This window comes from Panthera pardus, unplaced genomic scaffold (genome assembly GCF_024362965.1).
Source record: "Panthera pardus isolate Hobbes unplaced genomic scaffold, ASM2436296v1 HiC_scaffold_20, whole genome shotgun sequence".
In the NCBI taxonomy this organism is placed as follows: Eukaryota; Metazoa; Chordata; class Mammalia; order Carnivora; family Felidae; genus Panthera; species Panthera pardus.
The window spans coordinates 14,515,506-14,587,594 of record NW_026526766.1 but is presented as its reverse complement, the minus strand read 5'-3'; the positions used below and the strand labels follow the sequence as shown (position 1 = coordinate 14,587,594).

Below are 72,089 nucleotides of genomic sequence, written 5' to 3'. Positions count from 1 at the left end.
AAGTTCTGATACTGAAGTAGAAGATTCTGTTTAAAGCACATGTTTTTAAGAAAGGCTTCATGAATATTTTCACTAAGAATCTTCCTGCTTCTCTTAAATGTTTTCTTTTTGTGACTTAAGTAATTGTCAGCCAGTGAACTCTTAACAGTTATCTCATTTTCACCCTTGTTTTTCAGTTGTCACTCAGCCCAGTCCATCCGTTTCTCAGCCTAGTACTTCTCAAAGTGAAGAAAAAGCTCCTGAGTTGCCCAAACCAAAGAAGAACAGATGTTTTATGTGCAGAAAGAAAGTTGGCCTTACAGGTATTAGAGAACATAGAAGACAACGTATATTTTGTTGGTAGGCTTTAACAGGGAGCTCCCTTAAGGGACTGGTCGGTCCTAACACCTACAACAAAATGCCCGACTTTCAGGAACAGAAAGTTTCCAGAGTGGGAGAAGTTGGGTTTGATTTGCACTTGTGTCTCTAATCCTCTGGAACCTTTTATTACCTTCAGGCCTTGTGAGTTACTCTGCTTTACTGAACTGATAAAAATTCATCACTTTCGAGTCTTTTCTTTGTTCTCCTGAGGAGAAGGTAGTTGACCCAAACAGTGAACACCATCTTTGAGCCAGGCACAAAGTATTAGAATACTTCTTAACTGTTCCCTGTAAATTTCAGAACCCTCTGGTTCTCTTTTCCCTAGTTTTCACTTGAGAAAACGTTATCCTGTTTATATGGAGGAGGAGGAGGATTTGCATCCAGGTCAGTCTGGCTTTTAGAGCCTGTGTAATTTCTACCCTGTGCTATCTACAGGAGTTTATGGAGGGAGAGCTATTCGAATTTCTCACTATGTCAAAAGAGATTGAAAGCTGTTTCACAATTTAAAGTGGCAGACTCAATTTCATGTTACAGAGAACCATGAAAATCTGGTTCTTTTTCTCCACTGACAGAGGCTTTTTTTTCCCCCCTTTTAATTACTGCAAATTCCCAAGTGACTCTACTTCCTCTTATGTGTACAGGGTTTGACTGCCGATGTGGAAATTTGTTTTGTGGACTTCACCGTTACTCTGACAAGCACAACTGTCCATATGATTACAAAGCAGAAGCTGCAGCAAAAATCAGAAAAGAGAATCCAGTTGTTGTGGCTGAAAAAATCCAGAGAATATAAATTACTACTTGTGAAGAGACTGAAACTTTGTTTTTATTTTAATATATCGTAGGAAAACATTAAAGAGCAGATGCATGGCCATTTTCCTTTGATGTTCTCCAGAGTTTTACTTTACACTTGTCTGTCTTATAATTGAAATTTTAGGATGTTTGGGTGTTTGTTACAGGCAGAAATGGATAGATACAGCCCTACAAAATGTATATGCCCTCCCCTGAATAAAATTGGATGAAAATCTGCACAGCAAATTGAAATACACAGACGATAGGGACAAAATTTAGTTCCCACGTGCCAAACATAATCCGTGAAATCTCTGCATGTTTGCAGCATATCTGCCTTTTGGGAATGTAATCAAGGTATAATCTTTGGCTAGTGTTATGTGCCTGTATTTTTTAAAAAAATGGTACACCAGAAAAGGACTGGCAGTCTACTTCTTCCATAGTCCAACTTCACCCTGTTAATTTCCACAACATGTTCTTTGGAAGCAGGAGGAAAGCTATAAAGAGGATCAGACCTTTCCGTGAAACCAGTATTTGGTGCCATATGTAAGCCTGGCTCATTGGTCTCCTAAAAGCTGTCAAGTAAGACATTCTGTGAAAGGTAAACATCGCAACTGGTTATCATGAGTAAAGCCATCAAGCCAACAGGGGCTTGAGCTCTCTTTGAAGCTTACTGTGCTGGCCTGCACCGGAAGATGCCTGCATTACTCTCATTGCTCAAAATGTTGTGTAGCACAGAACTGCACTAGGATTAATTTGTCTACAAGAAGAAATTAAAACTACATTTGGTTTTTACATGCCGCAGCTCTATTGAATAACATGCATCTGAATTTTAAGTTGCAAAGGTATCTGAAAAGTTCATTTTTCGTGTGCATCTTTTGTTGAATGTTTTGGTTCAAGAAAGAATGTTTAAAGCTTTTTTAAAGACTTCAGTTCTTAATGTAACTGTACCTTCTGCATGGAAAATCATAACCAACATGGCTGCAGTAGACTTCTTAGTGGTATCCAGCACCACTCGCAGAGGGCTGCGTTATCCTATTAATTGTACTTGGGTGTAGGACTCTAGTGTTCTTGGGTGTATTGCATGGGCTGCATTATCTACAGCATTGTACAATAACAACTAGAAGAGGCAGTATACTTCACTGATGCTTGTCTGGTAATATCACTTCTGTGTCATAATGGAAGGTTTTTGTGATGTATGAAACTTGTGTTTTTTATATATAAACGAGCATAGTTAGATTAGTATTGTGGTAATGCCTGTTTTCATCTGTAAATAGTTAAGTATGTACACGAGGCACTACTTCTGATTTATTGCAGTGTTCAGTCCTAGTTTTTACTTTAATTAAAGCATTCGGTTTTGCTTTCGATTTTTATGTACCTTAGTTCGGAGTTAGATCTGCAGATGTGTACAGATAGTTCATATTTATGTATTGCACATAATCATGCTATTCAGCATCGATGCTATATTGTATTATGTAAATAATAAAAGCCATGTACAGAGGGAAACTTCCACTTGTTCATTGGGTCCTTAAGCCACAGGTAGAAACCATAAAGAGGAATAGTTAGAAAATGTTTCATATCCAACTTGGTAGTTGCATATGGAGACTTTGCATGGCTACCTTGTAATTTTTTTAATTGCCCCCCCCCCCCCCCCGAACATGGTATGTTTAAGTGAGAGCCTTGAGATGAACTTTGAGACGTCAAGTGTGGTACACAGTGGGCAGCTTATTTTTGAAGAAATTAATAGGCACCTTTTAGGATCATAACAATCTTAGGACTTGAGAAAGGAATGGACTTTTCACAACTGTGACCTATCTCCCTTGCCCGTTTTCTTGCTTTATATAAGGTGACACGACCATTTGTGTACAGAAACAGGCATGGTTTTGTTTCTGTTTCGGGTTCGGTTCTAATGCAGAGCTGGGCCCATGGGGTAGCTGAAGCTAAAAGCAGAACCATGACTTCTCAGTGATGGAGTCTGCAACGGAAATGTCCTCGTTCACTGGTCTGTCATGGTTCTTTGGGTGCTGCTGCCTGTGCTTCACGTGGCGGAAATCATGAGATCATCTCTCCTGAACTATGAAGATACTGAAGAATCACAATTGAGGTGAAAAGTACAGTACTGGGGCCAACAATTTTTATCGAAAGTTTAAGACTTCCCCTCTCAGTGCTGCCTTTGTCAATGTTTGCTTGATGAATTTTAAATCTTAAGGTTTTGAAATCAAAGTGGTATCTGGGGGATAAAGACTTAGATGACAAGGTGATGGGCCCTTTGTTGTTCTGTAACTTTGTGCAGCACAAGATGGTGGTAATGTTTCCACAATTTTTTGTGAGAAGTATTTAGGAAAGATTTGGATTGAGGATTTGTCAGGAGCATCAGTTGATTGAGAAGAAGAGTAAGTGTGAGACAACTAGAAGATTCAATTCTAGCTAGACTTGCATTTAAACCGGAATATTCTTCAGGCAAGACTTAAGTGGCTTTGACTTTGGAATGTACACTGACATCCTAAGCGTCTGAAGAACATACCATGTTTCTCTTTATATAGGCTCTGTACACCCCCACTCCAAAAATGTCTTGTGAGGACAGACCATGATAGTTAAATGTATGGCCGTGGGCTGGTCCTTTTATAAGATTTATTCGAAGGGCCTTATCTGTAAGACTAGAGCCTCAGGTTGGCTCTGAGGTGGACTTTTCACGGCGCGAATTTGCAAGCAGAGACCTTTTTTGAGTGGTATGGCGTGGTGGTGAAGGTAATGGACCCTAGAATCAGGCTTCGTCTGTAAGTAAACGAGGACGGTGATAGTGGCTGACGCATAGTATGCCCTGCTAAAAAATTTTAAAATTTCTCTTTCTAGAGCAGCTTTAGATTCACAGCAAAATTGAAAGTACAGAGATTTCCCATATACCTTCTCCCCAACCCCCAACATGTGCATAGCCGCCTCTAGTCACCTCTGCCCCCCGGACGGTATATTTGTTAAAACTGTCAAACCTATGTTGAGCCGCTATCACCTCCCAGTCCGCAGTTTACGGTTCACTCTTGGTGGTATACATTGTGTAGGTTTAGACAAGTGTGATGACGTGTATCCATCACTAGTATATGGACCATTTCGCTGCCCTAAAAATCGACCTATTCCTCACCCTCACTAACCCCTGGCAACTACTGTCTTTTTACTGTCCCTAATTTGCCTTTTCCAGAATGTCACGTAGTAGGAATTCTGCAGTATGTAACCTTTCAGATGGGCTTCTTTGACTTAGTGATACACCGCGAGTTCCCTCCACATCTTTCATGGCTTGATAGGTAGCTCATTTCTTTCTAGTGCTGAATAATATTCCATTGGCTGGAAGTGCCATGGTTTATCCATTCACCTACTGAAGGAAATCTTGGTTGCTTCCAAGTTTTGGCAATTCCAAATAAAGCCACTTTAAACCAGTGTGCGAATTTTGTGTGGACGTGAATTTTCAACTCTGGGTAAATACCAAGTGCGATTGCTGGATTGTATGGTAAGAATGTTTAGTTTTGTAAGAAACCACCAAAATTCCAAAGCGGCTGTACCATTTTGCATTCCTAGCAGCAACGCGTGAATGATTTTTGCCCCACATCTTCACCAACAATGGGTGTTGGTCAGTGTTCTGATTTTGGCCATTCTAACAGGTGTGCAGTAGTAACTCATATTAATTTGTGTTTCTCTGATGACATGACTGGAGCATCTTTCTGTGTGCTTATTTGCCATCTGTGTATCTTCTTTGCTAAGGTCTTTGGCCCATTTTTTAATCAGGTTTTCTTACTGTTTTATAAACATTTATATATCCGTATATATGTTATACATACGGATATACATGTGTTTGTGTGTATAGATATATATATTCTCAGGCAAGCTCCACGCTCGGCACAGAGCCCGACACAAAGCTCAATCCCATGATCCAGGGATCATGACCCAAGCTGAAATCAAGAGTCAAGACACTCAACCAACTAAGCCACCCACGTGCCCCTCTTAACTGTTGAGTTTTAAGAGTTCTTTCTATATTTTGGACAACAGTCCTTTTTCAGATGTGTCATTTGCATATACCTTCAGTCTGTAAGTTGTCTTATTTTCTTGAGCTATTATTAATTTTAATGTCTTAGAGTAATGATTTCCAGAACTTGGAAAGACTGTTGAATTGAAATTCTTAGCAAGTCTCTACAAATGGGTAAATGTCTACTAAGTAGTGTAATGGCAACATGTTAAGTATTGTAAAAATACAATGTTATAATTGTATTTTTTGCAGTCAATAATACATTCACAGAATTCAAAAACGAATTGATCAATATAGCAAGGCCTTAAACATTCTGTCCCATACCCTCCATTCTGAAGACACATGTACATTTTAGGTAACTGTCAAAACTTGGAAAGGCTATTTTATCTCTTCCATAAACATTGTGTACAGAGACTTAATTTGACTCTTGTTTGCTTAATTGTTTGAGTGCGAAGTTCTTACAGTGATTTCTGTCCAGTAATCTTCGCTTATAATTTTGGAGAGAATGGTGGGTGTGGTTGCTGGTTGATTAGCCATAAGATTGTGTAGCCTTAAACTGCAGAAAAGGGTTTCTGTCGGTGAGGCAGCAGGTATGGAAAGTAACTTGAAATTTGACAAAGCAGTTTCTTGTGTTTGTAGAATCTTTAAAGCAAACTACATGAACAACAGGACACAAAAATGCTATTTGATACTGTTTCCATACACAAAAGCTGTTTAATTCATATAAAACCAAAGAGGGCTGTTTGTGTGTTTCCCTCCAGAGTGCATTTGTGTGCTTGTCCTAGAAGTAAAAGTTCTACCATTTTGTGACATAAATGTAAGACTCCATTTTGTCTGCAACAAAGTACTACTTTCTTTATTAGCATAGGTACTGATGTTACAAAGTCCTACTTCATGTTATACCTCAATTAACGGCAAGATGACAGAAGTTATAGGTTATTTTCTAGTTGGTTAATAGGTCTTGGATCTGTTTTTTCCTGATGGTTTTGATTGAAACGATCACCACAGAACTCAGATCGTATATATCTGAAATGATTGGTAATGTAACCATGGCTGTTCAGAAATTGGGGTCATTGATGAGTTGACTCAGTAGTTAGCAGGACTTTTTTTGTTTTGTTTTTTGTTTTTTGTTTTTGAGAGAGAAAGAGAGCACACAAGATGGGGAGGGGCAGAGAGAGAGGGACGGAGAGAATCTTAAGCAGCCCAACCCAGGACTCGGTCTCACCACAAGATCGTGATGTGACCTGAGCCAAAATCAAGAGTCGGTCGCTTAACCAGTTGAGCCACCCAGGCACCCCAACAGGCAACCTTTCTAACACATTCTTAAATTTTGGTTATTCACTTGGATTTACTTAGGTACTTTAGAGCTTAAGAATCAACTAAAAACAAAAACAAAACAATAACAAAAATATATATAACCTAGATGAGCTCAACTTAAGCACCAGTGTTGGGGTAAATTTCTCAGATCCTGTGTGTATAATTCACAGCAAATTAAAAACTGGTAATTGAGGGGCACCTGGGTGCTCAGTCAAGGTTAAGCATCTGACTCTCGGTTTGGGCTCAGGTTGTGATCTCACCGTTCATGGGTTCCAGCCCTACATCGGGCTCTGCGCCACAGTGTGGAGGCTGCTTGGGATTCGCTCTCCTCTCTCTGCCTCTCTGTGCAACACCCCCCCCGCCCCCTCAAATAAATAAACTTTAAGAATATACATATTTATAAAAAATACAATAAAAAATGGTAGTTGATCCTTGCTTACATAATATGTGCCTGCTCTCTCCCCTCCCTGTCACTAAAAATGTGTTCAAACATGCAAATTAGAATACCGTGCAAATAACCATGATTTAGATTTTCTATTGTGTGGCACTACATATGCTTTTTTATAGAACCACTAGGAGTGATAGCACTTAAAAAAAAAAAAAAAAAAAGGCATTTCTTTAAAGAAAACTAACCCTGGTATTCTGGTTCCACATCCACTCTTAGGAGAAAAGTACTTCCTTTCTAGGGTGACATTTCTAAAGGTACCCTTCCCCTAGACATACCCCATGTGCTTAAAAATATCACCCGTGTACTAAAAATAATCTGGCCTCTAATGTTGTCTTTCACTAATGATCGCCATTGTAAAAACAATTCTACTGTAAAAATTATAATACTTAAATACAGATAGTTAATCTGCCATTCCGCCCATTAGCCTTTACCATCTGTGTTATATTTAAAGCTCTGCTAAAATTACATATGCGTAAACAACTTTCATCTTTAGCTGTTCTGCGGCTTATTTATTTGGTTGGCATGAAAATTAGACTGGTTTGAATATCTGGAGTGGCGTACCAGCTTTTGTCAGAGGCTGGATTATATCGGATGACAAAAATAATGTGAGACTTCAGAGATTTGATAAATAATAATACCTCTTAGAAAAAGTGCAAATGGTAGGCATCAAAATAGGCATTTATATTCAGGCACGGCCCTTTAGTATTCAAGTGATGGGCATGTTTATTTGGGTCTGATTAAAAGAAAGAGATTTTTAAAATAGATTAAATAAAAAATAGTTAAATAAAAAATAGTTTTTACTTGGTTAATTGTGACCAAGAATTTTCTAAACTAGAAGGGCCGTAGTCAGCTGTCCCAGCTAACCATTGATCAAATCTTCCCAAGGATGTACAGCCCTCACACAGAAAGCCAAATTGAATTGAACACAGTACTGAACGGCATTTCAAACTTTATAGTAAATTTACTTGGTCAGCGGTATGCATTTGTGGAGCTAAGGACTAAGGGCTGATTTTTAAAATGAGCTGGCTGTATAGTGTGCAGTAGAAACCAATTTAAACAGGCCTATTAAAGTTGATACAAGACGGTTTTGATGGTTTGCGTCTATGAAGTTCCCCAGCTGCCCCTGTGGCCTGGGCGTGCTGTGTGTGGGCCCCAAAGTGAGGCAGATGCGGTTCTGGTTTTCAAGGAGATCATGAACTAGTACAATGATCTGAATTGCTTAAGTGGCCACATGGATTTTAAAACTGAGAAAGTAAATTTCTTTTGCTCTTTGGAAGGATGGGTGGTCAGGATTAGTGTTGGACATGGCCATGCATAGATCATTACTGGAAGTCTCTTCTCTCCAGAACAATACACCTTACAAAATTTGTCACCGTTGCAGGGGAAGAGCGCGTTTTTCATTTCAGGGTGGCACGGCAATGCAGTAGATCTTAGATGCTAGCTTTGAAGTCGGTTTGAGTTTATGACTCAAATACTGTGTGACTTTGAAAAGGTTACTTAATCTAGGGTACCCGAGTGCCTTTACCTGCACAAACTTTTAAGGATTAAAATGATGTGACATGTAACACCCCCAATGTCAAGCACATTGTGAGTACTTAATATAGGCTAGGCGTTTTAACATTCCTAACAGCAAATAACCTCTGCCAAAGACTATGTTCACGCATGTTTAAAAGGCCAGATTCTGGTCTGTACAGTGTAACGGCCATTTTGCAATCAACGAAAATTAATTTGGTGGAGCGGAACCAAAATTGTCAGGGTGGAGAGAAAGAAAACCATCTCTACGCTGTTATTTCCAAGGCTAAAATAGTAGAGAAGTTGCCACTTTTCCTCTGAGTCAAATCAGTGCAACAGCACTTTATTACTGGTGCACACTTTCTCTCTGAACCTGTATCTCAGTCTGCTGTTGCTGGGGGATGTCTTGGAATCCATCTTTGAATCTCTCCCAGCGCTTACATTATGGTCCTTACCAGTCCGTTGATCCAGATACTGAAAATGGATAATGTTTGCTTAATTCATGCCTTAGAGTGACAAGCAGAATCATTCCCAAAACTGTGGATCACCAAAATCAACTGGAGAGTTAAACACACACACACACACACACACACACACACGTCTTATTTCATTTCCCCTAAATCAGAATGTCTGGGAGAATGTGTATTTTTGACAGCTCTCCCACAGGTGGTTTTATTAACCAGGTTTGGAAAACACTGTTTAGAGTATACATGTCCCCTCCCACAAATTAGGCCCATACAGTATACAGGTGAGCTTGGACAGTCCATTGCCTCACTTGAATTATGGTGAATGTAACTTTCTGTGTCTATGTATTATTCCTATTGCAAAGTGCTGGGATGCATTGCCTCTTTTAGAACTCTTGCATTTATTGTTTTCTATCCATGGTTTCTAATACCATGTCAGAGAATTTGCAGAATGCTAACACAAGAGCAAACCCATTTTGGGCATCTGGGTGGCTCAGTCGGTTAAGCATCCAACTTTGGCTCAGGTCGCGATCCCGCTGGTCCTGAGTTCAAGCCCCACATTGGGCTCGCTGCTGTCAGAGCAGGACCCACTTCAGATCCTGTGTCCTTCTCTCTCTGCCCCTCCCCTACTTGTGCTCTCTCAAAAAAATAAAAAGATAAATAAATAAACAAATAAATAAATAAAGTAAATAAATATATAAATAAATAAACAATATATTTTGGTTGTACTCTAATGGTTTCCCAATATACAGCTCAGACATTTCACCTGGAAGATCCTTCCCAAAAGTAACCACTTACATTGTTCTTTTACTCAGTAAAACTCCACCAAAAAACCCAAAACAATAAAGACTCTTCCCTCAAGCTTTAGACCCTATTATGGATCTCATTTTCAAATTCATTCATGGCACTTGCTCGCTTTTCTGCAACGTCTCTGACTGGGTGCTCTACCCATTTTTCTTCCTTGTGCATTGATACCCTTTTCTTTACCAGCCTTGAAGAAAAGCTAGTTAAAGCTGCAGCCACACTTCCTCAGTTCTGGAGAAGGCGTAAGGAAAGGCAATGGGAAGAAAGGATCTTTTGTTCCTCTTCAGTGTGTGAGTCATCTAGAAAAGGTGAGCAAGAATCCAGGACCAGGAATCAGACAGCTCCTAGCATACCCTTTCCGGCACAACTTCAGAATCTTGTTCAAAAGCATTTTCAGGGGCGCCTGGGTGGCCCAGTTGGTTAAGCGTTTGACTCTTGGTTTTAGCTCAGGTCATGATCTCGTGGTAGGTGGGATCGAGCCCCGAACTGGGCTCTGTGAGCTGACAGCCTGCTTGCGCTTCTCTCTCTCTCCCTCTCTCTCTGCCCCTCCCCCACTCATGCTGGCTCACTTGCTCTCTCTCTCTTTCTCTCTCTCTCTCAAAATAAACTTTAAAAAAAAGCATTTTTCAAAACAATAGTCACCCATTTATTTAAAAGTAAGCATAGGGGCGCCTGGGTGGCTCAGTTGGTTGAGTGTCTGACTTCGGCTCAGGTCATGATCTCACAATTTGTGAGTTTGAGCCCCGCGTCAGGCTCTGTGATGACAGCTCAGAGCCTGGAGCCTGCTTCAGATTCTGTGTCTCCCTCTCTCTCTGCTCCTCCCCTGCTCACACGCTGTCTCTCTCTCTCAAAAATAAATAAAGATTTAAAAAAAAATTTTTTTTAAAGTAAAAGTAAGCACATAATCAAAGATATGACTAGGTAGTTACCCTCGAGTCTTGGTTTCATCTCTGCAAATGCAACCCGGGGTCACGTGAATGTATGCTGCAGAATGCAGACTTGTTGGAATGGCTTTTTGTTCCCAAACAGATTGGGCAGAGTCATTCAGAGAAGTGTGCCCCGTGGTATTTCCAGGAACAGAGGAAAGGCACCAGGGCCCAAGTGAGACAGGTGACCTTTGCTGAAAAGTTTGGGTATCCTTAAGTAACTGTGTCTCAAAGAGAATGTAGCCGAAAAAATGGAGGATGTTGAAATCGGGTGGACCTGGTCTCAAGTCTTTGCTTCAGTTCTTACTAACAATGTGGTTTGAGGCAAGTTAGCCCCTCTGTTTCCTTAAGTGGGCCTAACAAGACAACTTTACAGGATTCTTGTCCCAATTAAATGAAACCTCCAAAGAGTTGAGCACAGCATTTAACACCGTGTTGGTACTGATGTTTAAAAATATTTGCACACTCTCTTCATCATCTCACCTCGCTCCTCCACCCCACTACCCGCCCCCCCCCCCCCCAACACACACACACTGCTACACACATACTGGCCAAGTTAAGGAAGATCTGAGCTGGAAAGAAGTGGAGGAGACATCGATGCTGAGCTGTCACTAATCATTGCATAAACAGGATGGATGTTCATCCCCCTCCCGTGGAAGGGAAAGGGCTATAACCATTAGATGAACTCTAGTAGTGAAGACCCTCAGATTAATATTTATCTGAGCCAGATTTCCTAGGTTGCAAGAACAGGTCATCAGCTATAGCCCCCGAAGGGTGGAATAAGGGGTCTAGGGGAGATGCTGATCTCCGGTAGGTGTTTAGAAGGATCCACGAGGTCCCTGCTGTGGAGAGCAACAGACCTCAGGAAGTGATTCGCATAGTGGCAAGTGCAGGGTTAGGCTGAATGACCACACACAAAGCAGTCAAGTTCTAAAGATGAGAAATGTAATGATTTGGGGGACCTTCTGAGGGAGGCAGGGAGGAGCTAACATGGCCGCCTTCAGATAGTAGCCTATTAGCCACAATTTTCTCTTCTTGGTGACTTTTGACCCAAGTATTTGCTATGTGCTGGGCCATCCTGTAATTTGGCCACAGCACCTTCATCGTGACCTACACTTGAACTTCAGTGTAACTTATTGTAAATTATCTGTGGGCGACTCCCCACACTCCCGGGAATGCAATTGAACTGGATCTGACTTTATGTGCCAAACCAGGGCCAACTTGTGAAAAAATTCCTCTTCTTTTCCTCTCTCAGGGAAATGCATCACACTACATAAATATTTGAACACGATAAATTTAATGTGGCATTTTCCACCGGTACTACAAAACTCGAGTGAATGAGATTCACTGGGTTCATCCATTATGAGACTCCTATGATTTGAAATCAACAGTTAGTCATCTACTTAACAAAGCTGAATCAATAATGAAACCTTAAAATGCCATGAGTTACACAGTCATGGAGTCAGGGCCCCATTATCATATCAGCGTGGTTCTTCTATAATGACCTGACAGTGATCTGGTCTCCCATTTAGCAGATGTAACCAAAAGGACAATTCCAAAAACAGACAATTATCAGTATTATGTATCTGACGGTATTTTCCAGCATATACACAGGTCTTTGCTGACACTCGCTATTCCTCAGGAAATGGTTTCTAGTTAGTGGCATTTCAAGTTGGACATCCCAGCTCCAACACAAAATAACCCTTTTATTTCACATCAAAACCCAACTACCATCATGCAGAGCTGGGTTGGATCTGCCCTTGTTTTCTGATATGAAATGATTTCCAAGAATTATGGGGTCTTGTACACTTTTTAGCCTGTAGCAATGTTCTAAAACACAGTTGTCTTATCAAATAGTAAAACATCAGTGATCTTTTCCTTAAGACGTTGGGAAAGACAAATGGGATGTTTCCTGTGCCGTAACGTTATGTAACATCGGTAATATCTTAATGTCTTGAAACATCACTGTTCAGCCCAAGTATTGGTTGAAATGAACTGGATATTCTGATTATTGAAGGAAGAAAAAGAAGTGATAACACAAAACATAATTTTTGACATTATGTTTGTTCTCTTTTGGAGGTGGGGAGTCAAAGCGGACAAGAATGCCCCCCATTCAAATTCAAATCTATCAATTTACATGTCTTTCACTTCTAATAGTTTGCAAGCATTTTGTGCCCATCTTTGCATCATTCATGTCTAGCTGTGCCTTGCACACAGTAGGAGCCTAAAGACGGTATCTGTCTCTTAAAGTCTAGATTCTTTGTAAGTCAAAGGTCCAAGTTTCCTAGGACTACTGTAACGGATTACCACAAATTCGGTGCCTTAAAACAATAGAAATTTATTCTCCCATAGTTCTTGAGCGATCTGAAATCAAGGTGTCAGCAGAATTGATTCCTTCTGGAGGCTCTGAAGGGGAATCCACTCCATGCCTCTCTTCTCTAGCTTCTGGTAGTTGCCAAAAATCCTTGACATTCCTTGGCTTGTAGCTGCATCGCTCCAGACTCTGCCTCAGACTTCATGTGACTTTTTTCCCTCTATGTGTACATGTGGCTCTATATCCAAATTTCCCTCTCCTTTCCCTTCTAAAGATGACAGTCATTGGATTTAGAGCCCATCCTAATCCAGTATGACCTCATTTTATTCTTTTATCTTTTTTTTAAAGTTTATTTATTTATTTTAAGAGAGAGAGAGAGAGAAAGGTGCAGAGAGAGAGAGAGAGAGAGAGAGAATCCCAAGTAGGCTGCATGCCATCAGCACCAAGCCCGACTTGGGGTTCGATTCCATGAACTGTGAGATCATGACCTGAGCCAAAATTCAGAGTAAGGCACTTAGCAGACTGAGCCACCCAGGCACCTCCAAAATGACCTCATTTTAATTGATTACATCTGCAAAGACTATTTCTAAATAAGATCACATTCACAGGCACGAGGGATTAGGACTTGAATGCATCTTTTTGGAAGATATAATTCAACTCACTACATAAAGGATATAATAAAGACTAGAATATGTGTCCAAGGAGTCTTGCTTTAACTATTATAATTTGAAGTAGAAAAAAAAAACAATTATGTTGATTATGATGCAGATATGTTTTTACATGAATAGTTACCAAGATTTTATTAACAGCCTTTCCACAGATAAAAATTAGGTCAGTGTGTGCTGTTTCCTCGATATAATGGATTCAGTAAAGAAACAAATAGGTCTCTCTGAGAAGTATACCTCAGTGATTCTAAAAACATGTACTTTCTTATGATTGCGAGAAATGTTGACATTTATGTTCAACGTTGTTATGTGTTTTGAAAAATTCAGAGGAAAATGAGCTTCGGTCGTGTGGCAGAAACAATGCTGAGTACTCATGCGTCACCCCACCACCACCCCACCCAGATCCCCCTGCCCGGCACATGGGAAGACAACTATTCCCAAGTTTCCTTGCAGTGAGCCACCTGCCAGAGTCTGACCAATGAACCATGGGTGGAGCCGATGTAAACCACGTCTAAGTTTGGCCCGTGGAAACACTCTGCTCGAGTCTCCTTCCGCCGCTGTTCCCGCTAGGGTGACTTGGGGACCACATTTTCCGGTGGCACAACGACCAGATGGGGAAGGGTACCTGGCCATACTGCAGTGTGCCATGGGTGAAGGATGCAGTTGAGCTGCGTACTGCCTCACGGCCCAGCCCCCTGATGCAGGCTCTGCATCATGCAAGTCCATAGCATCATCCAACTACGAGTAAGCAGCGTTGTGTGCGTTGAAAGCCCCTGGAATACAAACACTGACTGTCAAGTATTGCTCTTTGTATCTGCACCGTGTTTCCCAGCGCCTGATTCATTGTGATGGTTTTCTTTATTTTTTTAAAAAATTTATTTATTTATTTTGAAAGAGAGAGAGCACATGCGTGCGTTCAGGAGGAGCAGAGAGAGAGAGAGAGAATCTCAAGCAGGCTCCGAGCTGTCAGCTTGGAGCCCAACACAGGGCCTGAACTCACCAACCAGGAGATCATGACATAAACCGAAACCAAGAGTCGGATGTTTAACCGACTAAGCCACCCGGGCTCCCCATGATGGTTTTTTTCCATCAAGAACTGATCTCCTTCAAAAAGCAGTATCCGTATTTTTTTTTCAGCCTTCATACTACTCGTGATGAAAACTCATGATTTCACATCTTAGTTTTTTTAACTAAATAAAAGAAAGAGGAAAATAAGCAACAACAAAACGAATACAGTGGGTACCTGCCATGCATCACTCTGTCTATAAACAGGAAGAACAGGTAGAATGCAACGACTTTAGAGGAGAAGGTAATGACTGTATAGTCCCGATTTGGGCAAAGAGCAAATAAAGTCAGCAAGCCACAAATCAGCTATTACTTTTTTTTATTCACGAAAAGTTCATCAATATACCGAAAAAAATAATCTACGGGCACCTGGGTGTCTCAGTGGGTTAAGCATCTGACTTTGGCTCAGATCATGACCTCATAGTTCATAAGTTCGAGGCCTGAATCAAGTGAGCCCTGCTTCTCTCTTCTCTCTCTCTCTCTCTGCCCCTCCCTCACTTGCACCCTCTCTTCTTCTCTCTCAAAAAAACCCATCTACTAGAAACCTCATCAATTCAAAAACTATTCTTTAAGGAAGGGAAAGGCTTTCATTTGCGCCCCTCTGACCTGACAGCAGCAGCTGTTGTCTGAGCAGCCAGACCGAGAATGAAGCAGACGGGTTTACAAGTTACCATCTTCAAAAACACCAAATCCAGTGGTGATGGTTGGAGCAGCTGGGGGAGGAGGTTAGGCGGGCTGTGCAGACGGGGTTTTTAACCAACATGACTAGAGAAGTAAAAAGAACAATCATAACTGACAGATCCGAACAGCCTGCTCAGATAAGCTCAAAATGAGTCAGACCTTCAGCCTGATGACAACTTTGACAAGAATTTTGGAAGTGACAACGAACGGAAAGCTTTAAGCCTCTAGATGAACACAACTGTTGATGGGGGCCCCTGAGGGGCTGATGCATTTAGCAAATGATTGTTTTATGCACATTTTAACTTTCAAATGCTTCAGTAAATTGACGATAAAAATAAAACTTGGGGGGCTCAGCTGGTTGGGCCTCTGACTCTTGGTTTCCGCTCAGGTCACGATCTCATGGTTCGTGGGTTTGAGCCCTACATTGGTCTCCACACTGAGTGTGGAGCCTGCTTGGGATTTTCTCTCTCCCTCTCTCTCTCCCTGCCCCTCCCCAGCTCACGTGTGCACTCCTTCCCTCTCTCTCTCTCTCTCTAAGTAAATAAACAAACATTAAAAACACATAAATAACACTTCATGTTCAAATTCATGAAGGGGGGATGCTTCTTTAGAGTTTGGTAAATCCCTCCAAGTGATAAGTCCTGAGTTGGTGCAGGTGAGCACGGTTTCTTTGCTTAGCACAACAATAGTGTGGCAAAGGTTTTAAACACTGCTGCAAACAAATTTTGCAAATTCCTTTGGAAAGATACAAAGGGATTCCAATGCTGATTAAGACTCATTCTTACCCAGCCCCCCTCACAACATCTTATTCTTTTCAAGCTAGTAAACTCATGTGTTGCTATTAAGTCCACTTCTTTCAAAATATTCTGTAATTTAGACTGGCCTTTTTTTCTGTTTAAACAAGTCGATGAGGTTTTAATAATTTCAGCGTTAATAATATTTCACTAAATGTGTAAACTGAAAAACAACTAAAGTACCTGTCCCTAGCGTTCAAAAACACTATTACCAGAATTGGGAAATTTCAGAGGGTAACTGGGGGTAGAGATGAGAATAATGTGGATCACTAGAGTGGGGGTGGCATCTAAAGGTTTATGTACCATGTTGGTCTACCTTCTAGAAATAAGAGAGGAGGATTTCCTTAAAAGGAAGGAAAGCTTTCAGTCAGTAATCAAGATATATTTTAGTTAGAAATCTAAAATTTGGGGCATGTGGTTGGCTCAGTCGGTTGAGTGACGGACTCTTGATTTCGGCTCAGGTCATGATCCCAGGTTCATGGGATCGAGCCCTACATCAGGGCTGGAGATTCTCTCTCTCTCTCCCTCTCTCTCTCTCTCCCTCTGCCCCTCTCCTTCTCTCATGTGCGTGCTCTCTCTCTAAAATGAGAAAGAATCTAAAATCGTACTTCATTTTTAGTTAAGAATTTCAACCCTCTTTCTCCACCACTTGTAATCGTATGAACGAAGGATGGAGAATTCTTACTTTCCCCTCTTCATGATGATTAGAAAATAAATGCCCCCCGCCCCAGACCAGTGTTAAAGAAAGTATTCACAACACTTGTTAAAGAATAGAGAGGCAGACTTTATTCAGAGCCATCCTAAGTGTAAGGACCACTGTAATGGGCTCAACCCACAATGCAAGGAAAAGAGGGAATTTATAGCCAAGAAACAGGGCAGGGGTCAGCGGGTGGACGATTACTCAGAGGAAAGGTCACTAAGAGTGGTCAGGGAGGATTCTGGCTAAACCGACCTGACAAGAGTCTTGAGGAAGGCAGGTCTGGGTGACCAAACAACACCTGCGGGGGAAGTGACCAGGTATCAAGGGGGATCAGACGTTGAGAGTGGGGGATTCTGTCTAGACCACCTTGGCAGGATTTCCCGCTAAAATTGGAGATGGAGAGACAAACACTTTTGGAAGCCCAAAAGTCAAGGCCTATTTGAGAAGAGAGGTGGGAGGAGCCTGAGTAAGGTTTGGTCGAGGAGAGAATCTTCATCACCAGACGGAAGTGAACTGGGCATCTGTCGTGAAGTTGTTCTGTGAGTGCAGACAGGTCGCGGTACGTCTGGCATCTTCCGTTTTCCTCACTTGTAAAAGGAAGGGCCTGCTTGAGACGGCATTCAGGTCCTTTCCAGCCTTCACATTTTGGGATTCCAGAAGGGGAGGAGGACTCTTATTCAGAGCCTCATTGCATCTTAGATAGGAGGACAGAGTCAGAATTCGAAGCCAGAGGCTCAGCCACCACATCTCTTCAGTGAAGTCTCCTCATTTCATCTGAATATTTGCTGGTCTCCCAAAGTGTCACCACGAGGGGACTTCTATAGCCTCTCCACCGAGAGTCTTTCATTTTCCTTCAAGCCTAACCATGGGCCAGTTCAGATTCAAGTATGTAATCTGACGACGTCTCTACTTTTGTTTCTGGAACCAATCAGTAGACTGTGAGGGAGGAGGGGGAGGAGGTGAGGGAGTGATAAATCCGTGTGAATGGAATTAACAGTTTCATCGGCCTCGTGAGCCGTCTATGAGCTGAAAAGCCAAAAATCCCTACAATCTTCATTTCTCAATTGCAATTCTGTGGAGGAGACCCTGGATTCACGGAGGCTAGAGCAATATGCCCATGAAACAGATTTCCGGTAAGTGATGATGCCGGGAACCACGTTTTGAATACTGTCTCTTCTCGAAGGCCGTGACTCCCTCATATGGTTTGTTTCACGGACGCATGTCCTCTCTCCTCACACAGAGCTGACCCCTCAAATGTGAGAGGCCTCCTGCGATTGGCTTTCTCAAGCACACCACTTGGCTAGTCCCCATTCCTCTGAAGAGGGCCGCGTGCACACGTCTGCATGGACGCGGGATGCGGCCTCCACAGAAGACGGAATCCATCCCTCTCCTTCCCGGGCAGCAGCTTCTCGGGCCTTTAGCCTCAACGGTCTCTGAGGGCTTGGAGTTCCCTCTTCATGTGCACATCGATCCCCCTGGCTGAGCACACTCCCTTTCCAAATGGCTCCAACCCTTGATCACTAATCTTCCTATCAGTGATCAGCGAGCGTCTATTCGATGTTTCGATCTTGAAATTCTTCTGATGAAGACAAATGAGAAAGAAGCTTGTCGTGCAATGGCTCCTGGTGCATTTAAGTCTCTTGATTTCTTTTGCTTCCACTCTGCACTGAGGTCTGGATATAGAGTGGAGACTGGGTTTCAGTGACAGATGGCAGGGGGATAATCTTTCATTTTGTCATAAAGTTAACCCTCAGAGGGACTGGAAAAAGACCTTTCGCTTGGAAAATCGATGGTTTCATATTTCCTTGCTTTTAACCAGGAAAAAGCAGCTCCTTTCTGATGCTTGAGACAGAGAAAGAGAGAACGTGTCTTTCCTTTTCAACTAACCCACCTTGCAAAATGCTAAGATCCTCTCTCCATTTTGCTTTATTTATGCTTTTGTGAGTGCCTTGCCTGCTTTGAGCAATGCTGATTTGACTGTGCTTGAGCCCTAGTGATAAATAAGAAAACAGGGCTGTTAAAGATATTCCAATAAACAAACTCAAGAGGAGCTGTCTTCCAGTGTTATTTGTTGATATTTTCACAGAGGACAGAAGACTAAAAGAAATACATTACCGAGATTAATTTTTGTTAAGTTGATAAACAGGGACTATACATGTGACTAAAAACATGTCTTTTAAATCTTACGCCGGCTAGGGAAGCACAGGTTTATATCCAGATGCATTCGTTTTATCCTGTGAACAATTCAGCCAGAGGGAGGTTTTGATTTAATGAGTGAAGAGTGTTTGTACTGTTGGAGCAAAGCAAAGACAGTATCAATTGAGACCGATAGCTTCTAACCCTAATCAATAAATGATAAGAGAGGCAAAAGACAAGTTATCAATAAGGCCTGGGAGTTTTATGATCATTTAAGAACGTGAGAGTTAAGAGGCACCTGGGTGGCTCAGTTGGTTAAGTGTCCAAATCTTGATTTCTGCTCAGGTCATGATCTCCCAGTTCATGAGATCGAGCCCCGATCCCTGCACTGTCAGCTCAGAGCCTGCCTGGGATTCTCACTCTCTCTTTCTGCCTCTCCCTTGCTCTCTCTAGCGCATGTGCCCAAGCTCTCTCTCTTTCTCTCTCAAAATAACTAAACATTAAAAAAAAAAGAAAATGAGAGTTAAGAGGGTTTCAAGTATGACAGGAGGCAGATGTATAGCTCAGAGCGAAGGGAATGTTGAAGGAAGAAAAACCTTTACCTGGGCTGGTGTCTGGACTAAACCACAACACTCTCAGGTATAAGTGCTCACGCTTGGGTTTGGGGGAAAGTCCTAAAAGGGCACAAGACCACATAAAGGAGAATGATCCTTAATGTGGCTTTGAGTAATAGTGATGCCCATCACTCCGTCATGTGGCTTTGAGTCACGGTAATGCCGGAGAACGTATATATACATAGCAGTATCAGAGAACCTGGATTTGCTAGAATCCTGAAAAAGGGCAGGCCTTGGCTGCATATGTTAACCATCTCTCGCGCGAATTGCTCTCCTACGTTGAATGTGTGACCCTAGAGACCTTGAGGAACAACAATAAACCTTTTGCAAGGAATGGCATGTGGAGAAGCTGGAAGGAGAGGAGACCCATGTTGAAACCTCAGCCATCACTTATCTGACGAAGGACTTGCTTCTTCTGCTCCAAAGGCAGAGGCTCTTTTCCAGGCCTGGGGGATATTGCAATCATTGTGGGTTTTCGTTTGTTTGGATTTGGGGTTTTGGCTTTTTATTTGAGAGAGAAAGAGAGAGAGAGAGCACGCACTCACGAGCCGGGGAGAGGGGCTGAGGGAAAGAAAGAAGGTTAAGCATGCTTCACACTCAGCATAGAGCCCCCCTCGGGGCTTGATCTCCCCACCAGGAGATCATGACCTGAGCTAAAATCACGAGTTGGCCACTCAACTGACTGAGCCACCCAGGTGCCCCTGCAATCGTTGCGAAAGAGGACGGGCAAATTGAGGCAGCCAAGAATAACAAAAAAGGACTTGTGGGGGAAATGGAGGAGCCCTAAAACTATAGCATGAGATTTTCTTCACCAGACTGAGCATCACATCCCTAAAGGTTTTCTTGAATGCTTTCTTTTTCCGGGTCATGACCCTAGATTGGGGACACCCGACCAACCTCCCACCTAAGTTTTCATTACATGGCTTCCCGTTAAGAAAGGAGCTTATCCTTGAAACTCAAGAAGATTGTTTCTACGTCTAGGCAGAAATGCAATAAGGGACAACATGACAAATGAATTCTCTATACTCATCCACAAATCTTTCAAATTTTTGTAAATGAATTTTCACAGAGAAACTTAAGATAGTGCTTGGGATTTATAATATCATGGATATATGGGGCGCCTGAGTGGCTCAGTCGGTTAAAGCATCCAACTTCGGCTCAGGTCATAATCTCACCATTCATGGGTTCAAGCCCCGCATCGGGCTCTGTGCTGACAGCTCGGAGCCTGGAGCCTGCTTCAGATTCTGTGTCTCCCTCTCTTTCTGCTCCTCCCCTACTCATGTTCTGACTCTTTTTCTTTCTCTCAAAAATAAATAAAACATTAAAAATATATATAATATCACGGACCTATTTTGTTATGGGTGAAATTATCTTTTGAGTGCTATCACAGGGACCTGGCTACCATGTCCCGCAATTTCTGCACCCAAAGTAAACACACAAACAAACAAAAACCCTCCAAATAACTAATTCACAGATGTTGGAACCCACCAAAGTGGGAACTATCTGTTCTCAGATTTAACAACCTCTAGGTCCTGGTGACAAAAGTGACACAAACAGCAATGCAGACTAACTCAGGAGTGGCACGTGACACGTTCTCGTTTCCCCAAAGCTACATTAACTAAATCAATGACCTTGAAGACACCACAGTCAGTAGGGTAGGTGAGGTTGGAATCAGGTTCCAGTGGGCTAAGAATGAAGAAGGCGCGAAGGGAAATTTCGCAGGAAGGGGAAAGCGACAAGGCAGATGGAGGTAACGTTCTTTAGGACGGGGCAGAATTCAGCAGACTAAGGAAACACTGTTACTGTGGTATTGAACGTTGGTCGGAAGGACTAAGGCATGCAGTCCTACCATTATCTCAAGAATGCGTACGCTTGGACTTGTGAGCAATAAAAATCTAACCTCTGAATTTATAGTTCTGCAATGAATCCATAGGGCCAGCCTAGCAGTTAATGAACTCACCCTGGGTCTCACTCCATCAACAAATCATACCAACTATAAAGAGGGTATGATACTATATTCCATAACAATTACCACAAGAAATACACATGTGTAGGGATTCGTACATACACGATCTACATCAAGGAGACAGAAAATGCTTTGAAAGTAAGTGATATGAAGACAGTGGTCAGGAAATGCTGAGTGTTATTGGCAAAATGAGTATTACATCTACTCCTGTGTGTCACTTTCTACCGATGACATTTTCCATTCTGGTCCTCATATTGCAAATGTTGGAGCTATGGGACCCAGTTAATGCAGGCATAGGGAAAAACAGTATTCTTGCCAGAATGTCATGTTTGAAGCAAAGGAATGATTTCAGGAATGAAGAGGTCACAGGAGAAGCAGCAGAATAATGGCTCAATAATCAGTGAAATTATCTTGAGATAATAAATGCTTCTAGGAGGCAGCAGGCATGGGGGAGGGGGGAGGAGAGGAATTAAGTGATGAAAATGGCCCCAATTAGGTTTTCCTGTAATGGAGTTATGAAATAATCTGAATTGGCCAGGTTAGAATACTGGGTAAAGATCCCAATTCTTGTTGTGTGAAATCTCTCTTCTCTGAAAACATCTTTTATTTTGTCATTACTTTTTAAAGGAGAGTTTGCGTGAGCTTTGGGAATTCTTATTTTTATTCTTTCCAACTTATTTTTGGCCTTCAGATAGCTACTCAGAAGTTAATGAAGTGGCAAAGTTATACCTAGCAACAAAGAAATTGTTAAGAGAAGGAGGCGGGGGAAGGAAAAGCAGTGTGTAGAGACAGGCTTCCGTTCTTTAAGCCTTGGCTATAAACAATTTAACAACTAGACTTTGATCATACTGCATATGTGCCTGCATTTGACACAAATATCACCTATGAAGTAGGTATGATTATCATCCCCAGTCCACAGATGGAAAAACTAACATTCAAGGAAGTTAACTTGCCCAGGACACACAGCTAGTATGCTGCAAAACCAGTATATTCAAACCTAGACCCAAGTGTATTCACGCTCCTGAATACTATGCTGTCTGGCTTCCCTGTGAGCCCTAACTGTGGGTTGCTTTGTACAAACAGCGTCCTGTCCACAGAGCCTTTTCCTATGGGAAGGTCCCAATGACAGCTGGACACTTTGTTCTTCATGACTCACCCCTCAACAGGCTGTGTTTCCATTGCTGACATCTTCCCACTGCTGCCTGGAGTTGTGTTTCTTCTTATTTATTTTCCTTAATGGAAACTAGAAGCTAAGATTGTTACTTGTAGTCACATTAGGGCTGCTCAGGGAAACGGACTTTATTTAATGCAGGCAAAAAGGAAAGAAAAGAAAGAACGGGCTGCTGGAATAGTACAAATCCAATTCAAGGAATTTCAACGCCCAGAGATGAAAGTCATTGCCCAACATTTCCCCCATCTTTTTTAGGGTATGTGAAATGCCAGATGAATAACTAAGAAGACCCGAACAGATAACATAGTGATCAAAAGGAGGAGACTCCTTTTGATCAAAAGGAGGATCAAAAGAAGTCAGACCACTTGGACTCAATTCTGGTTCCATCACCTACTAACCGAGTGGATCTTTGTGCAGGTTACTCAGAATATCCGTTTCCTCATTTGTACAAGGGATAAGAATAGTTCCAAATTCTTTGGATAGTTGTGAAAATTTAATATAATACTCCATGTGAAACTGCACAAAATAAGTGCTAAATAAACATCAGCTGTTACTCTATCAATATTTAACTTGCAGGGAGGGTTTATTAGCTTTGACATAGCAATTAGCACAAACCAAGCTTTCCAGAACAATAGAAAGGTATTTTCTCACAGTTCTGGAGTCAGAGACCCAAAATCAAGGTGTTGGCAGGGCGGCATTTCCTCAGGGGGCTCCAACGCAGATGCTTTCCTTGCCTCTTCCAGCTTCTGGTGGCTCTGGACAGTCTTCATGTCTGTGTCACTCCAGTCTCTGTGTCACCTTCAATGGCCCGCTCCTCTACATGCCTTCTTCTCTGTCTCTTATAAAGATGTTTGTCATTGGATTTAAGGCCCACTTGGGTAACCCAGGATCATCTCATCTCAAGATCTTTAACTTAATTACAGCTTCAAAGACCCTTTTTCCAAGTAAGTTCCCATTCACAGGGTCAGGGTATTAGAAGGTGGGCGTATCTTTTAAGGGCCACGAATCAATCCACTACAGGTGTTCGGCATGTCCTATCACTTCTCTTTCAGCTCTCTTCTTATCCCAATATTATACGGTTTCCTAAATGCTGATGGTCCTGCCTTGACCCAAAAAACACTAGCAGTCGCTAACTCCGTGTTAGGCTCAGTGCCATGGAGGATATAAAAATAAAACAGCTTGGGCCACAAAATAATGCAAATCAGAAATGATCGAGGCTATTAGAGAGATACAGATGGAGACACTGGAGGATGACAGGCCATTTTGGAAGGGGGACAGTAATCGAACCAGGTGGTAAGCACAAGATGCAAATAAAGGGGTGGGAAAATAACACTCCATGTAGAAGAAATAGCAGAAGCAAATGCAGAGAACTGAACTAGCCTGGGGTGTGCACTGAAAATAGCATTTTTAAAAAAATGTTTATTTATTTTTGAGAGAGAGAGTACAAACGGGGGAGGGGCGAAGAGAGAGGGAGACAGAGGATCCTAAGAGGACTCCACGCTAACAGCAGAGAGCCCGATATGGGGCTCGAACTCACAAATCATAAGATTATGACCTGAGATCATGACCTGAGCGGAAGTCGGACACTTAACCGACTGAGCCACCTGGGCGCCCCCTAAAAGCAAATGGTCATTGCTTAAGAACAAGGGTCTACAAACTATCCCACTCTCTGTTTTTGCCTGGCTCCCAAACTAACAAAGGTTTTCATATGTCTTAATGGTTGGAAAAAACCCAGAGGAGGATGAAAGATTGGAACATGTAAAAATTATATAAAATTCAAGCTTCAGGGTCCAGAACCAAAGGTTTATTGCAATACGGCCACCTTCACTCATTTACATACTGTCTTCGGCGGCTTTTGTACTACAGTGACAGAACCGAGTGATTGCTAAAGAACCTAAAATATAAACTATGTGACTCCTCACAGAATAAGTTTGCTGACTCCTACTTTAGAGAAAGCATAAGGGGCAGAAAGGCAAATAGTGGGAGAAGATGACGAACTCGTTTGTTCTACCCACTCAGCCTCTTGTAATAGCCCCTCTTCTTGAGTTCGCCTAATCTTTTTCGGCTCGTCTAAATATACTATTCTAAATCTCACTCTCTCAAGGCTTTATTTGGTTATTTGCTCAATTGCTTCATAGCTGATTTTGCAATCCTCCTTAAGCTGTGGTTGAATCATAGCAGCTTAATGTATTACTTATTACACCTTCTGGTTAACGTATTTGGAATTTAGGAAACTCCAAACCACAAAATTGCCCCCTCCCCCCACCCCCCAGCAGATTGGTGGGACAGAGGTATTTGCAGAGACAAGCCTTTCTTCAACCTTCATGACGCATCATATAGGCAGCCAATGCTTCTACCAACGAAAAACAAATTTAGTTGACCGTTAGTTTTGTTATTTTCTTTTTCAACTGGTGAAGTTAATAGTGAGCCATTTGCTGCTAAGCTGCCCCTTGGGGGAAGGAAAAATGGCAGGAACTACCTTGCGATAATTGCCAACCATTGAGAGTTGAGTCTCTGTGCCCCCTTTAGTTAATAAGCCAGCCCTGGTAGCGATCATTAAGATGGTGATTTTTCCATGGAAGAGAAAACAGCTCTCTGATGAGCTGGGGCTGAGATTAGAAATATTAGGAACAGTGTTCTCAAACCTTGGCATGGGGAAGAATTGCCAGGGGAGCCTGTTACAAATGCTGTTTCTCTGCTCTCTCCCCCAGGGAATCTGGGTCTGCAGAGGAGCTCAGGACCCTGCAGGCAAGAGTTAGAAGGGGGACATGAAAGGTCCAAACTGCGTCCCACAAACGAATCCTTATCTTTTGCTCTTTAGCTGCTCCAAGAATCCCTCAGCTCTTATGGTTACATATATATTCTTACAACAAGAATGAAGTAGGCAGGGACATCATTTTGAAAAATTGTCCTTCTCCCATTCTATTTAACTAACTTTATCCCCAGGGAGTAGATATGAATTGGTCCCTAATCTGAGTAAGAAATAACTTGATTTGGGAGAAGGGCTGGGTCTTTGAAGGCAGTTATACATACATTGAAGTATTATACAGCCTTAAAAAAAGAGGGAGATTCTGCCCTCTGTGACAGCAGGGACAAACCTTAAAAACATGACGCTAAGTGGCAGATTCTCCATGATTCCACTTCTGTGACATCTAAAGTCATCAGACCCAGAGAAATCCAAAAGTAGAATGGTTGTTACAGGAGGCTAGAGGGAGAGACGGGGAATTGTTGTTCAATGTGTAAAGTTTCAGTCATGGAAGATGAAAAAGCTCTAGAGATGTGCTGTAGAGACGTGCTTATAGTTAACCGTAATGCACTGTTCACTTAAACGTTTGTTAAAAGGGTAAATCGTGTGTGTGTGTATGTGTGTGTGTCTGTGTGCATGTTTACAACAATTTGAAAACAAAAATGAAGGCAGTATAAGTGGACGTTCAAAAGGGAACTCTGGACAGAGGTTGCTTGACTGAAATCTCACCTCTGTCAGCAACACTGTAAACTCGGATGAGATTCTAAATCTCTCTGTAGCCTAGTTTCCTCATCTGTAAAATGGGAATATTCAAATTCCTATGCCTTGCAGTAGCTTTGAGTGTTAAATAAACTATTGCAGGTAAAAAGCACAGAATAGAGACTGGCCCGTACCACATTTCAGTAAATGTAAGCACTTGGAGAAATTCTGTGTGCCCTCACGTACCTTGTAAAAATGGTCATCAGGCGGCATCAGGAAATATCATATTTAAATGAGTTATAATTATACTAACCGACTCCAAATTAGCCAGGGACTTGTTCCTTACATACCACTCTCATTTTCTTTGTATGATCATGAAAATGATCCTCATGTTTATAAATATCGAATCGAAACTTACTTTTTTAAAAAACATTTTTAAGTAGTATTTCATGCCCAGTGTGGAGGCCAATGTGAAGTTTGAACTCCCAACCCTGAGATCAAGACCTGAACTGAGATCAAGAGTTGGAGACTTAACTGACTGAGCCACCCAGAAGACCCTTTACTTTTGTTTTTAATAACTAATGTGTATTGAGCACCGTATGCCCAAAACTTTGACAATGGCTTTCTGTGTTTCAGTTCATATATTATTAATCCCATGGGATAAATACTACCACCAGCCCCATTTACCGATGAGGGAACGATGCCACACAGCTGGTAGGCAGGGAAGATCTGGGACTCAAATCTAGGTCAGCTGACCCTATTCTTCTAGATAAGGAGCTCTCAACCTGGGGTGATTTTGCTCCTGTGGCAGGCCGACCCCCAAATATGTCTAGGTCCTAAGACCCAGAACTTAGGAACATTACCTTACATGGCAAGAGACTTTGCAGATGAGATTGAGTTAAGGATCTTGAGATGGAGAGATTAATTTGTGTAGTCCAGATCACCCAATGGAGCCTTATAAGATCTTTACAAGAAGGAGGCAGGAGAGTGAGAGTGGGGGAGAAGGTCACGTGAAGCCAAAAGCCAAGATTGGAGTGGTGTGCTTGGAAGTTGGAGGAAGGGGCCACTACACAGGGTGTACAGGTGGCCACCAAGAGCCAAAAAAGGCAAGGAAACAGATTCTTCCCTCAGAGTCCCCGGAAGGAACCAGCCCTGCCAACAACTCGATTGTAGATCCATAGGACTTATTTTGTACTTCTAACTTCCAGAATTGTAAGAGAAGACGTTTGGATCGTTTTAAGGCACTAATTTTCTTGTAATTCGTCACAGCGGCAAGAGGGAACTCATACAGTCCTCCAGGGGACGTGTGGCAACGTCTGGACACGTGACTTTTGTATCTGTCGTAACTCAGCTGCGTGGTAGCTAGTGAGGAGAGGCCAAAGATGCTGCTGAGTGTCCTACAATGCACCAGGCAGTCCCAACAAAGAACTATCCAGCCCAAATGTCACTAGTGCTGAGGTGGAGAATTTCTGCTCTATAGCACTGAACTGGCAGACCTGAAGGAGTGCCAAACGCTCCAGATCTTCGGTGTTCCTTCCATCTAGCATAACCCAGGATGGTGGTTGGCACTTTGTGGATGCGGAAACTGCGCTTGCCGGGTTGGTTGTTAACCCACACGAATCAGTCGTGGTATCATAGGATATTTGTTACCTGTAAGGTGTAATTCAGGCTCCTCCCTCTGGTTGTGAAGGCTCACCACAGCTGACCCCCACCTCCTTTTTCAATATTACTTCTTATCAGTCTCCTTCACCAACCAAACAACCTTGAAAAGGGGGCAACTCCACGTAGCTCAGCGGCAGGAACAAACGAACTATCTCCTTGGTGAAGCAGCTCCAGGCTCTTCCCGCCATGGCATTCCATTTCAGATTCAAATTCCACAGGAACAGTCTGCTTGTTCTAATGTGGCCAGGTGCTCTCCCCCAGGGTAATCACCCATGGCCAGGAGTCTTCTTTTCTCACTTGATTTGGAGAGAACTACCGGTGACTTTGAAGAATTCTCTACAGCACTCGCTCTAGTGACTTACACACAGCACATATGCAAATATTGGTTAAATGAATGACCGGATGAAACACCAAGTCAATGGGATTTATTCTGTCCTTTATCTCTGGCCCTTATTTTGTAACTATAGCATCTGATTGTGTCACCTCTGTGTCAGATTTAACCCAAGCATTATGTAGCAAAACGTTTTTAAAAAACTAAAGTTCAGGTTCAGAAACATGTTATTACTAAACTAACTTTTGAAGCCTCCTTCTTTATCATAAGAAATGAACAAAATGTGTTGAGGGAAAAAAACAGAAATACATAAGTTACACTCAATACTACGTAATTTATTTAATAAATCAAGAAGGAAATTTATACAATTCACAGTTGATCATTCTGGGCCCACTACATACTTTTGTTCAACCTAGTAAATATTTTCCATTTCCTTGAGTAATGGCCACTGCTTGTTTGGTAAATAAAGTTTTATTGGAACACAACAGTGATTTTTTTTTTTTTTTATGTTTTTCTGTGGCTGGTTTGGTGCCACATGACAGAATTGAATACTCAGCAATAATCCTGTGGCCTGCAATGCTAAAATATTTCCTATCTAGTTTTTTACTGAAGTGTTTTATGACTCCTGAGTTAAACTCTATAAACCTCTTACTGGTGATGTATTCTAATCCTAAAAAAAAAAAAAAAAAAGCTCAGGATTCCACCCTTACCCTCTTTTCCCACTCCAAGAGATTTCTGATCTGGATCAAGGACAGACAAAGGGCACAAAGAAGTCACAGTGACATTTTGTGGGGAGGGGGAAGGGGCCAAACCCTCTTCCTGTTGATGATTTATTCTCCCCCTTCTCGTGCTGTCTTTGGAGATAGATTACAGAGGCAAAGTGGAACCACAGTGGGTACTAGGAAAGAGTCATGTCTTTGTTTAGAGCAGATTCGGGTTTAGGTTCCCAAAGAGAAAAGTCAGGAAAGAGTCTATGCAGTTTGCATTCGGCTCAGCCCAGCTGATCAAGACAGGCACTGGGGCAGGGCTGGGAAGAAACAGGGAGCCTATAACCAGCATAACCATGGTGTTCATTCTTTAGCTCTATTCCATTATGGAAAATGTTAAGATATTACAAAGCTTCCTTCTCAGAGTGAACAGAAATTCTCTTCATGGGTATTGATTCATTCCTCTAGAGCTTTCTTTTCATGTGGTATGGGCTTAATTACGTCCCCCTGCCAAATTCATATGTTGATGTCCTAATATCCTGTACCTCAGAATGCAGTATCTTTCTTGAAGGTAGCGCCTTTAGAGAGGTAATTAAGTTAAAATGAAGTCATTAGGATGGGCCCTAATCCAAGCCATCTGATGTCCTTAGAAGAAGAGGAAATTAGGACACAGACATGCCCAGAAGAAAATGCCGTATGAAGAAGACACAGGAAGAACAGCATCTACAAGTCAAGGAGAGAGCCCTCAGGAAGAACCAGCCCTCTAGACACCTTGATCTTGGACATCTGGCCCCTGGAATTACGAGAAAAGAAATTTCTGTTGTTTCAGCTACCTAATCTGTGGTACTTTGCCAGGGCAGCCCCGGGGAACTAGTATCCAATGTATCAGCCTCCACACAGGAGGAGAAAACTACCATGTCGTCTGCTCACCGGGTTATACATCCATTTCCTCCTCCTACGTTTCATTTTAGCTTACTGACTGAGTACTACTTCCGTTATTTTTTTTTTTTAATTTTTTTTTTTTAACGTTTATTTATTTTTGAGACAGAGAGAGACAGAGCATGAACGGGGGAGGGTCAGAGAGAGGGAGACACAGAATCTGAAACAGGCTCCAGGCTCTGAGCTGTCAGCACAGAGCCCGACGCGGGGCTCGAACTCACGGACCGCGAGATCATAACCTGAGCCGAAGTCGGCCGCTTAACCGACTGAGCCACCCAGGCGCCCCCCGTTATTTTTTAATACATGTGTTTTCCAAATGTTTCTACCCATTGATTCAGCGATTCTACCTCCAGGAATTTTCCACACTAAGGAAATCATCCCACAGAAGCACAAAGCTCTATCCACAAATATTTATATCCCAGCGAGGCATAGCATTTCCTCCAACTTAAAAAAAAAAAAAAAAAGGTATGTTATAGATACTTTATTTCACACACAAAAAATTAACCCCACATACATTTGGGGTGATATTTTCAAATAATACGAAGATTTATAAGTAAACAGTGAAAATGTCCCCTTACAGTTACCCACAAAGTCACTCCTCGGAGATAACTATGGGACTGTATCATCTGCACATATGCTGATGAATAGACACTCGTGTGTATTTTTAAACAGAAATGGGAAGATTATTATACATAGTATTAGAATGTTTTTCCACTTCTGATATCACGGATATCTTCCTACGTTAATTCAATTTCTCATCCTTTGCTCTCTTCACAATTCGTGCTCAGTTTGGAAGATTCAGGCTGTCATCCTCTTGTCTCTGCCTAACGCTCTGCTGGGTGTCCTTTCTCTGGGCTCTTACAGCACACTGGGCATGCCTTGCCCAGCACGTATGACCGTAGTTAAGAATAACGGCTCTAGAGTCAAGCTGCCTGGGTTTGAATCCTAGTGTATTGGTTTCCTATGGCTGCTTTAACAAATTATCACAGACTTGGTGGCTTAAAACAACATAAACTTATTATCATACAGTTGCGGAAGATACAAGTCCTAAAATCAAGGTGATGGTATGGCTGTGTTCCTTCTGGAAGTTCCAGAGGGAGAATCTGTCTCATTGTCTTTTCCAGCTTCTGAAGGCCTCCTACCTTCCTTGGATCATGGCCCCTTCCCCCATCTTCGGGGTCCACTCTGTAGCATCTTCTAGTCTCTCTCTCTCTCTCTTTCTCTCTCTCTCTCTCTCTCTCTCCCATACATACAGACTCTCACACCTGTGGTTTCATTGTCACATCTCCTCTGACTCTGATACTGCTGTCTCCCTCTTATAAATCTCCCTGTGATGAGATCAGGCCTACCCAGAAAATCCAGGGCAATCTTCCCCTCTCAAAACCCTTAACTTAATCACACCTACAAAGTTCCTTTTCCAAGTAAGGTAATGTTACGTTTTACTATTTTACCTTACAGGTAATTTCTATGTAGAGTAATATTCACAAATTCTGGGGATAAGGTGGTGGACATCTTCAAGCACCTTCTACCTACCGTATCTGGAAACACTATCTTGCTATCAAGATATGCCTCAGTCTCGACACCTATCAAAAGAGCAGAGTGGCACCCGTGGGGCTCAGTTGGTTGAGGGTCAGACTCTTGATTTCGGCTCAGGTCATGATCTCATGGTTCATGAGATCGAGCCCCAAGTAGGGCTCTGAGCTGACAGTGTGGAGCCTGTTTGGGATTCTCTTTCTCCCCCTCTCTCTACCCCTCCCCTGCTCTCTTGCTCTCTCTCTCAAAATAAATAAATAAACATTAAAAAATAAATAAAACCTCACTCTGTGCCTATGAGGTAGGTACTATTAAACCTCACAAAAAAGGGAAAAAAGAAGAGCAGAGATCATCGCAGCTCATAAGGTTTCTGTGAGAATTCAGTGAGTTCATGTGAATGGTGTCTCAAACATGGTATATGTTCAGTAGTGTTCGCTATTATTACAACTATATAGTTATCTATGTGCCTTATTTGGCCGACATTAGACTAGTTCCTTGAAGAAAAAAAAAAACAAACCAGTATTCCTAGGGCCTAGCATAGGGTCTAGGACACATTACATCCTCAATAACGGTTTGTTAAAGTGAATAGCTCCACCTAGGAGACTATTATTAAGCCAGTAAAAATGAGAGAGAATTTGCAGTGTTATTAAAAACATCAACATGTTGTCACATTAAGTGACAAAAGCAAAATAAAATATGCATAGATAATCAGAGCTGTTTTCTTAAATGTGCACAGCTAGAAATTATGCGTAAAAATAGACTGAAAAGAAATATGGCCAAATGCGAACAGTTGATAGTCTTGGAACGGTAGAATGATGGGCGATTTTTTTTTCTTCCTATTTTTACCTTCAGACTTTATTTATGTCTAAGATGTAAAAATAACACACATCTGATTTACACACACACACACACACACACACACACACACACACCTTGCTCAAATATGACAGGCGACACTATGCATTGAGTAAGAGCTCAGGCTCTGAGTTACCATCTGGGCTATGGTCTGGCCCGCCACTTACGAGCACTGGGCAAGCGGTGGTTGCTGATGTTTTGGTTATAGCTGTTGTGTTTCTGTTTCACTGTTTTCGGCTGAACTGAGGACAGAGACCGCCTGCTCAAAGGGCTGCCGAGGGACCAGTAAACGCCCAGCACATCGCCTGTCACACAATAGAAAAACGTTAGCTGTCCCTCTCACAGCCATTACTGGGAGGACGACGCTGATTTGAACACACATGGAAAGAGTTATAAGGAGGCATCGGTTCGGAGAAGGGAAGCAGAGAACATCGAGGATAAAACCAGCTTGCTGGATCTCGAGATCTAGAAGACCTATTTCATTTCAGCCCGTCTTGGGTATGGATGTGCCAAATCTGATATTTCAGGAGTGTATTACAAACATTCTATTTTTAACAACAGAACTCCCTCCCCCCAAACCTCTTTCAGATCCCCCAGATATAAAGCGGATCAAAACAGCTGCTCCAGTAAAATGGGGGTCAGGCCATGCCTTCTGAGCTCTCCATCGCTCTTACTGACCTGAGGCTTCTGGGCAAATACCTTGGAGAGCACTCTTGTGACACAAACCTAACGGGTTCACAAAGTGTAATTTTGCCCACTTCTGGGAAAGGGGGCACCGTGTCACTGGCGCCCTACTGTAGTTTTAGGGGGCAGCAGGGGCAAAGGGTGTATTAGGAACAGCTGTCCCCAGGCTTCCGGGCACAGCATTTATGCATGTCTCAGGCCTGTTCCTTAGGAGCTGTGCCCTTATTTGAGCCAGAACTACACAAGGGCATTGTCCTCAAACACTGGTCCTCCTCTTTCTTGACTGGCCCTTTGTTTACTCATTCATCAGCAGGTGGCGGCTGACACGTCCCTCTTTGATTTTGTGGTTCGGGAGCAGCAGGCTGAGACCTGAGCCGAATAAACATCGTATCATTTGGCAATGGCAGGATTCCTGGTAGCCTGGGTCAGGCGAGGTTTAAGGAGGATTAGGTTTAGATTAAAAAAGGGGTTGAGTGATTTTTTTACCCCTGTGGTCTCTTTTAAGTGCCTTAGGGTTTTGCAAGAGGAAAGTGGGCTGACAGCCTGGGCTCAGTTGCTCCAGAAATAAAAGTTGGTGAGCTTGGTGTTCTTTTCTGGAAGATCAGAACATATGCTCCTCCTGACTGTGGTTTCTCCCGTGAGGGTTGCGGGCTCTTAGGAATTTGCTGAAAGCTCTAAACCTTTTTCCTAGAAAATTCTGTGCATGTGTGCGCACACACACACACAATTGTACTTATTTCCAGGTGTTCCAGGCTGGAGGGATTTTAAGAGCTTACACAATTCACTACTGGGAGGCGGCACTCTTCCCCTGCTGAGCCTCACATGGCTGTCCTTCCCAAAGCCGCTCCTCAGTGACCACTGGTCGTGCTGAATGGACCTTGTTGTCACAACGCCAGGTTTCCTTGGCAGTCTGGCCCCGGAGAGGCTGGCTGGGGGCTCTGGCAGTCGCTCTTGTTTGTTACACAAAGTCTTGCCCCACTCCCTGGCGACAGCTTGCAAACCAAAACTGTTTCATTTCCCAGAGACAAACAGGTTTGAGGGGAGAAGGCGGGGGGGGGGGGGGGGGGGGCGGGGAGCGGCGGGAACCAAGCCACCGCTCACCCCTTTTGAAAGCATAACCTCTCTTTGGATTCCCTAGAAGATTGTCTTTGCACCCCAGTGTCCAATTTGGCTTCTTGGGCAATTGTGGTTGGTTCTGTCCTCCAACAAAAGAATCGGCTGGCTGAATTTTTCCTCCTTATTCCTCCCTTCCTCTGCGGGTTTATTTCCTCCCCACCACCGTTTCTAAAAAGGGTGAGACTAACAGGGTTTTTCTCAAATAAATGGATGTTCCCATTTATGGTTAGACGCTGAAGTGCCCCATCTCTTGTTTACTCCCTGGATGACAGTGAGAAAGTTATTAACCTCTCTGAGCTTCAATCTTCTCCGGAGATTAAAGCAGTGCCTGCTGCATAGGGTGGTGGTGAGAAATGAATCAGGGGCAACTTGTTAGCAACTCTCTCACTCCAAGTGAACATTTGGGAATGGTTTATCATACATATTATAAGCAGATTCTTATCTGCCAGTGGCACATGATTTCCCCGCTAGGACTCCTTCCAACACCTTAAATACAAACATAAGCTCTCTCTAATTTTGTACAAGGAAATTCTACATGCCATGTCTAGGGTGAGTAACTACTTAGGTGGCATCATTTTGGGGCCCGATTGGAGGTTCTACACAGATAATTCTCTTAGCATGAAGGTAAGGGAACCCGGTGCGTCCAGCGTAGTCTACTGTGTGATAAATACATTTTAAAACGTTCAGATGCTGCTCTTCCTTTAATACCACTGTCATATAAGGGGAGTAGACCATATAGGTTTCCATAAAAGTTATCTACCACGTACTGGTAGATATCCTACAAACAATTTACCTAGTTTAATCCTTCCAATAACCCCCCAAACAGGTTCCATTATTAACATAGCCATTTTGTAAATGAAAACAGAGGCTCAGAGAGGTTAGGCAAATGGCCCGGGGTCACAGAGCTTGTAAATATCAGAGTGGGTGTTAAATCTAGAGGCTCCTGTATTGTGCTGCTTTGATCACTCCAAATTTTTATGAGACTGTGTTGCCTCTCTTTACACTCCTGAAAACAATAATTTTCAGTTGAGAAGCTCATCCTTGCTGCCTTTGATGGGCCTGACAGCCTCTCCCTAGCAGAAATCTCAGATGGCTTAACACTGTCCAGAGCAAACTCAGCTTCAGATTTATTTAAAGCAGCCTTCGTGTTGTTTATAATGCTGCTAGACAATTTACTTTTTAACCTCCGTGCAGAAGAAAATTATGTAAGTGTACACATCGTTCATTGCTCATCGGTAAGGGGGCTGGGGTGGGAGTAATAGTTCCATCATCTACATCATCCAAGTGTTTGTTACTAAACATAAGGAATAGTTCTTAAAACTGTGCACAGACTCCCACGGTGATGCTTGTAAGAACTCACGCCATGGACTCCAGCCTATTTTCTCATTTCTATGGGCCCTGAGCGTGTTTCATCTGAACTAAACTTCTTTATGGGATGTTTTCTTCTGATTATAAAAGTGATATATGTCCATCGTAGGAAATTCAGAAAATATAGTAGAGTATAAAGAAGCCAATAAAATAGGGCCAAATTTCTTATTGTTTGATCTGGGCCCAGGTTCAAAGCTCTTTTGGGTTTGAATAATAACCTGTGCAGTTATTTTTGTGAAAAGCTACAAAGAAAACCCCTTTGATTCTAGGGCAATTTCAAGGTATTTTACCTTAAGTCATTTTCAAGCAGTCAAATGAGAATAAAGAAAAATTTTCCTACTTCTAGTTGTTACAGATGAATCTCTAGAGAATTGTTGAATGGGGAACAGTAAGCTTCTGATATTCCCAAATGCTCCGTATTGTATGGCAAACTGGATTCTTGTCTTAATATTTAAAACTCCCAAAATGATCTGGAATACTGAGTTTCCAAAGCTTTGGTTTGAAAAGACTTAGTAACTAGAAATGTGATTTGCCACTCCCCATTTTTCCCCATTTTTCTTCCTATTCATGAAAGATTAAAATATTACACCTAAAAAAAGAAAATACAAAAATTGAGTTTTCAATAATTACATGTGGGCATTTAAAATATTTACATCTCATCTGAATGTGATTCAAAGACTGAGTTACTCCCACATATATTTCTTTCTGACTGTTCTGGCCATCAGATATTTTAAATCTATTTAAAAGCTTTTTGCACGCACTAACTGTATATGACCACAAAAAAGAAAAAGATCATACACATTTCCTTGCCCGTATCCTTAAGTCAACTATCTTCAACTAATACATAATGTCTCCAGCAGTATGAAAAAATCAAATAGATTAGAACCTCATTTTCTTCTTTCTGTTTCACTTGATCTGAAAGTCAAATCAGAGAGGGGTTGATTTCACTCTAAACAGCAACCCTTCCCATGTTGTGTGCAGGGCTCAGTCCTATAAGGCAATTAGTGTTTTCAAATTTACAATCCACAATTTGAGAGGCATTAATTGCTTGTATAATTACTTATTTATGTAATATTTATTTACTTCTTTTCACTTCACCTCGTCTGAGAACCTCAATGTGATTCGTAAGTATTAACACATTGTAATTATGTTTCATCGCAAGAAAAACATGATGTATGGTCATTAGTAGTTTTAAACCATCGTTAGCTTTGCAATTGACCAAGAAAGCTGACAGTGAGATTTGTGGTTGTGGCTTATCTCTGATTTAGAGTAAAATCATTCTTCTCTTCATGTCAAGGATATGCTCTTACATATTGAAAAAAGTCTGGATGATATTTTAGCATTGCTGAGTGATACCAGAAGAATGTGATGTAAGTTTACCCTTCTTACTCTAAGATTTTCAGCATTTTGCCTCCAAGATATTAGGGATGTCTTTAATTAAGCACATGAGATTTTATTCTTAGGGTCCTCTAAGTGACTCTGCACTTCTAGAGTAACTTCCAAGAACCAACAAAAAGTCTAATAACTAGAGATTTGGCATTTTCCAGAATGAAAAACAATGGGCAAGCCAACATGTTCTGATACCTAGTTAGTCTGTCTAATCCTGTGACCTGTGCCCTTTGCCCTTTCCTCTGGACCCTTGGAACATTTCTGGTCTTTTCCTTCTAAACTTCAGATTGCTGACCTGCGTTATTTGCGGTCACTGTCTTAGCTGTTGTTGTTACTTTTTAGTCCATTCTCTTAGGATGGTGGTGCTCCGGGTTGTGAATTATGATTTATAATCTCTTGTCTTCTATTTATGACCTTCTGCTTCTTTCCAACATGATTTATTGCTGACCTTGTTTTTGACATTTGGGCATGATGCTTTTGTATTTCAAAGCTGACCTCTGATCTTCGTGTGTTATATTCTGTTAATCTTGAGCAATGGATCTGGGGAATCACAGCTGAGGGGAGCTGAAAAAGGTCCCAGGAATGTAGGGGTAGCTGCTATGATTCACCAGCAGGGCCATGAGAGCTGATGTATAGCGCTGCTCAAATCCGGAACTTGTTTGGACCATAAATCTGAGTCACTCTCTGACCTAGTAATGCTCCAGCAGGGCCTCTGAGTCAAGGAAAAGGATCACCGTTGACTTTGTAGTGAAAAACAATGTCTATTTTTCTGAAAGAATGAACAAACTTGTAAGGCCCTCTTATTTCCTTTTAATCATACATTTTTCCTAGCAATATGCTAACTTCACAAACAAGTATCTGTGTATATCTCAGTGTCTCAGTAATGTTATTCATGTTCACGTTAGTGTGTTTAAATGTTGATAACTGTGTCGTTCTAGCCGTTTGGGTCTGCAAACAGATGTGTCCCCATGAGGACATACTCAGATGGTCTTCTCAAAGTTTTCAATTGGACTACATTTAAATTAATACTAAAGGAAGTAATTACATTATAAAATTATAGTTGCCCCACAGGCTTTTGAGTCAAATCCCTGTTGTCCTTGAATCTGGCCATCGTTGATCTTAGGTACACCTTAGACATGATAATTTTCATTAAGGTTAATTCTATTAATTGCTGGGTGGCCCATTCCTACATCTAATAACCCATTTTCTGAGATACCTTCTTTAAAAGTAACAGAACTTTCTACCAAAGCAATGTAAGACCAGTATTTTAAAAATTATTATTATTTTTGAGCAGTCCTTAGTAGAAGCAGAAAAAGGGACCATTTGTCTTCCTTCCTCCCTCCCTTTCATCCTTCTCTTCTTACTTCCTCATTTGCACTCTTTTTTAGAAAAATATTTATTTATTTTTGAGAGAGAAAGAGAATGAGCAGGGGAGGGGCAGAGAGAGGGGGACATAGAATTTGAAGCAGGCTCCAGGCTCCAAGCCGTCAGCCCAGAGCCTGACGTGGGGCTCAAACCCACAAACTGTGAGATCACGACCTGAGCCAAAGTCAGACATTTAACCGACTGAGCCACCCAGCCGCCCCCTGATTTTACACTCTTATAAAAAGGAAATATATCCCAGACATAAGCCATGTGGCTAGCAAGTCAGTATTCTATTACCAAAGCTTATCTCTTATATTTACCCGGTTGTAGACCCACCAAACTCTACAAGACAAGGACCACTGAAGAATAGTTTTTGGAAGAAGTATTAGCTTTGTATTTTGATACGTCTGCATCCAAATAGATCTTTTCCAACTAATCTGCTGTGTGACTTTGTATGAGCTAACCTCAGTCTCAACATTTGTAAAGGTGAGAAAACAACAGCGAACCTGTAGAAAGGTGACAAGGATCAAATTGGATCAGAAATGTAAGAACCTAAAAACAATGCCTTCTAAATAGCAGGTACTCCAGGTGTGGATCTAAGCTAATCTCTCAAATATTCTAACAACTCTGACTCCCCTCTCTCATCACTCTCTCCAGTCGTTTCTGAAAAACAGTAAGCTTTTCCTTATGTGGGAGTAATCCCACCTTTCAAAAAGAAAACTCCACTTTCTCTGTACCATCAGCCATCATTTCTTACTCATCTCACTTATGTAACCGAAGAAGTTTACAGTAATTGAAATTTACTAAAAGAAATCAAGAAACTCTGTCCTTCCCCCCGTTGGCTGCAGTTGATAATGAGATTTCAAAGAGGGATAATATTGTAAGCAAAGGGAATTAGAAGATGGAACTGCGAAAGATCCAGAAAGACAGGAAGAAGCTATATATAGATGCAGAAACAGAAAAAAGCAAGATGAAACTCAGGCAAGGTGTCCTGATGTATTGGCCAGATGGAAGGGGCTGCTGAATCAAATCCTGGTAGTCACTTAACCTTAGAAGTAATCATGAACAAAAAGATCCCTTCAGGAGGGTGCCTATGAAGATAAGTTCAAAAGAGGCACTGAAAATTTAAAAAAAAAAAAAAAAAGTGATTAATGCCATTAAAGGAAATAGGAGTGGGGGTCAAAATAATAACGAGACTTCCCCGTTTTCCAAACGTTGCTTGTGTATCATCTATTTCTCAGAGCAGCCCGGAAGGAGGGGAATCTCGCTTATCATCATTCTTTTATAGATGGAGAACTGAAGCTCAGGCACGGTTAAGTGACCTGCCCACAGTCACACAGCTAGTAAAGGACGGGGGCAGAACTCGAACACAGATCTCCAATCCTAGGCTCATTATAACCCTTCTCGAAAGGAACAGCAAATGTGGTGGTTTCCCTGAAGACTAATGACTCTGATTGGCTTTATTTATGATAGAAGACAAGTTATCTTTCTGAATATGTCTACCTGAATCGTCTGGGGAAAGGTTTAGAAGCCTTATCATAGTCATCGCCTTTCAGGTTATCCTCAGTCTCTAAATGTCTCTTATGTTGACATACGATCTGAGGGATATATTACGTCCTAGAAGAGACTTCAGTCAAATACACCCATATTAATACCAATTAGGACTTGACCCCCCAATTCATATTGGGTTTCCTACCGTCAGGGCCTCAGCCAGGCTACGTCTTCGCCTCTGAGTAAATACCACTTAGTAGAAAGGCAAATTGAAGATCACAGGGTTGACTATCACACTAAGGAACACACAGACGTGTATTGGTCATCTTGCAGGATATTAAAAAGATAAAAATTAACTGAAGCGTAATAACACTTACACCAAAATACACACACCTAACGTGTACAGCTTGATGAATTTTTGCATATGTGTACAACCATATAACCACTGCCATCGAGATACGGAACATTCTTGGCCCCTGCAGACCACTTCAGAGTATCTACAAAAATGAACTTCCCCACTCTAAACTGTCGATGGTAGGAAGTTGGCCTTTGTCTACAGACTTAATTGGGCAGGCACATTTAGGCAATTGTGGGTTGTTCTTTTTTAATGTTTATTTGTTTATTTTGAGAGAGAGAGAGAGAGAGAGGGAGGGAGAGAGGATGAGTGGGGGAGGGGCAGAGAGCGAGAGGGAGACAGAGCATTCCAAGCAGGCTCCGCGCTGGCGCCGTCAGGGCTCCATCTCCTCAACCGTGAGATCAGGACCAGAGTCAAAATCGAGAGTCGGATGCTTAACCAACTGAGCCACACTGGCCTTCCTCAAGCAATCCTTTTAAGACTTTAGGGAGTCTCGGCCACCTGGGTGGCTCAGTAAATTAAGTGTTGGATTCCTGATTTCGGCTCAGGTCATGATCTCACCGTTAGGGAGATTGAGCCCCACACAAGACTCTGCGCTGACATCACGGAGCCTGCTTGGAATCCTCTGTCTCCCTCTCTCTCTTTGCCCCTCCCCTGCTCACTTTCTGTCTCTCCTCAAAATAAAACAACAACAACAAAGACTTCAGGCGGTCCTTAAATACTCAGAGGGAGGTCCTAACGTTAAGTATGAGGCTGGGTTAAGCCTGTTCCAGATACTGCTGGTTTGGGCTACTGCTCTGTGACCCCTCACCCCTGTTCAGCATTCCTAACTAGTCTCCCTCTGAGGAGCCGCTCACGCCTTCCCCCTCCCCCCACCCCTCGGTTTGAGTCAGACTAATCCCGCCCCCAGCAGCTCCAGGGTTGGATGATGGGAATTAGGCCTAAGCCAATGAGCACGCTGCATTCCTTTGCCCACAACGATAGGCTGAGGGACAGGCATGTGACTCACTGGCAGCCAATGCAGTGCAGTCTGACTGCGGAGCCTGGGAGAGGCCGGCCCCCTCTTGCAGCTGGTGTGAAGCCCTGGAAGAGGTGTGAAGGATCGTGTTAGGACACTGAGCAAAAGGCATCTGAGAGGGAGCCAGTAGCAGAGAGCCAACAGACTGAGAAGGAAAGCTGATCTGCTGACACAGCAGAGTCCCTTAGCCACCCATGCCTGAGATAAAGACCTAGCCCTCGATTTTTAAGTTACAAGACCCATAGAAGCTCTTGCATAAACCAGTCTGAGTTAGGTTTTCTTTTGCATGCAGTTAAGATGACTTGACTCATAAGCATCTGAAAGGGCTAAAGTATTTTCTTAAAGAGAAGGAGGGGAATTTTTTCTTCTCTTAAAAAACAAAAGTGGGCACCTAAGGGAGGAAGGAAGAAAGAGGGAGAGGCCATCAGATTGTTGCAGATAAGGAAGAAAGACTCGTTTTTTTGAGGACAAAGATGATAAATGTTGTAATCATGCTTTTTGCATTCTGTGTTACATAACTTTCACCTTCCCAAAACTCTAGAAAATTTGGCTACCTGTAAGAATGCCTTGTGGGGGACTAGTTAAGTGTCTGACTTCGGCTCAGGTCACGATCTCATGGTTTGTGAGTTTGAGCCCCACCTCGGGCTCTGTGTGGACAGCTGGGAGCCCGGAGCCTGCTTCAAATTCTGTGTCTCCCTCTCTCTCTGCCCCTCCCCAAGTCTCTCTCTCTCTCTCTCTCTCAAAAATAAACATTAAAAAAAAGAATGCCTTGTGTGAATGGTGTGTGTGTGTCCATGTGTCTGTGTACCAAGAGAGAGGGAGGGTGGGTGAAAGACTGGGTTCTACATTGTATTCACATGGTACAGAATAAAGAAAGCAATAGTTTATGAAAAGACCATACCTAAACTCAACAACTTTAGCAGAATAGGAACTTGAGATCAAAGCTGACCAGGAGAATGTAAGCCCTCCAGAAATTCATAGAATCATTGAGGAATGCCTTAGACTTTCCACAAATCAGGGGCAAGAGGATTGAGGCTATCTCCTGTAGGTCTTAAGGGGGTACAGTGACCTCAGCTATGACTCACATTATTTTTTTAATTTTTTTAAATCTTGATTTATTTTTGAGAGAGAGAGACAGAGTGCGAGCAGGGGAGGAAAAGAGAGAGAGGGAGACACAGAATCCGAAGCAGCTGAGAGCCTGACGCAAGACTCAAACTCCCAAACTACAGGTTCATGACCTGAGCTAAATTTGGACACTCAACCGACTGAGCCACCCAGGCACCCCTCACATTATTTCTATTTGTTTAGGGGCGCATAGGTGACTCAGTCGGTTGAACATCTGACTCCTGATTTCAGCTCAGGTCATGATCAGGTGCATGAGATAGAGCCCAGTGCCCCTCCCCCATCCCCATCTCTCAAAATAAGTAAATAAATAAACCAAAATAATAATAATAATATAAGTGTACTTGTTTGACATTACTTGCTAGTGAGTTTTCTCAACCAATTCAAAATTCGGATGTGTTAAAGAAACAAAAAGGTCAACAAATAAAAATCCACAAGCAGAATTAAAAAAAAAAAAAAAACTAGTAATGGCAAGACATTTTCCAAAAATGTCTTCAAATAAGGAAGTTGACAATTAACCAACTATTTCACTTGACTGCTTTGCAAAAAGTCAGTTTCCCCATCCTCAAATATATCCAGAGGAAAACAAAATGCATACACTTTCCACTGTTCAACGTAGCTGCCTGTGCATAATGGTAGCCCAAGTGAACTTAACTCACTTGCTGTCTTCTGAAGTTACTAATTAGCCCCAGATAAAATATTTAGCATTTGTGAGTAATAATACGCACCACCCAGCCCCGCTGTGCAGCTTCTTCTGTTCAGTATTTATTATATCCTAACTGTACTAGATGTTCTGTGGGTACAGACTAGAAAGCAGGCACAGTCTATACTATCAGAAATTTCATGTGGAAACAGAATGTATATTCACTATATTCTCCAAAGGCTAGTTCCATTTGCAAGAACGCAATAGTATTTATTCTGAAAGTTTACTTATTTTGAGAGAGAGACAGCGCAAGCAGAGGAGGGGCAGAGAGAGAGGGAGAGAGGATCCCAAGCAGGCTCCACACTCACAGCGCAGAGCCTGACAGGGGGCTCAAACCCACAAAGTGCAAGACCATGACCTGAGCTGAAACCAAGAGTCAGACATTTAACAGGCTGAACCACCCGGGTGCCCCAGAACACAATAGTATTTAAAAGAGAAGAAAAAGGGGAAGCCAGAGATTGTACATTTGGGTTCTCTGGGAAACTGACCCTGAGATGGAACTTGGCATGCAAATAGTTTATAGGGAGTGCCCTTGGGATCAAAACCTATGATGGGAAGGGAAGGAGAGCAAGAAAGCAGGATGGGGAGAGGGGAGAAGAAGGGGTGTAAACCAAGGCCTGAGGTGACCCCACAAGGAGCGCTAAAGCTGGGGTGGCCCTTCTGCATTGCTCTCAGTTGTGAAAGGGAAGCCTGGACCAATAATTGGAAGCTGGCTGCTCCAGGAAGTGCTGTGACATTGAGTAGAATAGCTCTGTGGACTGTCAGCTGAAGTCCTTCCAAGAAACAGCTGGACGAATAGATCTCTGGTCCCGAAAGAGGGACCTGCGCAGAATGGCAAACAGCAGCCACACCCCCGGAAATTATTTAAGGTTTTGGAATTTAATCTAGTGATGCTGTAGACATATTAAACCTCCCCATCCCCGGTCTTTGGGGAGTTCGGAATGACTTTTCTGGACAGATTCTCCTTAAGCAGGGAACTTCGTTACACTTAGCCACCTTATGAGCCCATCTGACAAGACAGTTTTCCCGGACTGGGAAACGTGTTAGTCAGAAGATAACTACCATCACTTTACTTGGGATAGTCATGAAATTATTGATATTGGAACGAAGTGGTTCCAAATTGGTTCTGGAGTCAGACAGAATGCTAGTTCTTTCACTGGAGTGGTCTAGGTGCTTTGTAAACAGATTCACTTAGACCTTCATGTGTATGGGGAGCACAGATGGTTGACAGTGTCTGTCACGGGAAGGCAGCTGAGATGCTGTTCAATTCCTACTATTTGTAACTTAAACCTCTGCCATCAATAAAGAGAGCAAGTAGCCATGCTGGCGGAGATGCCTTGAGTTCAGAGCTATTAGCTACCCACTGCGACTTCACATTATTGTTAAGCACTTTACTAGGGCTCGGGGAGGGACACAGGACAATCAAATGAGGTCCTTCTTTGCTCTCAACAAAAAAGAAATAATAAAATTATCTTCCAAGAAATTGAGGATCCTGTCCTACCAAGAATGTTCCAAGAGAATCCCAAAGGTAAATTTCTTCTGTACTAAGCACTGTCCTACAATATGGAAGGAAAAGAAATCCAAAATCTTTCTTTCATTTTCCTGATAGGACTATGTGCACACACTCAAGCGACATGGGAATAACACTGCATCTACTTATCTCACAGATGTGGCTGGAACTTGCCCCACTTCAGGGTAACGGGAATGAGTTCAATGCATTATTGTTCGATTAATTAATTAACATAATGGTCCCGACCAGATTGTAAAGCCCAGCACCTTGCAGATGATTGGCTTTGTGTAGCAGAAGCAGGTGAAAATAAGACTAGAGACAGTCTGGCCAGGCCCTGTGCTAATTTGATTCATAATCTCCTAAAAAGTAAGACGCATAAGATGCTCTTAATTGGAAATTTTCTCTTCATTAGAGAAGTATGTCTTGACATGTTTTCATCTGAGAACCACTATGGAGTTTGTACAGAGTTTGGGGATGGCTCCGTGCGAAGTTAATCATAGCCTGCTCAGTTGATTATAGGATGCTTTCTGTTGGCTTGTCACGTGAGTAGAGGGAGTGTTAACTGCGTGACATAAAAGGACTGGACGTGCCAGAGAATTATGTATTGTGTTATTGGTTTAACTTTAGAAATGAGCCCAGCGCTTAAGGCTGGAGACCGCTAATCAGCACTGGATTGTTCAGACTCAACAGTCCTGTTTACAACAATGGCAGATAGTAGGCTGGAGGTATCTTTCATTTGCAAGTAAAATGGGAACGTTGTCATTGAAAGCCCGTTAAAATTGCTACAGATAGAAGTTAGAAATTAATAACTTGATGAGGTTATTGAAAAAAATGGAAAAATATTTGTTAGAATTATCCAGCTGTTAGAAAGTTCCCTGTCCCCAAGGAAACACTGGGATACTGATGCAAAGTGACTCGCCCTAATTTATTATATTCTTCAAAGTAAGTGCTACGTAGCACCTGAGAAAAGAAGGTATTATAGCTGCCACACGCCTAACTGTAATAAGCCAAGGTAGAGTGAGAAAACACTCGCTTTTTCCCTACAGTGCTTCATCCAAATGTGGACAGAGTGCTCAGGAATTTTTGCGTTTTGTTATGGTAACAGGTACTAGAGTTAAGTGCCGGTTTGAGAATAGTGCTTGAAAACTTTAAGGGCATCTCGCTTTGTTTTGTCTTGTTCATAACTGGGGTAGCCACTATTCTTAATGGGGAGGGAGGTCTTATTATTTACTTTTTCAGTAGATAATTTTTTTGTAGGCTTCATTTCTTAAAGCATTTTTAGGTTCACAGCAACATTGAGCAGAAAGTACAGATTTCCCATATAGCCTCAACCCCCACACATACATAGCCTCCCCCATTACCACCATCTCCCACCAGACTAGTACGTTTGTAAGTTGATGAACCTCCACTGATGCATCATTATCACCTAACGTTCGTCATCTACATGAAGGTTCGCCCTTGGTGTTGTCCATTCTGCGGGTTCAGACAAATGTGTAATGACACGTACCCACCCTCGTAGTATCACACAGAACAGTCTCACTGCCCTAGAAATCCTCTGTGCTCTGCCTTTAGATAATTATTTTTAGCATAATTAAAAAAACAGACAAGCACGGAAGACAGTTCTCAAAAACCAGCAGCCAAAAAGAAGTCTATTTGGCTCACAAGATTTGGATTTCTGCCTGTATTTACCATTGTTGTTGTATTTCGTCTCCTGAGCTATTGGCGTCTCTGACCGTAGCTCACCATATGTAGACCGAGGGTATCCTCCTGAAACAAATACATTCCCGGCTCACCGGAGGCAGTGGACGGACTTGATTTCCATGATGACGGTAAAGGGTGACAGGATGATACATTTTCATTAATCCTTTTCAAATATTCAGGCAAGAACCCCTGCTTGCTCTGCTTTGGTCTGCGGCTCAATTCTTCAGTTCAGTCTTTACTTCCCCTCGAGTTCCATCTCATTTGTTTAAATGAAACAGAAAGTAAATTAGGAAAAGCCCAAAATACTTTGACAAATTTAGGTCAATGAAAAGGCCTAAGGACTTTTTCTCTTCTCATTAGAAGATTGAATTCATTCATTTGTTCAGTTGGCCAATAACCAAGTATACGTCGCCAGCCCACAGATCCCAACCCGGTAAGCCCCCCAGGGGACGTAACAATGCTGAGGACATATCTTCTGACTTTGGGAACTGTAGAGAAGTCCCTGTCTCCTCTCTCCTCCTGTCCCCTCACCCTTTCTTCCCCTGCTTATCCAATACACGTTTACTCAGGAATAGACCCATCTATCTATCTATTTACTGCCTAAGGCCCCGCTGTACATCATCTTAATAAGATCATTTTAAGGCCTCGAGTAGTAATGGCTTGGAAATATTTTTTAAATGTTTTTACGAAATCGAATTTTCCTCTGCCGGCACCTATTTCTGGATTTTATGTTACCTCACAGGCGACTGTAGTCAATTCATAAATAAAGAACCCGCTTTCTTTGGATCCACGTCGCAATATGATATGTGCCCGTCCTATTAATCACTTAGTGATGGTGCAGGAGAAAATGAGTGTTGAAACATGGAATACAAACCGGGGCGTCACAAAGACCTGCGCTTACGTCTGGGCTCCATTACTCAGTTGCTCTGTGATCTTGGGCAAGCTATTTGCCTTGCCTGACCGTGGTTCCCTATGCTGTAGAAGGAGAGCTACGACCTGCCTTGAATACGTCCAGTAAGAGTTAAAGGGGAGTCTACCCCAAGCTGCCCCAGGCCGCATCAGCCCAGAGACGTGAAATGGATCTTCTCTAGGAACAGTGTTCTGCTTTGCTAGGAATGCCGTAACAAAATACCTCAGGTTGGGTGGCTTAAACAATAAACATTTATTTTCTTACGGTTCTGAGGGCTGGGAGTCCAAGGTCAAGGTGCTGGCAGAGGCCTCTCTCCTCGCCTTGCAGATGGCTGCCCCGTGTGTGTGTGGGCACCTGGTGTCTCTTCCTCTTCTGGTGAGGCCACCAGTCATGTGGGGTGCACTGTCTTACATTCATTTGCATGGTGCACAGCTCTGGAGGAATCCCAGAAGCTGTCTTGCGGGTGCCGGGGGCTTTCAGGTGCTTCTCCTCTCGCTCTGCCCAGGGAGCCGCCTTGGGGTCCTCCCGTGCCGCCGCTCCTGCGTGGGCCCTCGGTGAGAACACGGACGTCTGCCCCCAGGGTGCCCTGCCCACCGCTGAGGGTGCCGTGGCACTGCGGCCCTCTTCAGCCTGCACCGCAACACAGGCAGGCCCGGCCAGTGGGGAGAACACCGCTCGCCCCGCTCTGTGTCACAGCCTGTCACTGGGCCCCCGGCAGGCGGCCTAGACCTCTGTGTCTCAGCATCCCTCATGAAAACAGCCGCCTCGTCATCTGTCTGCAGCCCCTGGCCCCAGAGGCCTCAGACAGTATGGAACCAAATGGCACGCTGTTTCCTACCCTCCCTTCTCTACATCAGGCACCAGGGCACGCCACCCCTCCCACTCAAGATTCAGCCAAACTCACTGACATTGACTTCCGGCGGCCTTGCTACTAGGTCGTGCCCAGGCTCAGACAGATCAAAATCCCTTTCCATTCGGGCCAAGACTCCTTTACACATAAACGCTTGCACCTACCCAGCATGCTTCTTCAACAGGTGCCTTGAAGGGGACAGTGCCATTAGCTTCAGATACAGCTCTCTTCGCCACTTGACGTCTTGCAGTGGTTCAAAGGGTAGGCTGTGCAGCCGGCTTGCCTGGGCTCCAATCCTGTTCTGTGACCTTGGGCCCGATCTTTCTCTTCCTTAAGCTTCAGTTTACCTATCTGCAAAGTAGGTGTAAGAATAGTTCATACTTTGTAGAATTATAATAAGAGAATAAGAGTTAGTGGTAATACATATAAAGAACTTATCCCCTTGCCAAGGACATCGTGGTTTTTGTCATTACCACCCAACCCGCTCCAAACGGGACCTCTTCCGGGTGTTTGTTTCAGGGATTAGCTCCTTTAATTCTCGAAGAATCCCATGAGGGAGGTGCCATCCTGATCTTGATTTTACAGACGAGGAAACGGTTAAGTCAGCGGCCCGAGAGGGCACCGTTAACAGGCCATACTGTCAGGATTCAGTCCAGTTCAGCGGGACGCTGCACAGACTGTGCTCTAAGCACTGTGCCCAGCAAAGGATATTTATGATTATTATAGTCACGATCAATTAGTCAAGAGATTTTATATAGATGTGAAGTGCACCTGAGTCGGTGGAGTGAGAAACACAGGGCCTTATAAGAAGCAGGGTTTTCTTTCAAGAATATATAACCTCATTGGGATCTATAACCTCACTGACCTATGTGTGTAAAAACAGAACTGAAACAACAAGGGGCTGTGTGCAGATAGAAGTGGGAATAAAATACACTATGAGTTCTAAAAAGGGACAGGGAGCCCACGGCCAACCAGTGTGGTCAAGGAGGGCTTCAGGGAGAAGGTGGGCATGATGCCTGGAACAAAGGAGCTTTGAACCTGTTTGATGATTGAATAAATTCGGCAGGCACTGAAGGATAAGCAGAACTGGGAGAAATTAGGAGGAGGAGGGAAAGGCATTTCAGAAGATTGAGGTGACCAAATACATTGCTACATTAGAGGAAATACCAATATTGTTTAGATTAGTAACTTAGGGTGGTCCTAAATGCATGTATCTCCAGATGCATTCAAAGCAAAATCACTTTTGCCAAGCTGCCCAACCTCTTTAACACCAGGGCATGTCGGCATAAAGGAATGAAGCTTCTAGAAAGTAGCAGCCAGTAGCCACAGAGCAGAGGCGACCCGGGCTCACCAGCTGCCCACGGAATGAAAGAAATGAGAATCTTAGTTCCAAGAACTGTTCTAAACAGCTTTAAAAAATACTTGGGGAGCATAGAAGCGTACCAGTGTTTCTCAGTGTGGCTTTATGTAATTATAACGCCAAAGTGTCTAAAAGTGATAAGCTACATGTTACCAAAGCAAACAGAAATCGTGCAATTAATTTTGCATAAACCCAGTGATGAAGCTAGTCTGAAGGCTCAAAAATGAGATGCATGATGAATGAAAACAGATTAAAACTTAGTGGTTCTTGAGTTTAAACATTTGACCAGCAAAAGTCAAGCAATAATAATGACAATAAAAAGCAGCGTCGTGAGGTGATGTCTGGCCACACAGACATGGGGACTGAGTTTTACTTATGAAATGCTTTATTAGCACAGTCTACCTGAAACAGCAGGACAGCACACGCATGGTCGCACATTTTGGGTGGCAGCACATCAGCTCCTGCCTCCCAGGCTATTTGAAAGAGAACATTCCATGCATTGTGCATGATGAGAAAATTGCAGTGGGCATCAGGACACAGCGGTCTTACTTTTAGATCCAGGCAGGAGGGGTCCTGTCCCCGGATACATAATTTTGGGGGTTTCTGCTCTGGCCTTCCACAAACAACATCCCTCCTTATGGAGCAAGGAATACATGGGGTCAAAGGGATGCGGAACCCAGCAGTCCCTTCCCCACCTTGACCCAATGTCTCCATTTCTGAGGGCATCTGTAGACCTTGCCCTCAGGTCTCTCCTTTGAAGAGTAGACTGTACCACTGCCGTGATAACCTCCAGCCAGAAAGTGACCAAGGACCTGCTGCCCATGAGGTGTGGACAGAGTTCAACGGGGGCAGTCTGGGGTGTCCACACCCCTTGCATCAAAGCTCCTCATGATTGAGGACAGAGCTGGGGTGGGGAGGGTTGAGCAAATGGCGGCACCCAGGTCTCCCTATGCCACTGTGTTCCAACGTGGTACTTTGGAGATTCTAATTTCAAAAACCTCTAGGTCGTTATCATGGTGCATAAGTCGAGGTGTACCACTTATCAGATTGTCCACTTGGTTTATAACCTTTAAATAGTTAGACATAAGGTAGGTGGATCCCCTTGACATTCTTGCCCTGGGTCCCACAAATGTTTGTGGTGGGACCAGAACACAAAGAGTCTGATAGAATGCAAAAAAGGACAAGGACATAGAAATCCTGAGTCTCCTCTTTTCTGAACCCTGGACTAGGGAATCTGTGGCACAAACAGGGGTCTGCGAGTGTTGTGTCCACCACCAACCCCATGTCTTTCTGTTCTCTTTCTTCTTTCTCTTCTTTTGCTTCCTTCCTCATGGCCTTATTTCTCCATTGCAAATATTGGAAGGGCCAGCCAATGTCCACCTTGGGCATTGCTTAGGCGGTCACCCACAGGTACCTGAAGGTAAAACAAAGTTGTTCAGAATTACAAAAACATAAACTACCTACCCAACAGCACAGCCCCTCAAGGTCACAAGTGCCAAGCCCCACCTCACATTCTGAACCAACTCAGGTGTTCTCCTGGTTCGCTATTCCTAAAGCTGGCCATTTTTAGCCTTTTGGAGTAGAGTTGACTCAATTTCTTTACTTTAATGGATGACCTGTGCCCTTCCTTGTATTCAGAACATATCTGCTACCTCAGTTAGTATTAACATCTTTGACTTTATTAATTTTTTACTTTGAGAGAGAGAGGGAGAGCACAAGCAGGGGAGGGACAGAGAGAGAGGGCGAGAGAGAACCCCAACAAGGCTCCGCACTGCCAGTGCACAGCCCGACACAGGGCTTGAACCCACGAACCATGAGATCATGACCTGAGCCGAATTCAAGAGTCGGATGCTCAACCAACTGAGCCACCCAGATGCTCCAATATTTCTTACTTTAAATGAAGCCAGAATCAGTGTTAAAAGTTCTTACACCTAAACATAGCTTTCTTGGTAGAGTGTCTGGAAGCAATTCCCATTCCTACCCTTCTTACGCTGATGCATTTTGTAGCTTAGGCTAGAAAGGAAGGTGACTCAGGAAGTAGACTTTGGGTGCAATTTGTACCAGTGAGGTCAGTTACTGGTTTCACCAACCACTAAAAAGGATTCAGGAATTTACACAAACTTAAAGAAGAAAATATTCTACTTTCTAATATTCTAATTTCTATTTAGAAAATATTCTAAAGAAGAAAATAAGCCTACCTCTGCTTAATAACTATAATAAATTTATTAACAGGCTGACTTTGGTCATGCGTTAGAAGGAACTAAAACACCAAAAGTAGGTGATATTTTTCTTTTCTCAAGCCAAGTGAAAGAGGTGGCCTTTAGGAAAGGTCTTGAGATCTGAATACAGAAAATGTGACTTTGAATCCCAGCAGGGCCTTTCACCAGCTGTGCAACTTTGCGTAGGTTCCTTACAGTCTCTGAATCTTAGCTTCCTCAATAAAATGGAAATAACATCTATGGATTGGATTGCCGATGGTCTCAAAAGACATTATGTATCATAAAATGTTTTCTGAACTAAAAAGCGCTATAATTATGTTATTATTAAATGCTCATTACAAGGCCATTTGCTCTCAAGTGTCTGTAAGAAGAGGACAGAGAAGAATTTTCAGGAAAATGGCGAAAAATAAATGGGAAAAATGACAAAGATACACACTAAACCAGAAACCACATATTTAATATCACCCATTAGATTCTCTGTCCACAGTGGGTGCTGAATAAATATTATTGACAATGGACAAAACTGAATTCTTAATGAAACCTCCCCCAAGAGTCAGATGGAATTTTAAGTCAATATTTTTATTTCAGGACCCAGAGATTTGCTCATCATGTCTCGGTAAATATGTTAGCCTAGAAAATGCACACTTCCCTGAAGTATTTCTATATCCTATTAAATGAGCAAACAAAAAAGCCTAGTAACTATCGCCTCACACAAAAATGGAAGGTCCAACAGGACAGAGAATTTTGTCTATTTTATTCACCGAAATATCCCCTGTGTGTAAACCCAGTGTCTGGTTGACAGAGCATATATATTTGTTGAGCAAAAGGAATTGATATGTCTATCTAGATGACCACTGTAATTTGGGGGGCTAGTTTCCACAATCATTTACATTTAGGAGAATCACAAATGAGCCCAGCGTTTCTGTTCCAAGAAGTCCTTTGTTAGTATAAGACTCTGTGCATTAATGGCAAAGGTTTCTTACATTTAAATTTTGAGTGAATCTGGCCTCCCTCCATGGAAGGTAAGGCTGTGTAACTCACAGAGACTTTGCCCGTTGAGTACATGGTCTCCTACCAGCTGGAGGAGAGGTGCAAGACCGAGTGTTTCCCATGCTAAAAATAACTTACATGTATGCAACTTAATTATTTTATAAAGGTTCTTTTATATATGATATCTCAACCACACGGGGAAGTAGGTAAGTGATATCGCCTCTCCATCTTGTTAGAAGTTGGGTCCTTGAGTCCTTGTCTGCTGACCTTCTTACCAGCCCATAATGTAGGCATGTGGTCATAATTAGGAGATTGCTAATTTTGGGGGCGCTTGGGTGGCTCAGTCGGTTAAGCGTCTGACTTCAGCTCAGGTCATGATCTCGTGGTCGGTGGGTTCAAGCCCTGGGTCGGGCTCTGTGCTGACAGCTCAGAGCCTGGACACTGTTTCAGATTCTGTGTCTCCCTCTCTCTCTGACCCTCCCCCATTCACGCTCTGTCTCTCTCTGTCTCAAAAATAAATAAACGTTAAAAAAAAAAAAGAGATTGCTAATTTTTTTATCAATGGAAAGATGCTTAAATGCAAAAAAAAAAAAAAAAAGCCAATTTAAACAGCTGTTTGGAGTAAGTTAAATCACCTTCAATTGAACATAAATATCCCCAAGATGCTTTCAAACTGTGTTATTTTTGTCTCGGCTTTCTGGGTGGTTCCTCATCTTCACTTTACCTTGTAAGCTTGAACCCAGTTGGTTGTCTAACTTCCTTAAAGTACAGTGCTCTTTACCATTTACTTTCATTCTGTTGAGGAGAATGTTCTCTGACTTCTTGCTGTTTATGATCTAAAATTAAGTTTATTTTAAATCTTTCCTATTTCCTGCACCCTAAGCAAACTACGGAAGAGATAAATGTACAAAAAATAAAATCCATGGACCAAAAGCAAAAAGGATGTGGACTCTTAGTGGTGAAGGAACTTAATTTAAAAAGCATGCCCCCCCCTGCTGGGGAAGTGGTGATATGACGTCTGGAAGTGAATAAAATTAGAAAGGACGGTGCAATCATGTTGAAGGTCAAATCTGACACCCATAAGTCTTTATTATCATGTAAGGACCCCTAAAATTATAAGCCTTGCTGCCTGTTCAGATTAACTTCAATCACATACTCAGCCCAGAAAATTCAGAGTTCAAGAATAAGATAGCACACTATTGAGTTCTCTGAAGATATAAAATTCCATCTTAGACCAAGGGATTTTCTTTCACAAATTATTTATGAGGACACTTTAGAAGAAAATAGAAAATTTACTTCTTGAAAATTTTTAAATATAAATTTAGAAACAAAGCATACTAGTTGAGATATTGAAAAATATCATCTTTCTATATCTTTCCCCACAAAGCCACTCCAGAGACATTAAACAAAAGCTATAAAAATATATAAAGGTTCTTCTTAAAACTGAATTTCACACCATATTTTAGAAAATTAAGTATTATTAGACCTAGAAAGTATCTGAGAGTTGATTAATTCAAGTATATACCCTCCCCAAGATTTCCCTCCCACCTCCATTATATAGATGAAGAAACACAGTCTATCGAAATAGGATAACCACGCAAGTTCTCATGCCCAGGAATTAGCAAAATAAGGTTATTATCCGTGTTTTTTAATTCCAATCAGTGTTCTTACTGCTTCAGCATAACCACTTCCTTTCTAATGATCCCACAATAGCACGTCCTGCCAAACTCTTCAGGGGTACCTAATTTCACGTCCTTGAACCTCCTCAAATTATATGCAAAATGTGTATGCATGTATTTTAATGTCTGCCTATATAAAAGAAGCCCTCACTCTGTAAACATTCATGCATGCATAATTCATGCATTCATTCAACAAATATTTATCAAAGACACTATGTGGAATCCTCAACAAAACACAGGCAAACTGAAACCAGCAGCATGTGAAAAGGATTATACATGATGGCTAAGTGTGATTTTTCCTAGGAATGCAAGATTGATTTGATATCTGAAAGTCCATCTTGTAACATACCATATTGATAGAATAAAGGGCAGAAAATAACATGATCCTCTTCTTGTCGACATTGATAAACCGATCTCAAAATTCATATGGACATTCAGGGGAGCCAGTAGTCAAAACAATCTTGCAATAGAAGGACAAAGTTGAAGAACTCGGACTTTGTGGTTTCAAAACCTACCATGAAACTACAGTTATGAAGGTAGTATGGACCTCGCATAAGGGTTGACAAAAGGATAAATGGAGTAGGATTGAGAATCCAGAAATAAACGATCACATTTACTGTCAACTGATTTTTGACAAGGGTGCCAAGACAATTCATTGGAGAGAGAATAATCTCTTCAACAAACAGTACTAGGACTATTGGATAACCACATGCAAAAGAATAAATTTGGACCGCTTACTTTACACTGTATACAAAAATTAACTCAAAATGGATCCAAGACTGACATGAAGATGGTAAAACTATAAAACTTCGGGAAGAAGATACAGAAGTAAATCTCTGTGGCCTTGGATTAGGCAATGGTTTCTTAGGTACAACACCAAAATCACAAGTAATAAAGGAAAAATAAGTAAACTGGACTTGATATACATAAAAATTTGTGTGTGTTTCAAAGGACACCGTCAAAAAAGTGAAAAGACAATCCATAGAATAGGAGAGAATATTTGCAAATCATAAGGGACTTGTATCTAGAATATATCATAAAGGATTTGGATTTAGAATATATAAATACTTACAATTAAACAATAAGAACATAAATAACCAGACTTAAAAGGGCAAGAGATTTGAATAGGGATTTCTCCCAAAAAGGTATGCAAATGACCAATAAGAACATAAAAAGATACTCAACATCATTAGTTATTAAGGAAATACATATCAAAACCACAATGAGATACCACCTCACACCCCTAGGGTGTCTATAATAATAATAAAAGACAATATCAAGGGTTGGTGAAAATACGAAGAAATAAAGACTCTTGTACATTGCTGGTGGAAATGTAAAATGGTGCGGTTAGTTTGAAAATTAGTGTGGAAGTCAGGCCGGGGTTGAAAGAACTTTTTTCATGGCTCCTCCAGTAAATGGTTTAAACTTACAACTAGTTTGAGGGCTGTGCTAATAGATTGTGAGCTCTTTGAAGTAGGGTCTATGCTTTGGCAGCCTCCAGACTCGCACACAATGCCTGGTACTTAGTGGGTACTCGTTCAGTATTTGGGGAGTTGAATGCTAAGATACTCATTTGAATGTGACTTAGCTAGAGCAAAGCTGAATCTCAGAAAAGACAGAGCTACCCCATTCCCCCATCTCTCCCAAGATGTTATGTGTACCTTGGGTTGATAAAGCCTTCTTTAACTCTCAGGGAGTTTGGGGGCACTCCTTAAAATACAGTCCTGCTTTGGGGCACCTGGGTGGCTCAGTTGGTCGGGCGTCTGACTTCGGCTCAGGTCATGATCTCGCAGGTCGTGTGTTGGAGCCCCGTGTCAGGCTCTGTGCTGACAGCTCAGAGCCTGAAGCCTGCTTCAGATTCTGTGTCTCCCTCTATTTCTGCCCCAACCCACTCGCATTCTGTCTGTGTCTCTCTCAAAAATAAATACACATTAAAAAAATTTTTTTTTTTAAATACAGCCCTACTTCAAGTAAGACCTGTCCTGTTCATTACTCTTCTACTCCTCCTTGCCCATCCAGCCCTCGAGGAGCCTACTTAAATATCCCTATTGGCTGAGGTCCAGCTGTCCCATGGGAAGAAAGTGGATTTTCCCACAACTGAAGTTCAGACATGCATATGTAGCGGGAGGTTAAAATTCAAATTCTGATAGACTTCAAGATGTAATAGCAGTGAACATCCAATGTGAGGTGCCAAATCACCAAGCACAGAATTTTAAATGAAATGAATGAGAACTTCTTCCACTATCCTTACAATCTCATGCCATTTTGAGAGTACAAAGGGTATACAAAAGCCTCCAGGATAGTGGGGAAGGGATTAGGTGAAGAGGCTATCTTTGGAGGATGCTGGACTATGAGCCCCATCTCCTTACAAATCTAGATTGGCAATGGATTCTTTAGAGGGAAATCTCAGAAGGTCTGAGATGCTTCTCCCGGGAGTTGAGGGGAGCTCTGGAATTGGGTCTGACGCCTGCCTGGGTCATTCGATGGGTGAGAGAAAAGTTGCTTAACTGCTTTGATGGCCATGCTGGGAGATGTCTGAAGCACTGGTTGGGAATGGCAAAAAGTTTCAGTTTCTTGGACCAGTGGATAAATGGGTGCCTCCTGCAGACCAGAGGTGGATCACCCAGCACTCAGAGCTGGCAAAGGGTCATCTTGGGCTTCTCTGATTGGATGACCAGGAGGGGTAGAGGGTCCACACCATCAGGAAGCTGGAGCAAATGCTGGGGGCAGAAGAAGTCATGAGTCATTTATGGAATAAAGCTGCATCTGCCCAGGCTCAGGGAACTCAGGACAGGGACCCAGCAAAGACCTGGAAACAGCCTACAAACTACCCCCTCAAAGAAAAAGTTATCTGTAGCATTGCCAGGTCTAGAAAACAGTGAGCCAGGTATCTACAGTGCTAGAACTTTCCATTTCCTTTCCTTTTCTGATGTTCTTATCTTCCCAACCCTGAAAGCAACTGAAACTGGCTAGCAAGTTGGTGTGGTGGAACGGGAGAAGGGAGAGAAACTTGTTTTGCCATTTATCATTACCATCACTCGTGCCCTTTTTCCCTCACTGAGACCCACACATCTCCTTGCTAGGAGGCCCTGATTTGGGTTCTGCTGAGAGAGGCACAGGCATGGGGACTGGAAGGAGGGAGAAGCTAATTTTTTCTTCTGCTGGCAGCTCCTTCTGGCAGGGAGTAACTGCAGCCTACAGCATTAAGTGTGAACTCGAGCACATTGGTGGTGACTTCAGCAGCTCCCAGGAGCACAGCTGTCCGGATTTCCACCTAACAGATCCGGTGAAGTGCCAACAGCAAGAACACTTCACACGTCCCTAGTGGCTGAGCTGTGTGTTTGGCTCTGGGCTCCAACAGACACCTTCTTCACTCCTTTCCCTCTTCTGCTCCTCAAGCTCTTCCCCTTTGAGAACAAGCTAAATCCCTCTCTGCTTGACACGTCTCGACCAGTGCCCAATTCTCTGACCAAACACTAACTGATACACTCTCTTGTCTAAGTTCCAGCCTGAAGCAGGTCCAGACCACATCTGGGGAGGAAACTCGAAGCTAAATCAAGTTCAATGCTTGAATTTCTACTTTGGGCTGGATATTCTAATTTCTGAATTAAGAGTAGGTTTGGTTTCTAAAGGAACCGTAGGCCTTAAAGTGAGCTGTGAAGTCATGAGCCTGCCAAGGTCTGAGGAAGATCACTCCCATGGAATAATTTTACAGGGATGTAGCAGACTAAACTAATGTTGTGTTTTGATTGTGTCATGAGCCAGGCTTGTTCAGCATGTTTGCACATGTAGACCTGTATTGAAGAAGTCTGTCTTAATGACCAAAGGGAAACAGCAGAGTTTAAGGGTGTATGCTTACCAGCCTCCAAGATGGTCCCCAGTGGTCCCACCTCTTTGTATTCATGCCCTTGTGTCATCCCCTCCCATATCAAATAGGACTGACTTGGGTAACCAGTAGGATATTGTAGAAATAACAGAGTATGATTTCTGAAACTAAGTCATAAAATATATTGTGGCTTCTGCCTTGCCTCCTCTTGGATCCTTGGCTCTGAGGAAAACCAGCGACCATGTCATGAAGACACTCGAGCAACCTTATGGAGATGTCCATGTAGCGAGGAACTGAGGTCTCCTGCCAACAGTCATGGGTGTGAGCATCTTGAAAGTGGATCCCCCAGCCCCAGTCAGGACAATGACAGCCCCGGCAGACATTCTGAAGATACCTTGAACTCAAATCACTCAGCTAGCCTGCTCTTAGATTCCCGATTCACAGAAAGTATGTGAGATAACAAATGTTTCTTATTGTTTTAGGTCACTAAATTTTGAGCTAATTTGTTATGCAGAAGTAGCTAACAATGGTAAGAAAGGACAGCAGTTCTGGGTACAGGAGAGATACCAGACAGCAGAGGGACCAAGTTCTCTCCCTGCCACATGGTGGCTGTTGATCCAGTCCACATCCAGAATGACTTGTAAAGCGACCTTACCTGGGGGCACCCCTGGGCAACGAGCTGTAAGCAGTAATGTTGAGTGGGGACCCTGATGAGCTCAAAGCAAAATAGAGAAGTACGTCGAGTTTGTTTCCAAAACTATGTTGAGAGTCTTCCTACTGCTTTATAATTCCTGTAAGACCCGCCTCCTGACATCTCAGCCTACCCTCCTGCTGCACTGCTGCTTCCCCCTCTTTCTTTATCCAGATTTATAAACCACTTCAAATCAACATATACCAAGAGCTGGCTCTGTGCAAAGCCCTCAAAAATGAACAATCTGCCAGCCCTTTCCTAATAGATACTTCCCTGTATAGACTCTCTTGTGTTAGAAACATATTTGACTGCCTCTAACTTCAATGGCAGATGTTAAATTGTGGTCTGATTCATCAGGTCTGAGATGGGGCCCCAGACTCTGCATTTCCGGGAAGCTCCCAGGTAATGTCATTGCTGCTGGTCCAGGAACCACACTCGGAGTCCAAGGCTCTAAAAGATTCTGCAGTGTAGAGACGGAAGAAGGTGCAGAATGCCCAACAAATGCGTGAACTCTCAAGGGGGCACCCACCGCCTGCAAATCAAACCACATGTACAACTCTGGTACCTTATGAAATGTGCAAGTTGGTCTGGTTTTGTGAATTTTTCCTGTGGTGACAGGAGCCAAAGGATTCTATTTGTTCAGTTCGTCAGTCAAGACTTCTAGGACGGAAAGTCCTCTCCAATCACTCAGCCTGTTGTTGAATCCCCTCCATGTCATCCCTACCAAATCATGGTCTGAGCTATATTTAGATACTTCCAGTGATAGCAAACTCACCACTCCCAAGGCAGTCTACTTCACCTTTCGGCAGCTCTAATTTTAGAAAATTCTTTAGAAAGAACCAAAATATTTTGTCTCCAAGTTTCCAACCAGTCGCTAATCTTACTTACAAAGTCATTTAAAACAAATCTGTGTACATTCAGAGATGTCTCCCTGATCTGTGTCAAATTTTCACTTCTCCACATTAAACACGTTCAGTTTTTTCACTTAGTGCTTTTGGGCCATGCTGCTTGGTTTTAACTGATTCTTGGATGTTCCCCTGAACACACTCCAGTGTGTTTCCACTGGAAACAATGACAGAGTCCAGTTAAAATAATGAAAGAAGAGATTCTGGAAGAGGGAAGAAAAGCAAGAGTTGAAGACAGTTTTCTAGCCATGATGAGTGATATGCTGTTGAACTCCGGGTGCTGAGTTGCAGAGGGCTGTGGTGACACTGTGTGAAAGCCGTTAGCAGAAACACGATCACGCAGAGAATAAAATGAACACGGCAATCAGCTGGGGTCTGCACCCTAAACTCTCATGAAAGAAGTTTAGCTTGAGATCTTATTGCTTGGAATACTCAGGCCCAGGTTGCCTCTTCTGTCAGTGACAGAGCAGTGTTCTTATAACACCTGGATTAGAGCAATCTAAAGTACCTCTTTAAATGCTGATTCATGAGCCTTATCAAAAATGAAACCAACATTTTTGTGGCAGGAAGCTGCATTTTATTTTATTTTATTTTATTTTATTTTATTTTATTTAAGTTTATTTATTTAAGTAAACTCTAAACCCAACATGGGGCTCGAACTCACGATCAAGAGTCACATGCCCTACCAGCTGAGCCAGCCAGGCGCCCTGGAAGCTGCATTTTAAACAAACTGTCCAGGTGATTCTGAGGAGCATGAAGTTTGAAAACCATTGTTCTAGGTCCTATCTTGATTGCTCTTTGTTGCACCCACTGACTAGAAGGAAAAAAGGGCAGCTCTACCAAGAGAAAGGTCAAACACGGCAGGACTTCTAAGAGAGAGAGAGACTGGGAGAGTCTGTGACAGAAGTCAAAACTTTAATTCCTTTTCTTCTTAGAGCCCAAGATCTCCTTGCCCTCAACTTACTGCTTAAACTTGACCCAGTACCAGCGCACCTGTTGGTGTTGGCGTAAAAGGCCGTGGGCTCCCTCTAGAGGCCGACTATAATAAGGGCAGGGAGAACAGAGGTCCTTGAAGGTGAGGAGGAAAGAGGGTGAAATGCTGGAGGGCTTCATAACTAACCCAGCTGGCACTCACCTACTCTATAGCCCCCTGGCACAGCAGTGGGGTCCAGGGACCCCAAGTGGGTCTACAAAGTCAAAACTCTGTTCATAATAATACAACAATGTACCTCTTTTGTTCTCATTCTTGCGTGAGCCTACAGAGGTTTTCAGAGGCCACTTGACATGCTGGAATCACAACAGATTGCACGTAGATGCAGATATAAGAATCCTACTGTCTTTATTAAGCCAGACGTTAAAGGTATTGGTAAATATATGTAAAGCGACTCCACTTTTCTTTCTTTTTTAAAAAAAATTTTTTTTAATGGTTTCTTTATTTTTGAGAGATAGAGAGAGTGCAAGTGGGGGAGGAGCAGAGAGAGAGGGAGACACAGAATCTGAAACAGGCTCCAGGCTCCAGGCTCCGAGCGATCAGCACAGAGCCCGATGCGGGGCTTGAACTCATGAACCTCGAGATCATGACCTGAGCCAAAGTCGGATGCTTAACGACTGAACCACCCAGGCGCCCCCAATTCCACATTTCTAAGTTTTTTTTTTATTTTTGAAAATATAGCTATTTTTCATAAAATTACTTATGTTAATATACAGTGAGCTTATTACCACTATTTTAAGTGAATTAATAATTGTTTTGTTTTAATATCTAATATACTAAATATCTATAGATATAATCCATGTAAACAGAAACTCTTTGGGGTCCTCAACAATTTTAAAGAATGATAAGATTCTAAGGTTAAAACACTTGAGAACCATTGCTCTCAACCTTGGCCGCCCACTGGAATCAACCTAGGAAGCTTGAAACAAATATTGATGCCTGGGTTCTGTGCCTGGAGATCTTTATGCAATTAGTCTGGTGTGTAGCCAAGATATTGGGATTTTAAAAGCTCTCAGGCAATTCTAATGAACAGCCAAGGTTGAGAACCGCTGCTCTAGGCTGAAGGCTGTTATTGGAAGTGAAAACAAGCACAGCCATGGCCGGGTAGCAGGAAAGCAAATACAATCCTCAAATGCAAGTTGGGGGAGAAAAGCAGCAAACAGTAGAGCTACTGAGTTTTTCCCCCAAAAGTGCAACAGGAGAAGGGAGATATTGTAAGCCTCTACCAGTCGAAGAGTTTTTCTTTGGCCGAGGATGTTGGGTTTATTCATACATCACCATGTCACTGGATGGGACAAAGAAGAATAGAGTAAAACATGACCCAGGTGAGGGTTAATATTTTTTCATTAATAGCTTTATTCTGAGAGAGACAGAGACAGCATGAGAGGGGGAGAGGCAGAGAGAGAGAGGGAGAGAGAGAGAATCCCAAGTAGGCTCCAGGCTCCCAGCACAGAGCCCAACCCAGGGCTCCAGCTCACAGAACTGCGAGATCATGACCTGAGCTGAAACCAAGAGTTGGACGCTCAACCGATGCCCCAGGTGAGGACTAGAGCAGGTTTTAGGGACATAAGGTAATCAAATCTATCCACAGAGCTGTCCCCAGAAAAAGGAATCAAGCCAAATCAAAGCAAACCAAACCGAATCAACAGGATGCTATTCCAATTCCAAAAAAGTCAGGTTACACCTGGGGGTGTGGGTGTGGGGAAGGGGGTTTAGGCCCATAAGGAAATGCATTCCCCACTGTGATGGACACAGGCAAGTTTTCACAAGCTCCAGCAGGTGATCATTACTTAGCATGACCAGGGCGATGCCAGGAGAAGAAGAAGGTAGAGCTAAGCCTTCCGGGGCAGGGAGGGTTTAAACTACATGCAGAACTATGAATGCAGTGATAATCATACTTTACGGCTCTCAGGCTGACAGGGCTCTCAAGCTTTCAGGTAACCTGCTCCTTTTCAAAAACTTGCGTTTTGCAATCGGTTATTCAATTCAGACGTCAGCCTCAAGCTCTTTTGCTTGAGCTCTGTATGGCCAGTATAATTATAAATTCATGTACAGCTGCTATGAAGATGGCCTACCACTGAGTAGAAGGAAGAAAAAGGAAGAAAGAAATTCATAATAGTGGTAATAACTAGCATTTATTGAGCATTTACTATATTAGGCAAAATATTAAGAACTTCATATGCATTATCTGGTTTAATATTCTCAACGACCCTATGACATAGTCCTATAATTATTCCCATTGATAAAGAAAATAAGACTAAGTGGAAGTCACCTACCACAAGATCCCCAAAAACCCTCTCTTCCTGGAACTCACCTCCTCATGTAGACCTTCCCACTTCGAACTAGGACTGGTCTGTGTACCAACAGCATAAAAAGAAAGAAACTGTGTGGGACATTCAAGGCTACATTACGAAGCATAGTAAACATTTAATGTTGGTCTTATGGATCACTTGCTTCGGGGAAGCCAGCTGCCATGCTGTGAGGACATTCAAGCTGTCCTGTGGAGGGTACATGAAGGGAGCCGAGGCCTAATGCCAAGACCCAGCACTAACTTGCCACCTGGGACTAAGTCACCTTAGAGAAGGATCCTCCAGCCCTAGACTAGCCTTTGGATGACTACATTTCTAGGTGACATCTGCTGGCAACCTTACGAAAGACCCCAAGCCAGAACTGCCAGGCCAAGCTCTTCCCAAATTCCTGAGCCACAGAAACTGTGTATTTTTCAGTATTCCCAGCAGGAATGAGCTCTTGGTCATAACCTTGATAGTACACCCTTATATTGGCTTTTCTTCTTTCCCTGTCTCCCACTCCCACTCCTGGTTCCCTCACTCCTGCCTCCAGGGATCACTTCCAATAAACTACCTGCACCCAAGTTCTTTTCTCAGGCTATATTTTTAACGAGAACCCAAACTAACACAAACATCATGATGATTGGGCTTAGATTCAAATGATGTCCTATTAAAAACATACAAAGAAAGGAGTTTAAATTTAAAGAACAATTTCATCCCACACCCCAAAAGTTCTTTGCTTGTTTGTTTGCTTTTCTGGTTCCCTCCCCCAAAAAAATAGATTTAGGAATTTCACCCAAACTGATGTGCAGGACTCAAAAAGGGCTTTGAGTTTGGTTTCATTAGTGTTAGCAATTTTCAACCAAGACTCTTTCCCACCTGCAGAGCTGCCCTTGAAATTTCACTGGTGACAAAACGTCCCCCAGGATTTCAAGGGCAGTTACCCATACAACCAGACTCTTGGCCAGTATGGTCTCACCAACCTGTGTGGAGTGCATTTGTACCAGTAACCAAAAATAATCAAATCTTTAATGAAAATTTTCTAAAGAAAGACTCTAGCCATGTCTTGGCTCTTTTCTTGGACCAGTATAAAATATTTCTTTGACTCAACCAAGACACGAATATTCTCTTGATATCCTTGGTATCCCAGGTTTAGTCTCTACAGAATACTCCTGAACATTAAGACTTCTGGTGGAAGCTATCAGAAAATCATATTAACATGCCTATGTCCGCCCTACTTAGAAGCCGATCGCATTGACTAGGTGAGTCAAACACTTTCCAGCATGCTGTCTCCAAAGATTGCATTCACTAAGCTGACTAGAAATCAATTGTTTGGAGTGAAGAATATATTTTCCCACAAAGACAGTCATTCCTAAGGTAACCAACCCACCGTGGTTAGTAGGGACTTTTCCAGTTTTAGAACTGATAGTCCAACATCCCAAGAACACCCTCGGGCCTGGTAAACCAACAGTTCTGGCAAACCGGGATACCAGGTCACTCCACTTATTTCAGACGGTTATGTTTCCAGATTAGTTCATAGAAACCTGTTTAACCCTTGGTCTGGCTGAAATGGAGTCCCGATCATGAATAGGTTCTGAATGATGGACAAGAGAAGGCAAGGTCCTGTGGTGTGTTGGAGAATCTCAGGGCTTATATAGGAGAAGACAGGACCAGAAGATGGCAGTATTGTACAACATGCTCCCTGGGCAGTGCTGGGACAGGGTTGCTTGAGAGGGGACATCCCTCCCTGCGGGCGATCTTCCAGATACAGAGGTGAGGACCCACCACCTACAAGGGGAAGAGGGCCAGGGAACTCTCAGTGGGGAGGGGACTTGAAGAGGGGGCTGTGTGTCTAGGCAATGTCGCTCAGCAACAAGGAGGGGAGTCTCTGATTCACAGCAACACGTTGGGGTCTTTTATGACGTGGGGTCTATCTTATGCACGGCTAGCTGTTGCTGGGTGAACTTCCACAAGGTATGCAGAGCCGTCAGGCTCTGGATTGCTAGAAATAGGCCTATTGGGGCTACATTTAAAGCAATTGGATGTGTAAGGATTCAAGGTTGTTGGTGGTGGGCTTTGGGCTAACAGTCTGATATACAGAGCTCATCTTTGCATACAGACTTCTAACCACGGGGATCAGAACACATGTCACTCCTGGTGCAGCCTTGACCATGAGAACAAAAAGTTCCCCTGCAGATGGACTTCTGCTTCCCCCTCTTCCCACTCTTACACTTCCTACTTCAAACACCACTGATGAGTGGCTGTCGTGTCCTGGAGAGAAAGGTCCAACAGGAAAGGGAAGGAGACGGTAGCGGCGGGGGGCAGGGGGGGCGCGAGGTAGTGTTACTGGTGGATTGGGGGTACTGAGCCAAAATAATAGGACAGGTGCGGACAGGATGTGAGGAACACAAATGTTGTTCTGGGACATGAGAGTAACTAATGGGACCTAGAAGTCAAATCTGCCTATACTGTAGGGATGAATCTTATAAACCATTTTGATCTTTATCCAGATTGTCCCACCATCCAGCCCTTTTTTTAATTTGCAGAAACCCCCCACTCCGTGCGTCCGTGGGAAGTGGTACCCCATCCTTCACTGAGGTCACTCGGGGCGAAGTCTCCCTACTTCATGTCCCTGACAAATATAGGGGCACAGGACGCAGGCTGGCCCATCAGGTGGCCAGGCACCAAGAGCGGAAGTACAGTTAGAACCATTCGCCATGGCGGTGTTCTCCCATAGCGCTGGCAGTGTCCACCAAAAGTGGAGTCAGCAGGGCCTAGAGCACCCTGTTCCTGTAGCCTGATTTTCACGGTGGTTCCAGCCAGTCAGCCTCACGTTGGATCGTGCCTGACTTCTAAGGCTGATTCTCCAGCCTCCATGGTGACTTTGTAAACAGCTCTCCTTAGATTAACTGGGGTCATTTCCATTGTGTTCCACAAAGAAACCTGATCAGTACAAATGCCACGGCCCCTTTTTGATCCAAAAGTTGTAAATTTCTATGTCCACCTCTGTCCTCAGAGTCTTAAAACAGATCAAGTATGCTTCTCCCCACCCCCCACTGAAAGACAAATTCTTCCCAAGATTATCAGTCCTCTAAACGTAATGAACAATTTCCATTACAGTAAGTAAATACTACCCATATCAGACTCATCTCTGAACGGATAGAAAAAAAATAATGAATTAGCAAATGTGAAAACATTTTTATTGACCTGAAGATACAGTAATTTTAGAAAAGCAGAAGAGTCGACATTGTTTTCAATTATTGTCACAGCAAGATGCCTGTAAAATTCATATAATTGGATTGAGCGGCACTGTTAACGACTCTGGATATGTACAAATCTAGTCATACACTTCAAAATTTGCGGAGGCGAATCAATTTAATATGCTTTATTCACTTTCTGGGGTGGGCATTGGGTCATATCCCATTTGAACAAAACATCAGATGAGCTCTAATTTGCATTTTTGCCCACAACATACTTTCCAATTCTGCCTCATTCACAATATTATTTAGTATTGTGACTGTGCCAGTCATTTGTTAGATGGGACATTAATCGCATTCATTATCAGCTGAATGATTTGCTTCAAAGGGCAATAATAAATCACACTCAACTTAGACAGTCGAATACCAAACTCTTCTGTGATCTACTTAGGTTGGCCAAAGGAAGGTTGGTCACAGCTACCCTAACGGTTCCTCCTTTCCAGGGAACACAATATCAGAAGTGCTGTGAAGTGTGGCTCCACACTCTGTCTACTGTTCAATTAGTACATATCCAGGATTATATATGTATCTGATTTGGTAATAGCATATGGATGCTTTGTTCTCCCGGTGAACAGTTTGTATATGATCATAAAAACAAAAATCTACAGAAATGTGTCCCAGTGGCAAAAGCAAAGAGAGGCCTTGAAATTTAGGGTCAATTTAAAGCCCAAATCATAGGGTATTCACTGCTACCCACCAGGAGTTCAAACAATACAGAAGCATATAAGTACAATTCAGTGACCAACCCATCTTCCCTGCAACCCTCCTTCCTCGAAGTAAGAAAAGGTTTATATGTATATAACCACCTGGGACTCCTAGCCACACTGGCATTGCCTGAGATGAGAACTGGAGAAAATGCATGGTACCCAAATGTGGAGAAAGCTGTGTCCCACAGGCCTCTAGCAATCATCCAAGCAGTGGAAAGAAGTTGTTTTCCCCAACCTAGTCAAGAGCCCCCAGGAACCCTTCCTATTGGAAGGTCTTTCTACGGCCCTCTATTGATGAAGCTTAGCATTGTGCCAGACAAAGGTAGAAGATTTGAAGGGTCTGGTTACATTTTCATAAGTAAGGCAACGAAGCATGAATTTGAAGTTAAGAGGCAATAAATTGATAACTGCCATAACACTGTGCATACTGCTCTGAGCATTTAAGTCTAACTCTTGGACTTGAAAAAAAAAAAAAAACTAAAATAGAGTAGCTTAAAATAACCACTGCATTATTTTCTCTCATGAGTCTGTGGTTAATGGGGCCAGCTGGGCAGTTCTCTTATTCCGTGTGATGATATTTGGGGCTGTGGTCATCGGGAGGCTCAACTGGGCTAGAATAGCTGAGGTTGTTTGCTTACATATATTGCATCATGCAGAAATGACTGGAAGGTTGGGCTCAGCTGAGGTGCTGGAAAAGCTGAGTCTCTCCCTCCATGCAATCTTAGGACTTCTTCATCTTTATGTGCCTTCTCTATGTGGTCATTCCACATGGTCTCTTTAATAGGTCTTTTTAGCTAGACTTCTTAAATTGTGGTCCAAGAATGGAAAGAGCTTTGGGACACAGCCTTGACCTCCCTATCACTCCCAGGGCTTAAACAAGCTTAAATATTCCTTGCTGGAGATATTAAAGAAGGGATTCAAGCGTCAGCCAGCTGGCCAGACTAGATGATCTTTAAAATGTTCTTCCAAATCTGAGATTCAAGATTTCTAAGATTTGATTCGTAAGATCCTTCATGGGACTATGACACACCATCTTCCAAATTCCCCTGCTCATGATTTCATTTGGCTGTCTAATACTGGCAAGGGGATAATGCCTGTTAATTGGTAATTGGTTTGGCATAAGCTAGAGCAAGGCTTATCATTTGGATCATGCATGTATGTGTAGTAATTGAAAATAATTGACCAACCTACAAGCAGTGTGGTTGAATTTTATATTTGGTGAATACGTAAAACAATTTGTCTTACATTCTTACTTTTTTTAAAAAAACTGTTTATTTATTTATTTTGAGAGAGAGAGAGAGCACTGAGAGGAGGGGAGGGGCAGAGAGAGGGGGAGAGAGAGAGAATCCCAAGCAGGCTCTGCACTGTCAGTGCAAAGCCTGATACAGGGCTCAAATCCATGAAACACAAGATCATGACCTGAGCTGAAATCAGGAGTTGCATTTAACCAACTGAGCCACCCAGGAACCCCACATTCTTACTTCTTAAGACAAATTTAACATACCCATGGAAATTCATCATTTTGCAGTATGTCCACATGCAAGATTCCTTTCCAGTGGACACATCTTTGCCTTTTATCTTCAAGGAACTGAGACAACTTGAGCAAGCCATTTGAGATTTCACAATTTTGTTTCATTTTTTTTTTCCTTGTGAAATTGTCTTCACTAAGGACAGTGAGTAAATTATATTTGTTTGCATTGAGAATATAGTTGTTTTGTTTTGTTTTTATGTTTTGTCTGTTATAGAGTCTGGGTTCAACCTAAGAAATTATTTGATAATTTCTTTGTATAGGAAAAGAATATGTCCAGCTTCCTGCTAGAAAAATACTCTTCCAAATTTTCTTGTATTGTTTTAGTCTTTTATGAAAATTGTAAGCTTCCGCTCTGCTGGATGTCAATATAAAATTAATTTGGCTCTTTTCTCCCTCTGCAACTTGGCCGTTTTAGTTGTTCAACGTTGGTTGTTGCACAGAGCAGTCTGTTCAAGCTTTGGCCACTAGGTGGTGCACTCATGAAACATTATCTCCACCTCCCTGGATACAAGCAATCTTGCTTTGTACTCCCAAAATGCCCATTTTAGATCTTGTACCAAAGAGCCAGTTTCATTTACTTTGAAATAATTGTATTTATCTTAGGATTTAGCCCACTTTGAATTATATTTTCTTTCAATCTGATACATCATTTTCTTTTTTTAAGTTTATTTGTTTTGAAAGAGAGAGTGAGTGTGAGACGGGGAGGAGCAGAGAGAGGAAGGGGGAGAGAGAATCTCAAGCAGCCTCTGTGCTAACAGTGCGTGGGACTCAATCTCACGAACCATAACTTCATGACCTGAGTCGAAATCAACAGTGGGGTATTAACCAACTGCACCACCCAGATGTCCCTACATAATTTTCTAATTCATCTATGTTGTCATAGAATAAAATGAGCTGGTTAAAACGAGTTTCTCGTCAGTGGAGGTAGGCAAGCAGAGGCTGGATAGCCATTTGGTGGAGAGAAGTTGGAAACAGGTTGATACTTTATCTCTAAATACTTTCAGGTGTGGCCACTGTCTGTGGCTGCTCTTGTGCTACAAAGACAGAGTAGTCATGACAGAGACTTCTGAGGTATGCTCACTGCTGATCCACAGAGCCCCAAATATATACTCTTTACATAGACAGTTTGCAGACCCCTGATGGAATCTGCAAATGTTATTCAAATCTTGCCAATGATCACACCAGTGTCCTTTACTGGGCTTTGAATCTAACCCTCTTCCTTAATTTCCACATGCCTCAGTCTCCCTCTTTGTGAAATTAAGATGATGGTGGCCCCTTCCTCTTAGTTTCTGTGAAGACTGAGTGGATTCAGTAAACGTCTTGGAACAATGTTTGGCATAAAGTAAGTAGATACTAAGTATCAACTACTGTTTGTTATTACATCAATCTCAGTTTGGTTTTCATCTTTTATTTTTTTTAATCTTTTCTTAATGTTTTTATTTATTTTTGAGACAGAGAGAGAGAGAGACAGGGCATGAGCAGGGGAGGGGCAGAGAGAGAGGGAGACACAGAGTCTAAAGCAGGCTCCAGGCTCTGAGCTGTCAGCACAGAGCCTGACACAGGGCTTGAACTCACAGACTGTGAGATCATGACCTGAGCTGAAGTCAGATGTTTAACCGACTGAGCCACCCAGGTGCCCCCTAGTTTTCATCTTTTAAAGAATAATAAGAGAGGAAGTCAGGAAGTTCTGATACTCTCCAGAATGGGGGGAGGGTACACCAGGTTGGGGTATCATCCCTCTGGGGAACAGGTGCCACCCTACTGAGGACTTCAGAGTCCTGCATAACTCACGCATCTCCTCCTCTTATAAACCAAGTGCCATTCAGCTTCTCTCCAGGTGCATCTGAGAAGCCCCCAAGCGGTGGCAGCTATTTTTTTTTTAATGTTTATTTATTTTTGAGAGAGAGAGAGAGAGAAAGAATGTGAGCAGGGGAGGGTCAGAGAGAGAGAGGGAGACACAGAATCTGGAGGAAGCTCCAGGCTCTGAGCTGTCAGCTCAAGCTAACAGGGCTCCACCGGAGGACAGTAAGATCATGACCTAAGGTGAATGCTTAACCAGCTGAGCCACTCAGATGCCCCTAAGTGGAAGCTATTTAACTGCAGAGGATTGTTTCATGGGTATTAAGTGGAAGCTGAAAGAATTTCAATAGGGAGTCAGACCAACTGACTGCGGAAACAGGGGCTTATTTCACCTCACCAACGATGAATCATAACTCTAACCTGTGTTGTCAAAATGGCAGAAGATACCTCCCCTCCCCCCACTCACACACACACTCCTCCCTCCCCACCTCTGCCTCAAGAAATCAGCTGCTTGCTTGCTGGGGTAATAGCTGCCCCGGAAGGGATAACAGTGCTCCATTTCAATGGCAAGTAGGTAGGTCTTTATTTAAGAGTTGTAGGATTACAACAACAACAACAACAACAAAAAGAGGCTATAGAAGATTTAATACAATAAATCTTGCAGGACTTGCAACAAGGAAGAACACAGACCTTTTAGGAGTCTTGACTAAAGGAGGCAAAAACAAAAAACAAAGTTACCAAGTGTTCAGCATAGCTTCTCGCCTTCCCTGGGACCACATGGTCTCTTCTCTGCTTCTCAGCACAGGCCAACCGTGAGATCAAGACCTGAGTGGAAGTCCGATGCTCAACTAAGCCACCCAGGTGTCCATGTTGTATTCTTTTTGTCTAATCTCAAGTTGCCATCATGTAATGTTTTCTGGAAATCCCAGGCAAACTTACTATCTTTAGTGCAGTTTCAGAAATTTACCCCTTGTTTAATTCTCAAACATATGTTTCTGTTCCTTCAATTCCTGCACAGTCCCTTCTCGGAACTTTCCTAGTAGCTTCTTGGGAAAGCAGTTTCCGGCTTTCCTGGAAATGAATGTTTCAGCCGGAGTATCCATAATTTCCCTTGGAAGTTGTTCTACATTCTTCTGAGATGCTTGTAAGACGTTTTTGGCATCGGTCACCAGGAGTGATGGGATTTTGATGCATTTCCTAGTGGTTTTGTCTGCCCTTGAAGTCCAGAGATCAGCTTTCCATGAAATGAAAGTTTAGGGGCTTGCTGTTCTGTCCTTTTGGGACAAGGTCTACCCTGTCCTCACGTGAAGATGTGAGCCTGTTTGGTTATTCACTAACTGCTGCTTAAAGAGTGTTGGCACTTTTCTAGAACAATGATCAGGGCTGCTTATACCAGAATCTCTCAGAGAGACCCAGAGAGACTTAGGCCTGGCTCAAGCATTCCTAGGCCACCACCAGAGCACTGAGCAGCGCCCCAGGACTGGCTGGGGAGATGTCATACCAACTTTCAGACTCCAAAGCAACTGCTGTTTTGTCTCTGGCTGCCAGTATCTGTTTTCTTTTTTTAAAGGTTTATTTATTATTAGAGAGAGAGAGAGAGGAAGAGAGAAAATGAGTGAGGGAGGGGCAGAGCAAGATGGAAACAGAGGATCTGAAGCAGGCTCTGTGCGGAGACAGCAGAGACCCCCAACACGGGGCTTGAACTCACCAACCGTGAGATCACGACCCGAGCCAAAGTCGGACTCTTAACCAACTGAGACAACCAGGTGCCCCAGGCTGCCAGTATCCTGTGGGCCACAACTGATCACGGGGAACCCCCTGGTAACCCAAACAGGTGCCTGGCAAACAGGAGGGGCCGTCAGTGGGCTGGGGGTCAGGTTCCATTAAACAGCGTTCTCTAATTTGGGTCTGCTCATTGCACAAACAGGAAGTGATATTATTTGTCCAGTCCATTTGCACGAGTGGAAAATGCTGACTGCAGCCAGAGGAGAGCAGCCATGAGCTCTGGCCGCTCTGGACCTGACCTGGCCCTGTACCCACACCCCTGGGAGAGGAA

The 72,089-nt window shown here is 42.7% G+C and overlaps 1 protein-coding gene and 1 long non-coding RNA gene across 3 annotated transcripts in view; one reads left to right on the top strand and one right to left on the bottom strand.

Annotated features, from left to right (window-relative positions):
* The window catches only part of ZFAND5 (zinc finger AN1-type containing 5), a 10,831-nt gene extending 8,179 nt beyond the window's left edge, over positions 1–2,652 (top strand). For both annotated transcript variants that reach the window (XM_019463602.2, XM_019463601.2), the window contains 2 exons: positions 177–302; positions 1,002–2,652. In XM_019463602.2, coding sequence (XP_019319147.1) covers positions 177–302; positions 1,002–1,150 — 275 coding nt within the window. In that variant the 3' untranslated portion in view covers positions 1,151–2,652. The remainder of the gene's footprint in view (positions 1–176; positions 303–1,001) is intronic.
* A 14,267-nt stretch (positions 2,653–16,919) lies between these two features.
* LOC128778560 (uncharacterized) lies at positions 16,920–47,305 on the bottom strand. The gene is made up of 2 exons (XR_008424149.1): positions 47,204–47,305; positions 16,920–18,521 (listed from the first exon to the last, which is right to left on the bottom strand). It is a non-coding gene; the product is annotated as an uncharacterized LOC128778560 (long non-coding RNA).
* Positions 47,306–72,089: the final 24,784 nt, after the last annotated feature.